At 44.5% G+C, this 71,617-nt stretch overlaps 2 protein-coding genes across 11 annotated transcripts; one reads left to right on the plus strand and one right to left on the minus strand.

The window, feature by feature from the left end:
• Positions 1 to 1,653: 1,653 nt before the first annotated feature.
• On the minus strand, positions 1,654 to 31,416 carry Enoph1 (enolase-phosphatase 1). Of its 3 annotated transcripts, none has more exons than XM_038327330.1 (6): positions 31,117 to 31,416; positions 15,701 to 15,802; positions 14,378 to 14,580; positions 12,361 to 12,493; positions 8,274 to 8,397; positions 1,654 to 2,903 (listed from the first exon to the last, which is right to left on the minus strand). In XM_038327330.1, exons 1-6 carry the CDS (start codon positions 31,198 to 31,200, stop codon positions 2,767 to 2,769), a joined length of 783 nt encoding a protein of 260 aa, XP_038183258.1. In that variant the 5' UTR covers positions 31,201 to 31,416; the 3' UTR covers positions 1,654 to 2,766. The 3 variants fall into 3 exon arrangements, with proteins under 3 accessions (XP_038183258.1, XP_038183271.1, XP_038183267.1); XM_038327343.1 differs by having other exon boundaries at positions 31,146 to 31,164; XM_038327339.1 differs by lacking the exon at positions 31,117 to 31,416 and adding an exon at positions 21,885 to 22,021.
• A 638-nt stretch (positions 31,417 to 32,054) lies between these two features.
• Hnrnpdl (heterogeneous nuclear ribonucleoprotein D like) lies at positions 32,055 to 36,734 on the plus strand. Of its 8 annotated transcripts, XR_005285094.2 has the most exons (9): positions 32,064 to 32,683; positions 33,417 to 33,585; positions 33,674 to 33,835; positions 34,201 to 34,332; positions 34,447 to 34,561; positions 34,798 to 34,968; positions 35,259 to 35,350; positions 35,700 to 35,804; positions 36,475 to 36,734. XR_005285094.2 is itself a non-coding variant. In XM_038327284.2 (8 exons), the coding sequence occupies exons 1-7, from the start codon at positions 32,232 to 32,234 to the stop codon at positions 35,327 to 35,329; spliced, it is 1,272 nt and encodes a 423-aa protein (XP_038183212.1). In that variant the 5' UTR covers positions 32,064 to 32,231; the 3' UTR covers positions 35,330 to 35,350; positions 35,700 to 36,734. The 8 variants fall into 8 exon arrangements, 7 of the variants coding, with proteins under 7 accessions (XP_038183240.1, XP_038183247.1, XP_038183231.1 ...); XM_038327284.2 differs by having other exon boundaries at positions 35,700 to 36,734; XM_038327296.2 differs by lacking the exon at positions 35,700 to 35,804.
• The last annotated feature ends 34,883 nt before the right edge of the window (positions 36,735 to 71,617 follow it).

Consider the following 71,617-nt stretch of genomic DNA (forward strand, 5'->3'; position numbering starts at 1 on the left):
TGAACTTTAGACTTTTAAATAAGTTTGGGACTGTTATAGACTATGGGGACTTTTGAAGTTAGGCTAAATCATTTTTGCATTATGATGTGGCTACATGCCTTTGAGGCTGGGAAATGGAATGTTGTAGTTTGAAAGAAAAGGGCCCCCAAAGGGAGTGGCACTATGTAAAATTCTCAGCTGCCTCTCCAGCACCATGCCTGCCTGCACACCACTATGTCCTACCATGGTAATAATGGACTGAACCTCTGAACTGTAAGCCACCCCAATTAAACATTCTTCTTTTATAAGAGATGCTTTGGTCACAGTGTCTCTTCACAGCAGAAACCCTAAGATACTGCTATTAAAGAATAACCCGTTCTGCCTTCTGCCCATGACCTTGTCTACAAATATGCACAGCTGACCCTTTCATTAGTTTATGGTTTTATCATTTACAAATTAGTCCCATTTCTATGGCTTACATGAATTTGGTTCTATTTTCTAGTCTGACACAAAATCTGAATCATCAACGTAACATTTTTTCTATTCCCTTCCCTCCTCGTATTTGCAAGACTTTCCCCTTTATTCAATGCATCTCCAAAATTATTCTTCCAGGATTTTCTTGATTAATTAGAAAAATAACTGTTTCCTTCAAGCATGTTCTTACATAGCATAAAAAAATGAGATACTGTTGGGTGGTGGTGGTGGCGCACGCCTTTAATCCCAGCAATCATGAGGAAGAGGCAGGCGGATCTCTGAGTCCAGCCAACCTGGTCTACAAAGAGAGGTCCAGGACAGCCAAAGCGACACAGAAAACAAAAAAAATGAGATGGCTTGGTGGGTAAAGGTTTCTGCCACCAAGACTCATGACCTAAATTCAATACCCAGGACCCCAGATGACAAGAGAGAACCAACTATCACACTGTCCTGCCTCACACACTCACTTCACACCACATACAAACTCATACACACTTTCACAGCACACACACATTCACACCAAACACACACATTCACATCAAACACACACATTCACACCAAACACACACATTCACACCACACACATTCACATCAAACACACATTCACACCACACACAAACTTACACACAAAAAATTAAAAAAACAAAAAACATGGTTATCAAAGTTCCAAGAAACTTCACTTGGTGTAGGAGGTCCTTCTGTCTATGTGCTGCTTTCATTGGCTAATAAAGGAACTGCTTTGGGCCTATAGCAGAGCTATAGGGGAACAGAGCTAGGTGGGGAAAACTAAAAGGAATGCTGGGAGAAGGAAGGCAGAGGGGGGAGACACCATGGATCTGCCCCCAGAGTCAGACATGCCAAATCTTTGCCGGTAAGCCACTGCCAGGTGGCAATACACAGATTAATGGAGATGGGTTAAATTAAGATTATTTCGGGTCTAAGCTAGCCGGGCGGCCGGGACGAACAAGCGGCCGGCTGCAACATACATGAATTCACTCATACATGAATGCTTACTGCCGGAATTAAATAGCAACAACATTTAAATACGAGTTGAAGCTAGGTAACGATTTTCATTTATAGCCTGTTAAAAGAGACACGCGTACCACATGCTGAGTGCAGAAACTAAACGTCCAGCTGTTCTGTTCCAGGCTTACTTTCCTTTTTGCTTCTGGCAGCATGACATACACTCCACAATCTATATGAAACTGAAAGAGGAAAATGCCTTTATTAATTAATTCCAGGACACGGACATGAAACCCTGTCAGGAAAGCATTGGGATAAACAACGCTGTCATAAAATGTACATCTGCACATCCATTTCAGAGGAAATATTATACATTAGAGTTCTTCGTGGTGTTACACTGGTTTCAATAAAACATTTTAAAAAATAGTCATTAACGTATATTCTCAAGCTATGCTAAGACATAAGAAGGCAACTGTAAACGGTGCTAACACTGGCAGGGGGAGCAGAGCCACTGCCACCTCAGCTGCTCCACGAACATTGCTCCAGAGGCGGACACGCTGCCTAGCACCATCGATACCTGACTGACCAAACCAATTCCCCTTCTCTGAGCAGAGCCAATGGCTCTGTCTCGTGCACACAGGAAGTGAGTATGAGCAGAACCAATGGCTCTGTCTTGTGCACACAGGACGTGAGTCTGAGCAGATCCAATGGCTCTGTCTCGTGCACACAGGAAGCGGGAAGCGAGTCTGACCAGAACCAATGGCTCAGTCTCGTGCACACGGGAAGTGAGTCTGAGCAGATCCAATGGCTCAGTCTCGTGCACACAGGAAGCGAGTCTGAGCAGATCCAATGGCTCAGTCTCGTGCACACGGGAAGTGAGTCTGAGCAGATCCAATGGCTCAGTCTCGTGCACACGGGAAGCGAGTCTGAGTGCAGCCATGTGATTCGAGTTCACAAGGCAGAGTCGGGGGTTCCTCTTACGGATGCCTGTGAAGCACTTCCAGTTTTTAAAATAACAAAGTCTCTGGATAATAATTTCTCAAAACTAGCTTTCCACTGCAATAAACAATTAGATAAATATCACACATTTGATTTGCAATTTCTTCTATCAAATACACTCTGGCCTTGGTAAGACTTAGAGTTATGGTCCACACATAAAGTATCTTTACATGAATTTGGTTCTCACAGAACTGACTACTTTGCTCACACATGTGCCATGGAAATTAATCTGAGCACACAGACATGTATATACAATTGCATATGTCTGTGTGTACACACAAGTAAGTTACTTTTACAATTAGAATAAAGCTAGACATTAGGAGAACAGTTTAGTCTTCCTCAGAACCTGCTCTATGTTGACGGCAGGTAGAGCTCGCTGAAGGACGTGATGAGGTTGTAGTATGTTTTCTCATCGTCTGTTAGTCCCGCGTTGCCGGGTCTCACCACCACAGCGACATGCACATCTGCTTCCTCAGCGGCACTGGCCTCTGCGAGAAGCAAAGGACGGGTGACAGGTGAGATGCATCGAACCTGACATCTGAGACGAGCCAAGTCGCCGGAGAGAGATCAAGAAGTGAGTTGGGCCCTGGCTTTTCTTGCAGCTGAAAGACGGACACCTTGAGGCAGTTTATATCATTCTTTACATATATATTAATTCTATGCTAGAAAGCACCTGACTGTACATGAGGGCAGAGAACACAGCTCATGCTGCACTGTGACTGATGAACATAGCAGGCCTGCTCTGGCCCACGCCCTTTGTCCAGTCCTACATATTAGCCCCAGACAGATGAGCTGTTTTCTCAAAGGGCAAGCTGTAGGGTCTAACACCAATGAAGTAGACAGAGAACAAAGGCGACCTATGATCTAACTGGCCCAAAGAACACGCTCTCACCTCAGGCCCCAGCATGCATGCCATGCCCCTGCCTAGACTCCACATCTTTTTTGCCTGACAAATTCCTGCTCTTCAAAATTCCACTCAACATGACACATCCAGAGGCACCATCCCTGTGTTACCGCAGCTGCGTGCGCCTCACTCCCTCTGCTCGCTGTGACATCACTGTGCTTTATTACTGTTTACCCTCCTTAGACTGCGGGGACCGTATGATCAGGGACTAGGGCGGTGCTGGGCGGCAGAGAGGAAAAACAAGACCCGTCACATTAGCTCAGGAAGGCTGGGTGCTACAGCGGATATCTCTAATACACCTTGGCTTACATTCATCTCTCCATTTTATCTTTATGCGAAAGACAAAAGCTACCATCTGTAAAAGCATCTACTGTGTGCTAGGAGCCACAGTTGGACGAAAGATGTGTGAACAAGTAGGGCTCCTGTCTTCATGCAGCTCCCGTTCTCACACCGTTCCCAACAACTCAAAATAACTTACACCATTACCTCTGTCCCAGTCTACAGATATGGAGACTGAGCTAAGCAAGTGGTAGGCCCATAACTTCTCTACTGTCAGCCTGACTCAATGCCCGATACTCTGAAACGGGGATTCTCAACCTATGGGTCATGACCCCTCTGACGAACCTCTACCTCGAAAAATATTTACATTATGATTCAAAACAGTTGCAAAATTACAGTTATGAAGTAGCAATGAAAATAATTTTATGGCTTGGCGGTGGTGGCGCACACCTTTAATCCCAGTACTCGGGAGGAAGAGACAGGTGGATCTCTGTAAGTTCGAGGCCAGCCTGGTCTACAAGAGCTAGTTCCAGGACAGGCTCCTGATGGAGGAGTGTCTATGTGTTACATTCATTGGTTAATTAATAAAGAAACTGCCTTGGCCCTTTAAGAGGACAGAAAATTAGGTCGGTGGAGTAGACAGAACAGAATTGTGGGAGAAAGGAAGCAAAGTTGGGGAGACGCTTCAGGCCGTTGCCATAGTGAGTCGCCATGCCTCTCTTCTCCCAGATGGACGCAGGTTAAGATCTCTCCTGGTAAGTGACCACCTCATGGTGCTACACGGATTACTAAATATGGGTTAATTAGCCAATAAGAGGCTGAAACTAATGGGCCAGGCAATACAGTTTCCGTGTAATTATTTTGGGTAAAGCTAGCCAGATGGTGGGACACAGCCCGCCGCTCCATCTACAGGCTCCAAAGCCACAGAGAAACCCAGTCTTGAAAAACCGAAAACCAAACCAAAGCAAAACAAAAACCCAAAAGGTTGCATTGGCACACTGCTGCACCGTTCATCTGCACACTGTGTGACTGCCTCTGCACTACAGAGAGAAGGCTGAGAGCTGTGGATGTCCTATCTGGTGCTAACTCCTGATCCAGGCACCGAGGACTCCAAGCGTACTCTGCAAACACTGCATGCTACAAGTCATACTTCAGTGTCATTTGGAACATTGGCTTGGTTTTCTGCCCATCCTACCAAACACCCTCAGGACCAGAGTGACAGCAGGGTGAAAACAGAACCCTTGTCTCTCCCACGCCAGCTACAGCTCCTCCAAGTTCTGGCCCTCCTGCCTACTGCGATGGGAGCTCGAGGGAGGGGAGCTTACTGGACACCTAGATAAAGCTGACTTCATTTTAAGGCCAATTTAGAATGGTATTTCTAGTCTTTAACACTGGGACAAGCCGGGCGGTGGTGGTGCACGCATTTAATCCCAGCACTAGACAAAAAAAGAGTTGGGAATATATACGCTGGCTATTTCAGACTGCATGCCTCTCCTTTTACTCAAGTTAGAAATTAATTTCTAGAACTTCAGTCCTAGGGAATGGCTTAAATCAAACAAGAAAGACTTGACCTCAGCTCAATTTTTTTAAAAGTGCCTAAAGACAAAGTTATGAAGAAAGTCCAAGCAGTCTTAGGAGCTGAAGGCCAGCGAGGTAGCTCAGCTGATCCGAGCACTCTCTACCAAACCTGACGGCATGAGTGTACCGAATCTACATGGAAGGGGAAACTGACCCCAGCCACACGCTGTCTTCTATCTCAGGTATGCGTGGCGTATGTCCCCACTCCCGTATAATAAATGTACAGATGAATGAGCTGTAAATTACTGCATGTGCATACATATGTGTGGATGTGTGTGCCTGTGCCCATACACCCTTGGAGACGAGAGGACTCCCTCGAGTGTCATTCCTCAGGCACTGGTCACATTCTTTTCATCTTTCACTGGCCTGGAACTCACCAGAAACTAGGCTGACTGGTTAGGAAGCCCCGAGGATCTGTCCACCTCAATCCCAAGAACTAGGATTACAAACACGCACAGCCCACACCAAGTGTTTTCACACGGGCGCAAAGGAACAAACTTTACTGACTGAGCCCTGGGAGTTACAATCGTTAATAGAACCAAAGCCAGAGAAAGACAGAAGGAAGGACCAGGGATCACAAAATAAATTCAAATGTAGGAACTGTCAGCCTGGACTTTAGCCACAGAGCAGATCCTTGATTCTAAGTCTACAGAGATAACACCATGCAAAGTACTATCAAAATCCAAAACAAATTCACAGCTAGACCAGTTAAATTTACCAGAACAACACAGGAAAAGGTCTGCAAGTCATCATCCTTCACACACACACCCTAAGCTTACTGCGCCGACAGTGAAGCAGCCTCCTGCCCTGCTCCCCCAAAACCCCTCAACAGCAGAGTGTGGCTTCAAATCAGAAAGAGGTTCTGAGAGAAATAGGACCAGCAAATGTCCCAGTTCAGTGAAGAGTGTAGGTGACATTGCTGCCCATTTCTCATGGTCTGGCCACTTGTTATAAAATAAGCCTTGGGCTGGAGAAATGGCTCAGTAGTTAAGAGAACTGGGTGTTTTTTCAGAGGACCTGGGTTTACTTCCCAGCACCCAGCACGATGGTTCACAACCAGCTACAACTCCAGGTACAGGTGATCCGACAATCTCACCTGGATTCCCCAGGCACCAACCCCATGCACATGGCACACAAACATATGTGTAGCCAAATCATCCATACATCTAAAATAAAAATAAATGCATCTTTAAAGAATAAGTTGAGTGGTGGTGGTGCACGTCTTTAACCCCAGTACTTGCGAGGCAAGAGGCAGGTGGATCTCTGAGTTCAAGGCCAGTCTAGTCTACAGAGTGAGTTCCAGACAGCATGAGCAACACAGAGAAATTCTACCTCAAAAAACCAAACAAAACAAAAGAATAAAATAACCCTTGGCTTGTTCTGTGCACTGTTTCTCCTCCAGCGTACTCAGGTGTGTAAAAGAAGACCTTTCCAGGAAGAGGAAGAATCTAAGCCATTTACAGAAGCCTAGCCCCAGCCTGGTCATACAAGAGAGCCTGGGGCTCACTAAGCCTGCCATTTCCAAACCTTGGGGTAACAAGGCCCTGTGAATAGTACTATCTGCCCAGCTACCAAGGGCTGAAAATGTACTTTTCGGATGGAGGAGGGTTATCAGTCTATGTGTTAGTTCCATTGGTTAATAAAGAAACTGTCTTGGCCCTTTAATAGGACAGAAAATTAGGTAGGCGGAGTAGACAGAACAGAATTGTGGGAGAAAGAAAGCAGAGTCAGGCAGACAATATAGCTCTCCTCTCCAAGATGGACGCAGGTTAAGATCCTTCCCGGTAAGACACCATCTCATGGTGCTACACAGATTATTAGAAATGGGTTAATCAAGATGTGAGAATTAGCCAATAAGAGGCTAGAACTAATGGGCCAGGAAGTAGTTAAAGGAATACAATTTGTGTGTTGTTATTTCGGGGCATAAGCTAGCCAGGCAGGGCATAAGCTAGCCAGGCGTGCGGGAGCCGGACTGATGGAGGAGAGTCATCTGTCAATGTGTTACTTTCATTGGTTAATAAAGAAACTGCCTTGGCCCTTTAAGAGGACAGAAAATTAGGTAGGCGGAGTAGACAGAACAGAAATCTGGGAGAGAGAAGGCAGACACTTCAGGCAGTCGCCATAGTGAGTCGCCATGCCTCTCCTCTCTGAGATGGACGCAGGTTAAGATCTCTCCTGGTAAGTGACCACCTCGTGGTGCTACACAGATTACTAAATATGGGTTAAAGCAAGATGTGAGAATTAACCAATAAGAGGCTAAAACTAATGGGCCAGGCAGGGTTTAAAAGAGTACAGTTTCCGTGTAATTATTTACCGGACGGGACGAAAAGCAGGCCTGCCCGCCGCTCCTTCTACACTTTTCTTTTTATTAATATATATCAGTCACACATGGTAGCAGGTACCACTGTGATAGGCATTTATAATCATTTATCATTTAACCCATCACCCTCTCTTGTCCCCTGATCCTCTTCCCTGCTAGCCCCTTCTCTATTGTCATGATTTTTTTTTGGGGGGGGGGGGCTTTCCTATTCTTTTAAATGTATATGTGTTTATATGCGTGTGCAGAGGGGATATAGTATCTGTGTGTGAGTGTATGTGTGTGTGAAAAGTCTCTCACCGCACTAGAACTCGTCTGGGTTAGCACAGCAAGCTCCCAGAACACATCTCTCTTCACTAAGGCTAGGATTCCTGGTAGATGAAGCCACACTTGGTTATTTGCTCCTGGGGATCTGAGCTCAGGATCTCATGACTGTACAGCAAGCGCTCTTAGCCCTGAACCCTCCTGTAGGATGATGCGGACACCCACATGAGAGAGCTGCTCCACTGGGATGGTGATCTGCTCCCCACAGCTCTGGCATGTCATCACTTGGTCTCCATCAGGTGTTGCTAAGATGGGGAGGTTGTGGGACCTCCGGGAAAAAGGTGGTTTGGCAGGAGAGGGTACGGTCCAGGCCTTCTCTGGTCTCCTGTGCTCCTGTTTGACTGTGTGAGATGACACAGTGACCATGAGAAAACCAAACCTCTGCTCCCCTCAAGCTGCTTCCCTGGCTACTACGTCAAGGAAACAAGAATGGAAACCAAGCAGCCAGTTCCTTACCTAAAGTCACGTCTGTGAGAAACAAGATGTTGCTGGTTAAACACCCAATGCTATCTGCAATCTTCCGGTAGCTCTCGCTCTCCACTTTGTGTCCAATCTTGGTATCGAAGTGGCCGTCAATAAGCTGGAGAGAACGGGAGGACTACTCAGTACAAATAAACGTGCGACAAACCACACCCACTCACTGCAGCTGTCCTCTGAACTGCATGCCAGTCAGTGACGTCATTCCATAAAGGTTTATGAAAAATATAGCTAATGGTACTTTATAAAAGCTACAAAAAACAAAGATGTTATGGTAATAAATACTTGGAAGAAATCTACTAGTTCAACCTGTGCTTCATTAGCATTGTTTTATGCCCCAAATCCTTTAAATATGCATGCCCTGTAACACTGTTTCTATTCAAACTACTTCTTGGACTGGGTTTTGCTCCAGATGAAAAAGAAGGCCATGTCTGTGCAGTGATGGCGCATGCCTTTAATCTCACTACTCGGGAGGCAAGGCAAGTGGATCTTTGTGGGTTCGAGGTCAGCCTGATCTACAGAGGGAGTTCCAAGACAGACAGGGAAGTTATACAGAGAAACCCAGTCTCAGAAAAACACACACACACACACAAAATAACAACAACAAAAATAAGGTTATGGACAGTACCATTTGATCCTAAAAGGAAAAGATGTCTAGCCAAGTGTTTTGGTACCTGCCTGTCACTACAGCGGTTCTAGGCCAGCAGGAGGTTCACACCCAAGGCCACCAAGAGTCACACAGCACAATCCAGGCCAGCCAGGGATTCACACCCAGACTCTGCGTCAAAAACCAAAGCGTGAAAAGATATCTCTAGCCAGAACCTTTGTTATTACTCTGCTTTCAAGAAACTTTCATTTTTCTTCCGAGACAGCATCACTGAAGCCAAGGCTGGCCTTGAACCTGAACTGGTGCCTCCATCGCCCAAGTGCTAGGGTTACTAGTAAGCACAACCACACCCAGCTTCATTTCTAATTTCTAATTAACACATCTTTGAACACTACCCTTGAGATCTTAAACATAACTGGAATCAAATGTTTGCTAATTTAACCAATAGTAATTAAAGTAAGTTTATATTTAATAGGTTCAGCTTCAACTGTCTGAATGTCTTTTGCCAACTAAAAACAGGTTTAACAATCAAAGACAAAAAGGCAATCCTAAGGTTTGAGGATTGGGACTTGTGAAGCCAGGGTCTCTCTTGTAGCTTCTGTATATACTACACAGTCTAGATTTGGCTTCTGGGTAGTCCCTGTCTCACGGGTAAAGCTGGGATAACAAAGGCTGCTACCATGACCGGCTTTTTAAAAATGGGTTCCAGGAATTGAATTCAGATCATAAGGCTTGCCAGGCAAGCACATCTACCTGCTGAGCCATCTCACAGGCCCCAGGGTTGGTTGGTTGGTTTGTCGACTATTAAAAGAGTTGAGACCAATTTTGCATACTTATTTTCTCTATTTGCCTCATGTGGCAACTGGAGAATGAGACTTTCACAACTGAAATCAGTAGGTAATTATTGTGCCATACGCAAGCCGACCTAACTGCCTATCTCACTGGACAGAAAGTTTCTGTCTGTATTTGGAAAATAGCCACCACTGATCAAAAGATCTCATTACTGGTTTCATATCTACTATAAAAAACAAAAAGAACATATACTAAAATTAAAATATGCCATTATCCAAAAAAAACTGTACCCTACATACCAAGGATGGGCCCAGAAATATTAATTTTAGAGATGGCAGCACAGCTGAGTGGCAGAGCACCTTCCCAGCGCTGCACGAAGCCCTGGTGGTTACACCCAGCAACTGTCATCCAGAAAGTAAGTTAGTTCGCCAGACTAATCCTGTTAGTCAGCCGTCTGGGAAGGGGAGAAGTTTCTTCTGAGTTGCTGACTGTCTTAGGGTTTCTACTGCTGAAGAAACACCGTGATCACTGAGGTGGCAGCTTACAGTTCAGAGGTTCAGTCCATTACCATCATGGCAGGGAGCACGGTGGTGTGCAAGAGATGTGGTGCTGGAGAAGGAGCTGTTACATCTTGATAATGCAGGCAGCAGGGTGTAGACTGTGACACTAGGTGGTATCTTGAGCATATGTAAGATCTCAAAGCCTAGCACCTGTGACACACGTCCTCCAGCAAGGCCGCACTGCCACTCCTTTGGGGGGCTGTTTTCTTTCAAACCACCACACTGACTTTTTGTATTAGCAAAATAGCACATTTACTTTCTAGTGTGTGAGTGGTTTAAGTATACTTGTATCTTTTTATACAGAGTAAATATATATAGTATCTGGTTTAGTACTAGCCTCCCCAAAATTACTTAGGGTGGATATTTATTGACCTCCACTGACAGCTCAGAACTTCCTAGGAAACAGGACACTCCTCTTCATATTTTGATGTTTGAGATAGCATCTCACTATATAGCCCATATGGGTCTCAAGCTCACAAAGGGTGACACTATTTCCTTAACCTCCTGAGTCCACAACACGTGGCTTGAAATCTACAGTTTCTGAGTTTGGAATGTGCAGGTTTCTGTACGGTTGTGTATGAGGGGACAGCTAGCATCTCTTCATCCACCACTCTCCACTTAATTTTTAACACAATTGATTAGTTTGTTTGTTCTGTCTGTGCATGCTACAGAGGACAGCTTGTCTATGAACATGCGTGCTACAGAGGACAGCTTGTCTGTGTACATGTGTGCTACAGAGGACAGCTTGTCTGTATACATGCATGCTGCACAGGACAGCTTGCAGAAGTTGGCTTTCTTCATCCATGTGGGTGCCAGGGATCAAGTTTAGTTCATCAGGCTTGGAGGTGAGGGCCTTTCCTCATGGACCAACTTGCTAACCTTCCTTATGTTTTGAAGCCCGGTCTCTCACTGACCCTGGAGCTCACCAATTTGGGCAGGCTGGCCCGCAAGCCCAAATGGTCCTGTTTTTGCACCCCCAGTGCTGGAATGAGAAGCGTGTGCCGTGAAGCCTGGCGTCTCGTGGTGCTGGAGTCAAACTCAGGTCCTCTGGCGTGCACAGCAGTACTTACCAGCTGAGGTGCCCCAGCCCCAGAACCCACGTTTAAACAAACTTCTGGTGATCTTATGCGCAAGAAAAACTTAAGAGGCTTCCAATTCAAAAGCTGCTACTACACAAAACAGTTCATCTGCTGAAAGCCGTGCAGAGCCAGGCTCTCTCAGAGGCCCTGGTAAAAGAACAAAAGGAACCTAGTTCGGTCTTCCCTCAGGGGCAGATTTGGCAAGGTCCAATCTGGGGCTCTAAACAGGGCCTCAAAGGAGTTGCGGTCTCTGTTCCTGGGAACTTGACTTTCCCAAGAGACTGGAGTTATCAGTCCCAAGGCGGCTGTGCTCAGTCCCTGGCACATCTAAGACATCCTGTGTCCCCTTGTGCAGTGTGCTTGATTAACTTCCGACCGGCTCTGCCCCATTTTCCCCCTTGCAAGCTGTATGTAAGATACGCTTGCTGTGTGAACCGTCAGCTTGTGCAGGACCTCCTGACCCCAAACTTTCCCTATTTTCTCATCCCCTGCTCACTTCTATGGAACCTGTCACTGGTGGATGGCCTCAGCAGGTCGTTCACCCCTCTATACAAGGTACCCTCAGTTTCCCACATCTTTTTCCTGTCTAGCTGCTGACGGAGCTTACTCAGGAAGTGCTTTTCACTACTTGATATTTCATGTTTTGACAGTAGGAAAACAAAAAAATCCAAGTGTGCTGGTTAGTTTGTCAATTCGATACCAACTAGAGTCATCTTTGAAGAAAATAAAAAAACAAAACCTCAGTTAAGGGCTTGTCTGTGGAGCATTTTTTTGATTGGTGCGTGGTGCCACCCTTGGGTAGGTGGCCCCCAGATGCATGAAGAAACAAGTTGGGCAAACCAATAGAGCGGCCCTCATTTGCGGTCTAGGCATCAGTGCCCGCCTCCAGCTTCCTGTTTGAGTTCCTACCCTAACTTCCCCAAATGACTTCGTGTTAAAGCGTAAGTCAAATAAACCCTCCCCAGGTGGCTTTGGTCATGGTATTCATCACAGCGGCAGCAGACAAACTGGGACACCAAGTGACCTGCCTCAAGGATATCTCCTTCTGTGGAATGTCCAAAGAGCAGCTTCTGAGCCTCCACGCTCCCTGAAGAATAGATGTACACCTTCATTCCAGCCTCTCTCCACCTTCTGACTGCTGGGACCACGTCTGCGAAGAACCTGGAGGGAAAGCAGCTAATTACAAAGCAGAAACACCATCGAGCCAGGTGAAAAATCAGACGATTCGCAGACGCCATGCCTCTCTGCCCCCACGTGAATGGTATCCTGAGAAGCAGCTCCAGGAGACAGGAAACGCCTGTGGTTCTAAGAAACAAGTCACTGAGTTCCAGGATCACAGATCAGAAGCAACAAGTTTCGTGGAGAGGATAGCATTTGACAAGAGAAAAGCATTCAATCTGAGGAGTTACATAAAGCAACTGACTAAAATCCTTTAAAAAGACCCTTTCAGGTCAGCTGGGTGTGGAAGCACACTATAAATTCCAGCCCTGAGAAGGCCGATGCAGGAAAATCCCAGGGTGAAGCTATGCTGGGCTACACTTAGCATATACATATGATGAGACCCTATCATTAATATTTTTACCAATTGTGTGTGTCTCTGTGTGCACGTACATGCAAGTGCAGACACATACCTGCACACACCGGCACATGCCACAGCACACATATCAAGGTCAAAGGTTAACCTGCAGAAGTCGTTCATCTCCTTCCACAATGTGGCTCCAGGGACTAAACTCAGGTTGTCAGCCGTGGCAGCAAGCGCCCTTGCTCACTAAGCTGTCTCACTGGCCCACAACTGTTACCATTTGTTGTTCAATCTCAGAACACAATGCTCGGCAGGAGAAGAAACCGAGACTCCGAGATTATGAAGGTGATCAAAGAGCAGAGGAGGTAACGGTGCCAGGGACTAACTCAAAGTCACACGGTTTCACAGGCTTACTTCTCTCCTTCTGATGTTCATTACTTTATGTGTCTGACTGTTTTGCATGCACAATGTATGAATGTGCCGTGGTGGTCAGAGTGGCACTGGGTCTCCCAGGACGGTATATGCCCAGCAGCCAAAAGCATGCCGGCTGGAAAAGTGCCCCGTGCTGTCATCGAGTGGTGTCACTGGTGTCACTGGGTGCCTGCCACGGGGTAGCTGTGACCTGGCTAGCCCACAGAAGGCCCAGGAAGGCCAGCTCCCAACACCACACCAGGCTGAATTAAAAACAGAACAGAAGTCTTTCACCTCCCACAGAAGCAGATCTGGGGGCATAGCTTCCGGGGGGGAAAAAGGAAACAACTCATCAGCTACAATGACCGCAACATCAACTTGACCTTTTTTGAGATAGGGTCTCTCTATGTAGCCTTGGTTTGCCTTGCCTAGAACCTGCCTGCCTCTGCAGTGATATTTTGCTTATGTTTTAACAAATAAGGCCTGCCTGAAGATCAGAGTGCAGAGCTAGAGGCCAGGGGGTGGAGGCACACACCTTTAATCCCAGGACTTGGGGAACAGGGGCAAAGGGATCTCTATTAGTTCAAGGCCACCATGGGCTACACAAGACTGAATCTGTCTAAAAGAGAAATAGAGTTCACACAAATGTGATCCCAGCACTAGGGATCCCATGCTTTTAATCCCAGCACTAGGGAGGTGGAGACAGGAGTGATATGATTGGGTGGAGAAGAATATGGAGAAGAATATAGGACGGAAGGAGACGGGAGCTCAGTGCAGTCTGAGGATGCAGTCTAAGGATGCAGTCTGAGGACAGGAGCGCCCCTATGGTCTGAGCATTGGTAGAGGTAAAAACTCCAGTGGCTGGCTACTCTGCTTCTCTTATCCTTCAGTTTTTACCCCCTGATAGCTGACTCTGAATTTTTATTATTAAGAACAATTAGAATTCGTGCTATATGCCTCTGCCTAAGTGCTAGGATTTAAAGGTGTACGTTATCACACCTAACAACTTCATCTATATTTACTAACTGTGCAACTTACACGGGAGAAAGAGGAACAGTGGGGGGGGCTGTGGATCTGAGGCCTGGGAAATGGTTTAGCGTTAGAGCACATACTCTGCCTTCATGCGTCCAGCTGCGAAAGCCGCCTTCCACATGTGGCCCTGCAGCTGTTTGAGCGCCGTGGTCTTCCGGTCATGAGACATCTGCCAGTACACATTGTCCACCACGGCCTGGATCATCCGCTGGAGGTCATCCACTGCATTTCCAGACGCCACAGGGATCGGGACAGCGCCGTCCAGGTGCGCATCTTCTTCAGCCTTTAAATCAGAAACAAATCAACTCTGTTCGTGCAGATATGAAAGAGCCTTACACACATACGCTTGCACACACATACACCCATGCATAGACATATTTAAAAAGATAGAGAGAAACCAGGCAGGTCAGTTTTCTCCAACTATCAATTATCCTGAGAACTGTTAAAAATTATTCATAAAGGAATGAAGCGGCAAATACGGATGACTAGGTAAAAAGAACTTGCCACTAAGCCTCATGGCCTGAGTTCAGTCTCTGGGGGACTCACAGGATCAAAGGGAGAGAAATGACTTTCTCAGTTTGTGCTCTGACCTCCACAAGTGCACCATGGCATGTGTGTCTACAGATGTATACACACACATACACGCACACACACATACACATAATTAAAAAAATGCCTATTCAAGGACTCTGTAACAATGTAATGCATTATCTGAACATGAAATATGTATGTATGGAACATTTTTGAGACAATAAAAAGATGAAGGTGATTATTTCACACTGACCTCACATTATCCAGAAAACCCACATACTGCAAGATTCGATGGATGTTACAATTATTTCTAAACCTATTTTCTCACCATATATAAAAGATCTGGTTTTTTTTTTAAGAGAGCTTTCTACAATCCAGTGTAGGAAAACGGCTGGTGAGGGCCACACACCATGAAGATCTTTGCCACTGACGTCAGCACACCGTGTGGAAGGAAAAAGTACACAGACTGGCTGGAGCGACAGAGCGCAGCCTGGGCCATGGGCAAACTGTTTGAGAAGTCCGGCAGGGAGGCATGATGTGGGGACCTGTGAGCCCGTTAGGGGGTGGTTTCGTGCCATGAGGTAGGACAGAAGAAAGTGACAAGGTGCTGTCACCTGGTGACGTCGATGAAATGTGATGACTGTACAAAACCTCCTGGACTCCCAGAAAGGCCCAAGTTTACAAACAGCATCTGAGAGAAGCAACCCGCAGACAAGTTGCTATGACTCGCCTGCTTTATGACACGCTGTGGATCGCGAGGCCGGCAAGGCCCTGCAGCTTCCACCCCCAGCATCCAGGGCGCTGACTGACAGCGCTCACAGCGTGTTCCCTCCACTCTGAGACTCTGGGATGTGGAAGAGGAGAGTCCTGACCTGTTTCCTCAGCAGGCTGACATCCTGCTGACACTCCTCCTCATCCCAGTGTGTCTGCAGGTACTCCTTGACATTCTCTTTGATGTACGGAAATAAGGTGTCCTGGGGAAAAAGGTAAAACAGGAAGAAAAAGAATGTTATTCTTTAAATTGTACCATGTGATCTGTGCTTTATAATCTCATCTAACAACTTCAGCAGTGGAAATCTCAATGGAAATTGCTGCTGTGGGTTTCCTAGTGGGACGCAAGGAGACTAAGAAACAGGGACACCAGAGCAGGAACTGGTAAGCTGGTCCTGCTCGCATTTATGAAGTTTTATTGAAATTCAGCCACAATCATTTACTTACAGTCTCTGGCTATTTTGGGGCCACAAGGGCAGAATTGAGACCATGTAGCCCAGAAAGACCAAGTTCCCCAGCTATTTATGCAAATCTGCTAACTCTCAGACTACACTGTTAGACCATAAATTCTTTCTGCTTGCTTGGTTTATTTTTGTTTTGTTTTTTTATTATTTATTTTTATTTTATGTGTATGGGTGTTACCCTTTGTATGTATGCCCAGAGGATGCCAGGTGCTCTGGAACTGGAGTTAAGACGTTACGAGCTATCATGTGGATGCTGGGAACGGAATGTGGGTCCTTAGCAAGAGCAGCAGGTGCTCTTAACCACTAACCCTCTCCATCCCGAGGTCAACTCTTGAGGCAGGGACTGACAGTGCCTTACTCAAAGTGCCACAGTCATGACTCAGACATCTGCTGGATGGTAAGACGTGACAATGTAGGAGAGGAAGAAAGTGGCTTTCTTGGTTCAGATTCCTAGAGAGCACTCTACAGCAGACATGCAGCCAGGCGTGAGGCCTTGCACTTGTGAGCATGCTCTTGGGAGACTGAGACAGAAGGAATGGCTCCAGAGTGAGCTAACCTCAGATATATAGTGACAGAGTTCCAGGCCAGTATGACATAAAATGTGAGACCCTGTCTCAAAAAACTAAAAAACCAAACAGAAGACAAAGTTATACACAAAGCAATTCATTAACAAATAATATGTCAGTAACTTATGCACTGAGACTATACTCTCTCATAGATCAAAATGTTGTTTATTTGGGGGCTAGGCTAAAAAGATGGCTCCACAGTTAAGAACTGGCTCTTGCAGAGGACCTGGATTTGATTCCCGAATCCACATAGGTCTCACAATCATCTGTAACAAAGACCCAAGGGACCCCACACCCTCTTCTGTCCTCCTAGAGAACTTGCCAGCATGTAGTGCACAGACATACATGGAAGCAAAACACCCACATAAATGATTTAGTTTTTAAAGTATTGTTTGGAGCAGAGGACTGAACCCAGAGCCCTTAGCCTGCTAAGCAGAAGCTCTAACGATACACTAATAACTCTTGGATCCTCTTTAGTTAACATGTCTAAACATACATGTATCTTTTCAAATATATTACGTCACATGTAGCAGCTTCTTTTAAACGTCTACTATTATCAAGATATGGTAATGCTTCAGTAGGGAGTGAGCAGTGGGTTACAAAGAGAAGGCCCAGCCCCCACTGCCCACGAGCTCGAGGAGCTGCAGCAAGGAGCTGCAGCGTGCAAACGTTTTCCTGCTGTGCAGTGGGGGACCAGCCAAGTGCAGTGGGTGCCATGCAGGCTCAGGGTGAGGTGGTGCAGCCAGTCTTCGGAAGAGATCCAACCTTGAGTGCAGAACCCATGTGCAGTATATCCATACTGCAGAGATCTTATATTTTAAGCGAGACTCTATAATGAGTTAAATTCAACAAGCCTGATTAAATTCACTCTGTTTATTCAAAACTCGCCTTCTTAATATGGGGCTCACTATCCGGCCTAGACTGGCCTCACATTTGCAACACTTACGCCCCAGCCCCCCAGATTATAGGTACACACCACCATGCCTGGCTAAAAGGTACTTTAATAAATTCTACAAAAATAAGAAATACACAGAGTTTGGGGGGATATTTACTACCTAAGTTTGCTACGTAGTCCAGGCTAGCCTAGAACTCCCGTCCACCTGCCTTGACCTAGTGAGTACCAGTACTATAGGCACAGGCTACCACACCCAGCTCACATACTCTCATTCTGGCCTAGAAAAGAAACTGAAGGAAAATGGTAACAGAACCAAACAAAAGTTCTTAAACTATTAACTCAAAACCCTTGAGTGTTCTGGGAACATCTATGGAACCTGAAAAGTCAAAGTACCTTCACAGAACACTAAGAGGTTGATTGTCAATGATAAAGAAAACTTTATAGGTAAGTTAGCAGAGTGTCAGTCACCTTCAGACAAGTATCAATAGTTTCTGATAAATTTGAGGATGTCACTGCCTCCTCCCTCTCTTCCTTCCTTGTAGTGAGAGTATGCAATGGGTTTTCCAGAGGCCACGGATGTACCACAAAGACCAAATACAGATATAAGAACCCAGACATCAGGCCTGGAGAGGTCAAGAGCGCTGGCTTAACGTGGTGGCTTACAACCACCTCTAACTCCAATTCCAGGGGATACACTGCCCTCTTTGGGGCTCTGCACGCACATTGTACACACACATTCAAGTAAAAGCACACATACAGAGATAATAAATTAAAAATTAAAGAATCCGGGTATCTTCAATAATAGACATTCAAGGGATGTACAAACATGCATTTCTCTTATTAGCCTTAAATGTCACATCTAAATCAATTCCACCTTCCCAAGACACAGGGCACATCTCAAGGATGAGGAGGCAGAAAGAAAGGAGTGTGGGAAATGCCAGCCTCTGCACACGATGTGACTGTTGAGGTTACTTGTACAAGATCAAGCCAGTCAAAAGTCCAACATGGGTGGGGGAAGGGTATGCCAGAATCCACACCCAACAAAGGACCTATTGGCTGCTGGCTGCTGGCTGCAGGGGAACAAGGGGGTCATTTTTCCTTGGGGATATGAGCACTGGCAGGCTGCCCACTGGTGTGGGAAGTCTTTCTGTTTTTGCTTTTATTGGTTAATAAAGAAGCTGCTTTGGGCCAATGGCTTAACAAAGTAAAGCTAGGCTGAAAGAAATATACAGAGAGAGCAGGTGGAGTCAGGAAGAAGCCACATAGTCCCACCAGAGACAGATGCCGGAACAAACTTTACACAGTAAACCACAGTCACATGGCGATACACAGATTAATAGAAATAGGTTAATTTAAGATATGAGTTAGCCAGAAATACACTTAAGCTATTGGCCAAACAGTATTATAGAGGCCCAAAGAGGCCAAAGGTCAAAGAGTCTGGGACTTGTTTCTAGTTCATTCAAGGTTACTGTGCTCAAACAAAAGTCCCACCTAGTTGTAAAGAAGAGTTCTGCTCTCTTAAAGCTATTGTCAACAGGTGTGACCAGACCTTGTGCTCCTGAATTAGGGAAGTAGTTGGTTCCTACCTAAAACAAAAGTCTAAGGATCCAACTAAGTTCCAGTTCCCTTAATAGAAATTGTAATGGATTAAGTAAAATGTTGAGGATCCCAAGTGGCTGCAGTAGGCAGTGGGCCATGAGACCAAGCCGCAGGTCCCTGAAGTGGCAGCAGGCAGTGAGCAGCAAGTCCCAAGAGCAGCCACCCCAGGCAGAGATGGCACAGTTTCCCAAGTGGCTGCAGTGGGCCACAAGTCCCAGGCAGGGAGCCATGTGGTGGTGAGAGACCTCGATGAGGCAGTCAGACCCACAAGGAGAGGCCGCGAGACCACTCCGCAGGTCTCCAAAGGCAGCTGGTCATGGGCAGGGACAGACGGATAGGCATGCCATGCAGAGTGAGGTTGGATATTTATTTAGTGGGTTATGGAGGGGAAAGGGGAGAAGAGCAGAGAGAGAGAGAGGCAAAGAGAGACAGAGAAAAAGAAGGGGGAAGGGGAGAAGTAGAGAGAAGGGAGAGACAGAAGCTGCCTCTTCTAGAGGGAGACAGAAAAAGAAGAGACTCGAGCTGCAAGCAAGAGGGAAAATTATGCCTGCCTCAGTGGGCAGGGGTAAGGGGGTAAGGGATGAGGGGGTGGGAGGATGGGGAGTGGACAAGGCTTGTCTCTTAAAGGGACAGGACAGACCATTACAGAAATGGGATTCTACCCAGGGAGCGGTTTGCCTATAGAGTGTTTGGTCTAGGGCATGAGTCTAGGGCATTAGTGTGAGGAATGTACCCCATGACTTTCAATTGGTATGTCAATGCAGTCTTTTGTTTTACTCCTACCTTTTGGAGTCAGGGTATATTAACCAGTTGTAAATCAAACACTGGTGACCACTGAAAAGTTCCCTCCTGATCCTGTCCTATGTTTCTGCTTTTATTATTTTTGTTCGTGTCTTTGTACTCTTTACTATATTCCTAAATTTCCACACTTCCACTCTGGAGAAAAGTATTTTTGTTGAGGCTGGCCCCCAACACAGTACTGCAATTAATATAGATTTCTGTGTGATTATTTTGGGACTCTGGGCAGCTGGGAAACGAACAAGCAGCCTCCCCCAACAGCCCACTGTTCCAATTTCTGTTGCCATAATAAAACATTTTGACAAAGACCAACTTAAGGGAGGAAGGATTTTTTTTTAAAGATTTTATTTTTTATTATGTATAGTGTTCTGCCTGCATGTATGCCTAAGGACCAGAAGAGGGCACCAGATCTCATTACAGACATGATGGCAGCATGTGCTGGTGCCGTGTGACCTGGAGTGTAGAATGGAGCGGCGGGGCTGCGTCCCACCACCCGGTTAGCTTTACATCCGAAATAATTACACGGACACTGTATTCTTTTAAACACTGCCTGGCCCATTAGTTTCAGCCTCTTATTGGCTAATTCTCACATCTTCCTATAACCCATATTTAGTAATCCGTGTAGCACCATGAGGTGGTCGCTTACCAGGAGAGATCTTAACCTGCATCTGTCTTGGAGAGGAGAAGCATGGCGACTCACTATGGCGACTGCCTGAAGCATCTGCCCAACTCTGCTTCCTTTCTCCCACAATTCTGTTCTGTCTACTCCGCCTACCTAATTTTCTATCCTCTTAAAGGGCCAAGGCAGTTTCTTTATTAATTAACCAATGAAAGTCCTCCATCACTGGAGGACCTGTTCTAATTACATAAGATATAAGAGAACCCATACATGATGGCAGCATGTCTCTGACATCTGTTGGAAGGACATAACAAGTAGACTCCAGGCAGCATCTCGGGCTAGAGATGCCTTGTGTCTTTTCCTAGCTGTGTAATTTATCCTTGCTGAGCTGCAGTTTCCCCATTGGCTATACAGAAACGATAACATGAGGCAAAATCATGGCAGTAATCAGAGGTAGGTCAAAGAAAGCACCGTGCACCTTAATCATTACTGTTCTCCAGCACAAATATTTAAATGTCTCTGGCTCGGGGTTTAGAGGGGAAATTGTAAGCACACTGTGCTAGCCAGCTCAATATACCTGAGCTACCAACTCAACAGAGGAAAGGCCCATTTGGGCTCATAGTTCTTGGAAGTCTCATCACAGACACTGGAAAAGGCAGAACACCAGGGCCTCCGCCACGTCACAGAAAAGGACTGCTAACCTCATGGCAACCAGGAAGCTGTGGGAAGGGCGAGACATGTGTCCCCTTTAAAGGCACACTCAATGATTTCTTCCAGTTAGGACCCACATCCTGAGGTTTCCACCAACTCCCAAGAGCACCATGTGATAGTTTGAATGAGAATGGTCCCCACAGGCTAAGATATTTGAATGTTTGGACCCTAGTGGGCCTAGTGTTTAGAAAGGACTAAGGGATGTGGCCTTGTAAGAGGGAGGAGGTGTATACTGGGGGTAAGCTCTGCTGATTCAAAAGACGCCACTGGGATGTAAGGTTTTGGGTTTTTTTTTTTTCATTTTTATTTTATGGGTGTTTTACCTACATGCATGTCTGTGCATCACATACATACAATTTACTCGGAGGCCAGAGAGGGCGTCAGGTTCCTTGGTTATAGTCAGCTCTGAGCCATCTTGTGGGTGCTGGGAATCAAACCTAGGTCCTCCAGACAGACAGCGTTCTTAACTTATGAGCCATCTCTCCAGCCCCCAAGGATGGAAGTAAGCTCTTGGTTCCTGCTCCAGCACCATGCCTGTCTGTGTTGCTACCAAGCTTCCTGCTGTGATGGTCATGACTCACCCTCTCTAACTAGAAGCAAAGCCCCAATTAAACATTTTCTTCTCTCACTTGCCTCGGCCATGGTGTCTCTTCATAGCAACAGAGCAGTTACTACTCAGACCCACCCAGCTGGGGCCCAAGCCTTTAACACGTGAGCTTCATGGGGATCGTTGAAGCACGACAAGCTCGTCCATCCAACGTTTACTAACGGGTAATAGTGGGGTCAGAAGTTTGCAGCCACTCTTCTCAGAGAACTCCCGAGAAGAGATGCAAAGTGTGAGACAATTGTAAACTTTTGGAGAAAGCCTGAAACACTAGAGACTATTTAAACCGGCTTCTTGTCCATCATGCCCCCATCCTTATCTATAAAGCCTCCTACCCCCATGCGCTGGATAAACAGGAAGCTAGAATGCGCAGTAAAAGGAAAGACACCCAGCATGTTTGCGTCATCTAGTAGCCATGTGTTAGCTATCTGTCTGTCCTACAAGGTGAGAAAGCACTACTGCACAGCAGAAAGACAGTTCATTCTGGAGATTCCATCCATTCTTTGAACACATACTCAGTTTCTATGTAACATAAAATACCTTTAAGGTACTTACAGAAACGGCCAATAATTACATTACATACCATTACACATATGTAACGCTCTAGAACATGCCTTCTAAAGCTAGCAGTGGGGCTGGACACACACAGGGCTAAAGTGTAAGATGCCCTGTGCTCCATACATCCATGTGTATGTGTGCATACATGAGAGCTGGAAAATGGCTCAGGGGTTAACAACACACATTATTCTTCCCAGAAGTCCCGAGTTTAATTCCCAGAATGCACGTTAGACTGCTGGACCACCTATAACCACAGGTCCACGAGATCTGATTCCTCTGGACTCCATGGACATATGTGTAAGCATGCTCACACATACACACACACACACACACACACACACACACACACACGCACGCACCAGTCATATACTCTCCCTCCCTCTCTCACACCACCCACATATATACACGCATACACACTATTAAAAATAAATGAAAGAAAAAAAGGGGGGCTGGCTCACTGGGTGAAGGCACTTGCCACCAAGTCCAGTACCCTGGGACCCATATGGTGGGAGGAGAAAACTGACTTCACAAGTATCTTCAATCATATACATACATGCAAAATACCTATATGTAATTTTAAAAAAAGTTTAAGAAAGAAACAGAAGCCAGGTGTGGCGGTACATGCCTTTAATTCCAACAGGAGAGGGGAACCAGACATGCAGAACAAGGCCAGCCTGGTCTACTCAGAGAGACCTTATCTCAAAAGAAAATTAAACTGAAAAAGCTAGTGCTTAGTGCACAATCCAGTGAAATGTTCAGGCCTAAAAAGTAATTCCAGAATGATCACAACTTTTCATTTTAGTTAACACATTTACTGGCAATTTCAAAATATTCTAGTATGAAAACCATGATGCTGTTAATCCTGGAGCCTACAAATAAACCTACGAGTGTTTTTAGTGCACCAGACGCTCAAGGGATTTAGACTTAGCAGCACACAAAACAAAAGGTTAGGGGCAGGGCAACAACGGAGCAACAGAGTGCTTGTCTAGCATGTGCAAGGGTAGGTTTAATCTCTGGGGGGTAGGGGAGGCTGGAAAACTTAATGAAGTGTTTGCTTTCCAGGAAACTATGATTAACTCCACTAAGTGCTGACGGGGATACCGTGCAAGCAGCAATCTGTATTACTCCACGCAGCTCAATGACAGCCCATGGAGAGAGCCATTAAGACAACGTTTCTGACGATCTAACTGTAGAAGCTGCCTCGTAAATGTTTAGAAGTCAAATATGGATGTGCTTTATGGCTGTGGTTGTTTCAATGAAAACATCACAGGATCAATAAAAATAAAACAGTGGCTGCAGTATTTATTCAAGTTCTTTAAAGATGGACGACGAGAGATTCCTCCTAGGAACAGCGTGCAGCTACTCAACGTCTATTAAAGTCTTCCAGAGGAACCAGAGAGGACAAGTGATAGAGCCTGAGACCTCGAGAACTGTTTACCCAGAACATAAGATAACACGGGCAATACTGAGAGGCCACTGTCTCCCTAGTTCAAAGGAAAAGGGAAATGAAATAGTTATTCTTAAAAACAAATCAATTTTCTAAGCAAGAAATAAACCGCAATACCAAACGTAAAACCCTGTTGTGGGCAATATAAAACACGAAGGGCAGGAGAAGGGCTCTGGTAGGGTGCCCTCTGGGTGGGTCTCTCTGCGAGCAGAGATACCTTTGCTTCACCTCCTCCTGCAGCTCTAAACTAGTGAATGGGTGCTGGGGAGATGGGGCGTTTTCTTCAGTGCTGTGGCAACTAAACTCACTCAGTGGGTCACCAAAAAAAGAAAAGACGTGGAAGGGGGACTGGTCAGAAGAGGCAGGGGTTTAGCGAGCGTAGGGAGATGGCAAGAAAGGGTTATAGAGAGCACGGTCACACTACAAACATGTATGAAACTGTCATAAAGAAGACCATACTTTATTGTTAAAATAGTCTAATTAAAAACTTTGGAAAAACATAACTTCGTCTACCGGTCTACTCTAGCTCAGGCTGAAATGGCGCTCCCGCTGCCTCCAACTCTCCCGATCACCTTCCTAACTTGATCTCTTTAGTATTGGGAATACAAATGAGCTACCATACCCCGCATTCTACTTTCTGCCGTGTGGTGTGTGTGTGTGTGTGTGTGTGTGTGGTGGTGTGGTGTGTTCCACAACATGTGTGCTGGGGGGACAATGGTCTTGTACTTTGTAAAGATCTGTCACTTGTTTTAATAAAACACTGATTGGCCAGTAGCCAGGCAGGGTGACCAGGCAGGATGTATAGGTGGGACAACCAGAATAGGAGAATTCAGGGAAGAGGAAAGGCTGAGTCAACAGTCGTCACGGAGGAAGCCAGTCACAGAGGACGCAAGATGAGAACACCTCACTAATAAAAGGTACAAAGCCACATGGCTAACACAGACAAGAATTATTGGCTAATTTAAGATGTAAGAATTAGTTCGTAAGAAGCCTGAGCTAATAGGCCAACCAGGTTATGATTAATGTAGACCTCTGTGTGTTTCTTTGGGACTGAATGGCTGCAGAACTGGGCGGGACAGAAACCTCTGTCAACACATGTGTCAGGAGTCAATTCTTTCCTTCATGGGTCCTGAGGATGAACTCGAGTCATGAGGCTTAGAAGCAAATGCCTTTACCCAGTAAACCATATCACCAGCCTCAAACATATAATTACTCAAAATTGATAAAATTAAAGTTTAATTTTTAAAAAGTCAATTCACATGACAGCAACATGCCTATAATCCCAGAGGTTGGGTAAAGACCAAAAAATCAGGAGTTTCAGGTCATCCTTGGCTACGCAGGAAGCTGGAGGTTAGCCTGAGCTTTGTGAGACTCTGTGTCAACAACAAAATCAGATTTTAAAAGTATTTTTTGGTCAGGTGTGAGATAGACTCTTAACCCAGGTTAGCCTGAAACTCAAGAACCTCCTGCCTCACCAGAATGCTGGCATTATAGGCACATGCTCCACACTGGGCTTGTTGGTAATATTTAAGGTAATATTTAACCACCATAAAAACAAATTAGAAGCCATTTATCCTAAATGAAATTAAGAGAAAATAAATGCAATAGCCAAGAGTAGCTAGTCATACATAACTATGGCTAAAGAGTTTGGTAAAGATGTTGGTGCACGCCTTTAGCACTTGGGAGGTAGAGGTGGATCTCTGTAAATATGAGGTCAGCCTGGTCTACAGAGCAAGTTCCAGACAAGCAATACTAGACAGAGAAACTTTGTCTTGAAAACCCAATAAAGAAAAAAGGAAGAAAGAAAAAAAAACATTCACTTAGCTCAAAGCAGGTAATGTGTTTATTGGGAGACAGTGCCATACTGGCTCTGAGAGGACAAGGAGTTCCTGTGACTTCAGAGAAAGCTACCCACCCATGCAAGAACAACTTACTTTTATCATATATGTAAATTATAATGTTGCCCTTTTTCTCCCTTCAAAAATAGTACTGTGGGCCGAGGGCAAAGCTCGGGGGGTGGGTATAACGTACTAATTTGTCATGCACAAACACAGTTTCATACCCAGCAGATGGAGGGAGGGGAGTGGGAGGGCAGATTCAACCCAAGCCTCTGAGTCTCAGCATATTCATTCATAATATTCACCCGCAGAGTGGCTGGAGGATTTGAATTAGACAATTCATACCATTACATTCTCTGGCTCCCTAAGATCTACTAGCCTCGTCATCTGACCACTGTCTCTGCAGTATGGACACATGCCAGTGAAACCAGCAAGCCTGTGGCAATGATCTCGCATGCTCTTCTGGTCAGAAGTGAGGCTCCCATCACCCATTCTGCTGGGCTCACTGGCAAACAAGCTCTACCCTTACTGTGATTTTTCTTTTAATTTGATTAATTAAAAGAATTAATTAATTAAAATTCTTTTAATTTTTTAAAGGTATGGAGTAATGTCAAGCCTAAACCATCCTCCAACTCATGATCTTCCTGTCCCAGCCTCTAGGATAACGGGGATGTGCCACCATACCAGGCTATGGACCAACCGCCTCCCACGCTTAGTTTGGATACTTCTAACAAGGGAATCGCTTCACAGAACGGCCACACTATCTCCAGAACCTCGCAGCAGTTATAGTACTGAAGACTAAACCTCTTTCTCGAGGACAAGATCAGAAACTAAGAGAGGTACATTGCCACGGTGCCCTGAGGGCCAGAAGGGCTCACAAACTATCCCTGTCCCAGTGAGGTGAGCAAGGCACAACCCAAACAATGGGTTCCCTTTTGAAAAAAAAAAAAAAAAAAAAACTCTAATTAAAAGTGCCCAACTCATAAATTCTGTTCCAGAGGTTAACTGTAACTAAAGAAAAGATAAACCCTAGTTTATGAGTTTATGAGTCACCACAAACAAGGGAAGGTTATTTTTTTTTTTTTTTTTTTTTGGTTTTTCGAGACAGGGTTTCCCTGTAGTTTCTAGAGCCTGTCCTGGAACTAGCTCTTGTAGACCAGGCTGGCCTCGAACTCAGAGATCCGCCTGACTCTGCCTCCCGAGTGCTGGGATTAAAGGCGTGCGCCACCACCGCCCGGCTACAAGGGAAGGTTATTATTACAACCAGCTAGGAACTGGGGTCATTGCAACCAGCTAAGAACTGGGATCATTGTAACCAGCTAGGAACTGGGATCATTGCAACTGGCTAGAAACCGAGATCACTGAAACTGGCTACTAAATGGAGTAAGGTTTTTAAAGTAACTCAGAAGACAGAATGTCATATCCTCAGTGAGTTCCTAAGTGCCAGCTGGGCCCAGATTCCTAGACTCTAAGGGGGGGGGGGGGGGGTCAAGAATTCACATTTATTCCATCAATCTATTTAGTAGATGAAGAAGCTGAGGTTCCAAGAGGATTTACTGTTGGCCCAAAGTATATCCAGAACTCAATTACAAGCTTCTCAAATCCAATACCAAGGTAAGGTCATCCAGGCCTCAGGGGCAGCTGTCAAGGGGCAGTGCTCAATAGTACCAACTCCCTGGATTCCAATTGAAAATTAATAGCAAGGGGCTTAGGAGAGGGGGTAGATGTCCTCTGGAAACAAGAAAGCAAAGCCAAGCACCTGTTCACCTTAGAGATAGCAACTCTGCCTACATCTGGAGCTTGCTGTGTTTATGAGACTGGCGGGCCAGCAAATCCCTGGGGTCCACTGGTCTCTGGACCCCGTGCTGGGATCACAGGAATGCTCCAGATTTGGCGGGCTTTGGTCTGCTTTGGTTGGTTGTTTTGTTTTTTACTTTTTACATGTGTTCTACATCAGAACACAGTTCCTCAGGTTCATGTGATCAATACTTTGCTAACTACGCCATCTCCCCAGATCTGAGAGATTTTGAACTGAAAACTGAGGGATTTTTGGTTAACCATAACCTCTTTTGTTCATAACCAACAACTATCTAATTCTCAAAGTTCAAATTCCAGCCCTGAGCACTGCTTTAATAACCCCGCCATCACAATCTTTTCTAAAGCAAAGCCTGGGCCAGCAGGATGGCTCAGCTAAGCAGGATGGCTCAGCAGGTAAAGGTGCTTGCTCCCAAGCCTGACAAGCACATGGTGGAAAGAGATAACACACTCCCACAGGCTGTCCTCCGACCTCCAGACATATACCATGGCATGTGTACACCACAATACACAAAACAAATAAATGTAAAAAATTCAAGTGTCAAATCTTTTTAAAAGATTATAGATCATGTTCTATATCATAAAAGATAATATTCTAAAAAAATGAACCATTAAGTCTAACTGTGGTACAGCCCAGCACCAAACTATAATCTTGAAGCACAAGGTCTACACGAGCCCTTTCCTGGAATTACACATTAGACGGAATACTTAATTTTTGTCTTTGGAGATAAAGTCTCGCTATGCACCCCAACCTGCCCTAAAACTCACAATCCTCCTGCCTCAGACTCTCCACATGCTTGTTATCATATCAAAACAACAACAACAAAAAAAAAAAAAAACAGAAAGCAAACAAAGACCACTAAGGTTTCCCAAGGATAAGATGCCCGCAGCCCAGTTGACAGGGAGGATAAACAAAGCATGCCTACTTAAGCTCCCACACAATTAGCCGTTCATCATTTTGTTGGTGGCTGTGCTTTAAAAATGGCAGCCAGTGCCCATGTGCTGTTAGTGTTTCCCCAACTCAAGGCAGCCATGAAGTACTGTGTGGAGAAAACACACGTGGCTGTACTGCAGTACTAGTGAGTCTCCCTACACACACACTAACTACAGCAAACGGAAACACATAAAACAAGGCTGTGCACGGATGGGCGATGAAAACAGGACCATCATTCCATCCTTTTCAGGACCGAACCCTGTGGGAGTTCCCTCTGCGGCAATGATTCAGTACGCATTAATACTACCACAACTGTTTCCACATGCAACGAGAGGAAAAGCATGAAACAGCAAGCACTTCTATCAAATGAGAGAATTTTCCCCAAGCTCAGCAGCGATAGCTGGTTTCCCAGGTAAGATAACCACAAAAACTGCTGACTGGTGCTAGTTCGTCTTCCCAGGCTAAAAGAAGGCTCAAGGAAATGCTCATTACTTCACCACGGGGGGGAGGGGACAAAGTGGTCTTTGCACATGAAATAAAAATAACTAACTTAAAAATGTTAGGTGCAATAACAGAAATATTGACTTTTTTTTTTTTTAAAGAGAGGGTCTTATGTAGCCCAGACTGGCCTCAAATTTGCTCTGTAGCTAAGGATGACCTTGAAATTCTCAGGTGCCTGCCTCCTTAGTGATGGGATCACAGACCTCCAACACCATACTTAGTGTGGTGGTTTGAAGAAAATGGCCCCCAAGTGGGGAGTAGCACTATTAGGAGGTGTGGCCTCGTTGGAGTAGGTGTGTATGGTCTTGTTAGAGGAAGTAGGTCACTGTGGAGGCGGGCTTTGAGGTCTCTTTTTCTCACGCTTCACTCAGTGTGACAGCCCACTTCCTGTTGCCTGCAAGATGTCAGACTCTCAGCTATTCCAACAGCATCACATCTGCCTGCATGCTGTCATGCTGCAAGCTCTGACGATAATGAACCGAACCTCTGAAACTGCAAGCGAGCCCCCTCAATTAAATGTTCTCCTTTGTAAGAGTTGCCACAGTCATGTTGTCTCTTCACAGCAATAGAAACCCTGAGACACCTAATGTTATGGCTGTTTTAACACCATGCTGGATAAGCTTCTACCAATGAGCCCTTCCAGTCAAGAGTAAGAGGTTTTAATCATTACAATTTGGGTTCCAATCCAAGGCATTTAAATTACGTAACCTTTTGGAACCTTATTAAATTCGGATAGTGCATACATCTTCATAGGACAAGTTTAAATCTCATATGTAAACAGCAGGACACAAGACCTACCTGACTAACAATGTTTTAACAGAACACCTTTAAACTCCCAGCTCCATGCTGAAAAGCAGGAGACGGATGTGAATGGGTCATTCTCTTCAGAGGGTTCCAAAGCTTAGTCCCTCAGACGGTCTAAGCCTTTCTTACTCAGTGCTGGCCGCCCTCCTGAGGACTCACACAGCCTATAACCCCTATGCCTGCCTGCCTTCCTGCCCCCCCCCTCTCTCTCTCTCATACACACACACACACACACACACACAAAGCAGCTAGTTATATAACATGAAAATGGATGCAGTTTTCAGCATTTAAGCAGTCTTGAAATTTCCCAGTGCTCTCTACTGTAATTAAAATCTTGGGGAAATGGCCAAGTGGACTTTCTCTGGACCTCCATTATGCTTCCAAAGCACCATGACTCTTTGGGGGGGGGGGGGGAGTAGAGAGCTGCCAGGTTTGGTGACACTTGTCTATGATCTCAGCCCTGGAGGATGAGGCAGGATTGCCGGGAGTCTGAGGCCAACCCAGGTTATAAATTGAGGGAGTGACTCTGCCTTACGAAAATAAATTAAAAATAAAAACAAAAACAAAGTAGCTGTTACATTTGGAAATCTAAAATTGTGTAAAAATATTATGATCTACACTCAGAAAATTGGGTAATTGTAAAACGTAAACAACCAAAAGAGAAGTTAAAACAGGCTGCACAATTTACTAGACGATAGAAATTTTCCCTATCCTATCTCAGCTATTCTACATAAACATCTGCAGTTAATATGGGTGATTAAACTGAGTACATGGAAGAAAGCAAAGCGTGGTTTTCTAGGGACAATGAATGGAATTTCGGTCTAGTGTTCTGGAGGTCAAGTGAAGTACGCACGTACACAGCTCGGCCACTCACCAGCACAGGAGAGATGGTGCGGAAAGCAATCATTCCAAGGTACCAGAGCCACCGGAAAACTTTCCCTTCTGTCTTTTGCACTGGGAAGACCTAAACCTCAAGGACCACTAACCAAGGCCACTACCTCTCCAGGCCGCAACCAAGCACGTGGTGGACGCTCAGGCACCAGGCCACAGGCAGGGTACACACCTACCTGCCAGGGCACGGGCGCTGCCGTCATCCCAGCTCCTCCCAGCTGATCAGCCTTCCCCCAAGTCTTTGCTGAGATCACCTCCACTTCTTCCTATCCTTCTCCACCTAACCAAAAGCAAGGACAGGGAAGGCAGAAGATGGTGGCGCGAGCACCCCCGCAGCCTCGCTCTTCCCCATTCCAGAGACGCAAAGCCACACCACGTCTCCTCGAGCCCGCAGGCAAAATCCGCAACACTTAAATTTCTTTTTCAGACGCTTTTAGGCACAAATAACTCCGCCGCTCCCTTCCGCCCCTCACCTTCACGAAAGCAATCGGGGTTGTGGTACCTTCGATATCTAACAGGATAACTGTGACTTCGGCGGGCACCGAAACCACGACCATTTCCCTGACGGATGCTACCACGGGCTCGGCCTCGCTGGTAAACGGGAGAGCGCCGCCTGCGACCCGGGACGCCCAGCAACGATCGGAGCGCCGGGAGCGACGAGCGCCTAGAGGCGAGAACGCTCCGGGGACCCGCAATGGCAGACTAAGCTGCCCAAGGTGCTGCACCCCAAAGAGCAGACAAGCAGCGCAGGCCCGGACCACGTGAGCAGGCAGAGGGGCGGTGCTCCGGGGTCCCCAGGGGGCGGGGAAAGCAGGGCGCGTGCACCGATTGGCCACCGGCGAGCCGCGAACACGATCCGTCAAAATGGGCCTCGCGTGGGCGGGAACAAAGAAGCGAACCCCCGAGCCCGGAGCCCGGAGCGCGGAGCGCGGGCGCGAGCCCTCCGCAGCCTGGTGAAGTCGGCGCGAGTGGCACGGCCGGGGCACGTGCAGACGAGAGCCCCTGGAGTGGCGCGCCGGGGACGTGAGTGTCCCCTTGCCTTGGCCCGCACCTGACCCCTTCCCCGCCCACCGCGCGCGCTTGGGCACCGCTTCAGTCATCCGAGCAGGCCCCGCCCTCCGCCGCGGCCACAGCCAGCCGGGGAGGCCGCTCGGACCCGGGCTGCGGAGACCCTGCAGCCGAGACCCCCCCAGGCGACACCGCCCCTTGGCGACGGCGGAACAGCCGCCGCCACCCAGGGGGTCATCGCGGGTCCGGCGCGAGGACAGAACACGCGTGCGCCGGGCGGGAGGGCGGGCGAGCGAGCGCGCTGCAGCTTCGGGTGCACGCCGCCTTGTTCCCGGAGCAGCCAGGCGGTCCCAGCCGCCGCCGTCGCCGTCGCCGCGGCTCCGCACTGGGGGACTGAGGGCGCAGGACGGGAGTGGGCCGGACCGGACGCGCGACACAAAAGGCTCTCCAGGCAAGAGGGACTGTGGCCCTGCGACGGCGCGGCCCGGGGTTTGCTGCGCATCGGGCTCGCTCGTCTGATCGCTCCTGTCTGCTCAGCCCGAACCCCAGCGCCACCTCGCTCCTCACCCGGAGCACCGCGATGGAGGTCCCGCCCCGGCTCTCCCATGTGCCGCCGCCATTGTTCCCCTCCGCTCCCGCGGCTCTCGCCTCCCGCAGCCTCTCCCATTGGCGGCCGCGGGCGCCCCGGCAGCTCGCCCCGCTCCTCCCTTCGCTCGCTTCCAGCGCCTCCCGGCAGGGGGCGCGCCGGAGCCCGCGCCACGTCACCGCCCAGCAGCCCTCCCGATTGGCGGGCGGGGCGGCTATAAAGGGAGGGCGCAGGCGGCGGCCGGATCTCTTCCGCCGCCATTTTAAATCCGGCTCCATACAACGCTCCGCCGCCGCCGCTGCCGCCGCCGCCGGGACCCGCACTGCGCGCCAGCAACCCCTTGCCGACGGCTCCGCCACCATGGAGGACATGAACGAGTACAGCAACATAGAGGAGTTCGCAGAGGGATCCAAGATCAACGCGAGCAAGAATCAGCAGGATGACGGGTACCGCACGCTCCGCTCTTCCCCTCCCCCAGGGCCCCGCGCGCGCCCTTCGTCCCTCTGGAGCTGCGCGCGCTGCCCCCACTATTTCCCCGAGTCGATTCTCCGCGTGCCCGCTGGACCCCAGTAGCTTCCCCACTAGTGGAAAGTAAGACGGGGTGACTCGAGAGGCCCGCCGCGGGTGGGGGAAGGGAGGAGGGGTTGGGGGGAGGAGGGCGGCGCCGCCGGTGTCCCGAGTGCGCAGGCGCCGCGGGGGAGGGGCCGGGCTCGGTGCGCCGCACGCTGCAGCTGCCACCGCCTCTTCATTGTGTGTGTTGCGGCCGGGGCGGCTTTTCCTGGGGAGGTTTGGGCAGCTTGGTCTGGGCGCCGGTAGCTGACTGATGCGCGGAGTTCTTTAGGTAGCAAGTTGAGTCTAGGGCTGTGGGTGAAAGTTCACTTTAAGTTGTGGGGGATTCGGTTGTAGAAGTTGTACTTTGCAACCCAAAGTCATCGGAGCAGAACCCCTACGGGATTTTGTTGGCGTTTTGTGTTTGCACGGTAGAAAGCAACCTGTCTGCTGCTCCGAGCAAGTGATCTTAAGGTTTTTGTGGCCTATTAGCGTTTGTAATCAAAACAGATTGATTGCACTTAGTGAATAAATTACCCTGTACTTTTTTTTACTGTTTAATTACAGGGTTGAAGTAGTCGCGAAATTACTATTAAGCCTGTTTTTTTTTTTTTATAACTTTATTTCTAGTAAAATGTTTATTGGAGGCTTGAGCTGGGACACAAGCAAGAAAGATCTGACTGAGTATTTGTCTCGATTTGGGGAAGTTGTAGACTGCACAATTAAAACAGATCCAGTCACTGGAAGATCGAGAGGATTTGGATTTGTGCTTTTCAAAGATGCTGCTAGTGTGGATAAGGTAGGGATGTGGTCTGAACTGTGCCTTTAGTGTCGCCTTTAAATTGCTCCGGGCCTCTAAGCTCCTGTCAAACTAACTTGTCTTCCAGGTTTTGGAACTGAAAGAACACAAACTGGATGGCAAATTGATAGACCCCAAAAGGGCCAAAGCTTTAAAGGGAAAAGAACCCCCTAAAAAGGTTTTTGTGGGTGGATTGAGTCCAGATACTTCAGAAGAACAAATCAAAGAATATTTTGGAGCCTTTGGAGAGGTGGGCTGTGCTTGTTTGCATGCATCTGGTGTGTTTTTTAAATACTCGTGCATGGTCAATTTTGTGTAGTGGTCATTAATGTTTCACAGGATAGGACTGAATGCTCGGGTGCCCTCTAGTTACTGCGTCTTAATGGCTGCTTTCTGTGCTATAGTAGAAGCCTCGGATAGCCAAAGCTCAAAGGCTTAAAGTGATGTGTGGCCAACCGGTGGCCGCTCTGGGGTAGAAGATGCTTTAAAAGAATGTAGCGACTTTTTAAAAAGTGATGCTCAGTAAGATGTGCTTGTGACGTTGGTGAGAAGCCTGTAGCACCTATTCGCTTCCCTTAACTGCTGGTTTTGTTTTGAATGTGCACCTGATTTCAGATAGAAAATATCGAGCTTCCCATGGATACAAAAACAAATGAGAGAAGAGGATTCTGTTTTATCACATATACAGATGAAGAGCCAGTAAAGAAATTGTTAGAAAGCAGATACCATCAAATAGGTTCTGGGAAGGTAAATGAATTGAATTACATTCAGAAAAGTGTGGGTGTGAAAAACCTGTTTGAAAAGAAAAGTGGTTTTGTGTTCAGAGCTTAGAACATAAGCAAAAATTCTGTTTGTTTTTAGTGCGAAATCAAAGTTGCACAACCCAAAGAGGTATACAGGCAGCAACAGCAACAACAAAAAGGTGGACGAGGTGGGACGGCTGGTGGAAGAGGTGGTGCTAGGGGACGTGGAAGAGGTGAGACTTAATTTGGGGGACACTGATTTTTTAAGCTGAGGCAGTTAACTGCTAGGTACAATTGGACCATAAGAAAAGGCAGCTAGATTGAATCTATGATGATCCCACATGGTAAAGGCTGGTTTGTGGGGGGTGTTCTGTTGTAGAGTACAGTGTAGGGGACAGAATGCATCATGTTGTGTTAGCATTGGGAGGGTCCAGAGTGGTTTCCTAACCATCATTGTGCATTGTTTCAGGTCAGGGCCAAAACTGGAACCAAGGATTTAATAACTATTATGATCAAGGATATGGAAATTATAATAGTGCCTATGGTGGTGATCAAAACTATAGTGGCTATGGCGGATATGATTATACTGGGTATAACTATGGGAACTATGGATATGGACAGGGATATGCAGACTACAGCGGTAAGAATACTTAACTTAATTTTATAAACCAGTGGCATTAAATTCAGTTTTGAAGTACTTTCCCATTCTGAAGTTGTTTGTGTGTTTGAATTTCCTATTGATGATTGGAGTGAAGTTATATTGTGTAGTCATAGGAAAGTAACAGACGGTGATGGTTATTTAAAGTGCAATTGCAACTCTATTGGCTGTTAAGATGGCTTGATATTTTTAATGTTCAGCATGCGTAGTTTTAAGGGGCGGTTTTATAGGAAACTGTCTTAGTAAGTAAAACATGTATCCTTTCAAACTAGGTCAACAGAGCACTTACGGCAAGGCATCCCGAGGGGGTGGCAATCACCAGAACAATTACCAGCCCTACTGAGGAGGACCTGGGAGAAAGCAGGTGTGTGAGCTTACAAGGAAACATTGGCAATGTCTGATTTCATTTAAAGATCAATAGACAAATGGAAAAGAGTAAACAATATATGTAGTCTTTACTAAATTGTAAATTTGTAATTGCTTTATGAGCCTGTTTTGCCTAAAGTGTCTATAGATCTTTAACTTTAAAGTCTTACCTCACCTTTTTTAGAATTACAGAAAAACTTAAGAGTTTTTCTGTTTGCTTTGTGTACCAGGAGGTTTAAACTTTTTTTAGAACTATTAACAGGTAAAGTACTGAAATGGGTACAACTTAAGGAAAACAAGAATGTTGTCTTCTAACTCTGACATTATACCTTGTTTGTACCCGCCAGCGGGAACTTCATTGCAGGCCGTGTGTCACCCTGACCACGTCTATCTCTGGGGGTCGCACGTTGCGGGCAGAGCGCAAGGCATACACCAGAAAAGGCTGTCCTGTGGTATGGTCTCTTCCAACTTCATGTACCAGCGTAAAGATTAAAAGTGGAAACTTCAGACTTTGCTTCTTTTTAATCTTTTTGGAGATTAAGTGTCTAAACTTAACTTAAATGGTTTTTTGCAGGAGTTAAAGTACATAAATGCCTTTTTACAGCTTAATCATTTTGGTCTTCTGTTTAGTGTTGTATTTCAATTGTGGAGCCTCATTTTAAGTGTCCATTCTTTAAGATTTAATGCTTGCTTTTTCTTTTTATAGCTAATAGTGAAATCTACAAACCAAAACAAGAACTTTTAAATCTGGGATATAAGTTAAAGATCATATGCACAAAGCAATTCGTTGTCATGTTAATATTCTAAACCTGCCTGAAATTTGTGTTGGTTGATAGCATTCTACTTGGCTAGCTAGAGCTATGCCTCTAGTTGGCCTTTTTCTGCTAGGCTTATAACTGTGGAAAGATTACATTCCTGTGTTCTAAAGCGAATCCACCAAATATCATTTGGGAACTCCACAGTGAGTTTTTCAAGCACCCAAAGTACACTTTGTCGGTAATCATGCATGTGATCTTTAATTGTTGAAGAAAAGAATAAAGTGAGGACTTAATTCATGAAAGTGGACCTTTGCAAACTTGTGAGGGTTGCATACAGCTAATGGTTGTTTTGTTTTTGTTTTAGGAGGTGTAAAGAAACCATCTTACAGGACGACATTGAAGATTGCTTGATCTTGTGTTGACCTGAGATGATTATTTTGTAAAAGACTTTCTAGTGTACATGACACGATTGTGTCCAACTGTATATAGCTGCCAATTAGTTTCTTGTTTTTACTTTGTCCTTTGCTATCTGTGTTATGACTCAATGTGGATTTGTGTTTACACAAATTTTTGTTTGTATTATTCGTGTTAAACCTCAAATAAATGCTTCCTTATGTGATTGTTTTTCTGCGTCAGGTACTACATAGTTCTGTGGAAATGTAATTTTATAAAGAAGCAATAATTAAGGCGCAGCTTGTTTTATAGGGGGTATTGGTCCACAGGAAGAAACTGGTCCTAGTGTCCCCTTGTTCCTGGTTTCTGTAGAGGTGTTCTGTGATTACAGTCTAAGGCTTCATTTCTCTGTTAAGTGAGATTCATTCCATACCTTTGGATGTTTTCCCCAGGGTTTCTGGAGACTGGCACTGTCTAGTGGGAGCTGTGCTTTCAGACTGTTTATAAGGGAAGCACCTTGCTGGGCTAGGACTGCCTTGCTGGCACAGTGCTGCTTAAGCTGAGCATCCATACAGCCCTAGTTTCTCACCATAAAAGATGAAAAGTGTTAGCAGCACAAAGCTTGTTAAATGGTATCTTTGCTTTGTATCTGACAAATCGTGTATGATAATAGATGGCTCATGCTTTAAGAGTTAATGGCTTGTCTGCTAGAAAAAGCTTTAGCTGATCACCATAGTTATTGGGGTTTTAGTACTATAGATGAATAAATGCAAGGGAAGGATGCTGTCACTGGTAGTAGGGGCCTCGTCAGATGTATGGGATTGTCCTGAGGTTTGGATGCAGTGGAAAGCTAATTGGTTCATCCATCCCACCATAGTGCATGAGCTAAGTAGATTTAAGCAGTTCTGTGTTGAGGCAGAGGAAAGGGGCAGTGGAAAAGATAAGTCATATGGTCTATCTTCTGGAGCATTGAAAACTTTTCCATTGAATGCTTAGACTCAGAAAAGGGGTTTCCATGGTTCCACAGACGATTCTAGGTTTGGGATTTGTTCAAGTTTAGAGTACTTGGTCTTAGAAGACCAGTGTAAGCTTTTTATACTGATAACCTTTTTTTAAATGCCTACAACAACTTTGTTCTGATATTTGTACTTGCTAGGCTATCAAGTTAAAATGCACTGGCCTCGTTTTATTATGGCCAAATACCAGTGTTGGGCTATTAAAAATCATTGCAACCAAGACAATAGAAGGGAGAGCACATTATGTTAATAGGTACAGTGCCAGAATAAGAAATACCTGTGAGTTCAAACTTACAATTAGGTGACAAGTTGACATTGAGATTGTCATTTTTCCCTGATCAAAATAAAGTCTTTTTAAAATAAAATTTTAGTTAAGTCTTTATGTATGACTTGAAGAAAACAAAGATCATTGAGGTGGTTTAAGAGTAAGAATGTACTTAATCATTGGCGTTCTCCCCCATCCTAACCAAACTGCTAAGCTCAGAAAGCAGGTGGGCAGGCTGGTAAGATGGATGGCCTTGCCCCTTCAGACACCAGTTCCTACAACCTGGAGCACATGGAAAGGACTGACTCCAAAACAGCCCTTTCGGTGCAGCAAGGTAGGAAACGATAGCAGCAGCCTTCCCAACAAGGTGTGTATGTGTGTGCACATGGATCCCTTGTGGTGTTTGAGCAATCTTTAGAAATGTTAATTGTGAAGAAAAATTCAAACTTGGCCTAATATCACCAATACTCTCAACTTTTTCCCCCAATGTTTTGAGTTGTCTCTGTGGTTTTGGAGCCTGTCCTTCAACTTGCTCTGAAGACCAGGCTGGCTTATTCATATTTTTCTAGGAATACATTTCAAAACACTTGCAGAAAAGTCCACATAGAAGTTACATTGTTATAAAAGTTGAGACCAGGGCTGGAGAGACTGCTCAGATGTTAGGAGCACTGACTCTTCTAGGGTCCTGAGTTCAAGTCCCAGCAACTATAGGGCAACTCAGTAGCATCTATAATGAGATCTGATACCTTCTGGCATGCAGGCATACATGCAAATTGAGTACTCACATAAAAATACATAAGAAAAATGTGGTGCACGCTTTAAATCCCAGCATGCTCAGAACGCAGAGGCTGGTTGATCTCTGAGTTCGAGGCCAGCCTGATCTACAGAGGAACCCTGTCTTGAAAAAAAAAAAATATACAAGATTGTGGTTTATCAAAGACAAAAGTCTTGAGTCATGGGAGCAGTGACTCAGTTGTTAAGAACAAGTGCTGCTCTTGGAAAGGACCTGAGTTCAGTACCCACATCAGTTTATACTTGCCTGTAACTCTGCCTCCAGGAGTTTCGGTGGCTCTGGCCTCCTTGGGTACACATGCATGTAGTAAAAGGAGCGGCAGGCTGTGTCATGCCACCCAGCTAGTTTATACCCAAAGTAAACAAGTTGTATTAATTAGATTACTGCCTGGCCCATTAGTTCTAGCCTCTTCTTGGCTAACTTACATCTTGATTCAACCCATTTCTAATAATCTGTATGTCACCACGGGGTTGTGACTTACTAGGAAAGATTCAGCATGTCTGAACTGGCAGCTTCATGGTGGGCAGCTCTCTTCTTTCTTTCTCCCAGCATTCTGTTCTGTCTACTCCACCTATCTAAGTTGCTGTCCTACCAAAAGGCCAAGGCAGACTCTTTATTTAACCAATGAAGGCAACATGTAGAAAGAAGACCCTCCTACACCACATGCACAAGTGCATGCAAACACATGTTAGTACAGTTTAGTGAGAGAGGAGACCGCCCTGCCAAAGGTCCTCACACTTCATTAACTCCATAGTTCTCAAGTCAGGGCAGTTAGCTGATTTATAAACTAGCCCTGATGACATTTTTGGAATCTTAAACATCAAACTCCTATTTAACTATTAGGCATATCTTGGCTTGGGTTTTCAGATGAAGTATTTGAGAACTGCTTGGGCATTGGGACTGGTCAGTGTTCTTTAATACCCTTGGCTATGAGTGCAAGGATCTCTTGTAGGGAAGTAAATTGGCTACACCCTCCCCCAACTTTGTCTAATACATGTTCCTTTTTTTCAATAGTTAATGTATGTACACAAAAGTCTTAGAGTCTATCATAAGTAGTAACTCCACTGTGACCTAGTTATTCCCTTTTTAGTTAATTTTTAAAATTTTGTTAATTAAAATTATTTAATTGCTATTAACCTGTTGTTTGGGGGCACCGAGATATAGGGATTAATTAGCAAAAAGTATTTTTTTTAATTTACCCTCTTATTCAGTACTGACAAATACTCTGAAGCTGGAGAGATGGCTTAGTGGTTAAGAGCACTGACTGACTACTCATCCAGAGGACCTGAGTTCGACTCCCAGTTCCCATGTGGTGACTCAGAACCACCTGTGCCTCTGTAGACACTGCATGTGTGTGTTGCATAGACATACATGCAAGCAAATCACCCATACACAAAGTGTAAATAAATCTCAAAAACCATTTTTTAAAGAATATGTACTGTATTGCAGAAAACCTCAGTGTGGTTCCCAGTACCCACATCTGGGGCTCACAACTGCCTGTACCTTCAGTTCCTGGGGACCAGACACGGCGATCACATCCACAAACTTCCACTCAGACACACACGCACACACATACTGCTTAAAAGTTAAAATTAGCCCAGCATGGTGGCATCCACCTTCAATCCCAGCACTCAGGAGGCAAAGGCAGGTGGATCTCTGAATGCAAGGCCAACCTGGTCTATATAGGGAGTTCAGGGCTAGGCAGAGCAACACCACTGGTAAGACCCTATCTCAAAAAAATAAATTCAAATGATTCATTCCACTTCCAATTCTCTGCTGGAGATGAGATTATTGTTTTAATGTGCTGGGGCCCCGGAAGGATTTCAGGATTTCATGATAGATTTTCCAGTGATCTTTCCAATGACACACACACAGCCAACATTCATGGTATTAGCAGGCTAGGATTTTTAAACTTTTGTATAGGGGTGCTATTTGACTCGGGGTTTCTCAGTGTAGCCTGGAACGCGCTCTGTAGATCAGGCTGGCCTCTGTCCCCTGAGTGCTGGGATGAAAGGCGTGCGCCACCAGCTCTTGCTTGGTTTTGTTTTTGAGGTTGTGTTATGTGAAAGGCAGTTGCTGCTCCAGCTTTTACATTGGCGCTGAGGATACAAACTTGGGTCCTCATGCTTTGGGGCGAGCACTTGACTGACAGAGGCAGCTCTACAGCCTCAAGGTTACTACTTTAAAATCACCTAAGTCTTTTTCTTGAGAATAAATATTCACCACTCGATAAAAGCATTCTCTGCCTTAAGGATATCAAAGAGGAAGCTTCTAATTCTGCGAATAGAGACTCCGGCAGAAGATAGAATTGCTGATAATTGCGGGAAGTATGCCAGCTGGTAGTATAACTTGATTAAGAACAATGGTCTGGGCTGGAGATGTAACTCAGTTGGTAGAGCGGTTCCTTAGCATCAATGAAACCCTGCATTCAATTCCCAGCATCCCATAAATGGTGAGGTGGTTCATAGCTGTAATTCAGTATTCCCGGAAGTGAAGCAGGAGATCAGAAGTTCAAGGTCATCTTCAGCCACGTGAGTTTGAGATACATGAGACCCTATCTAAAATAATAATAGTATAATACAATGCACAGCTGTCACAGTTGGACTGATTATTCTCAGAAGGTCAGAGGTCCTCAGAATTAGCCCAGAATTTAATCCTAAGATAACATTTTTTGTTTAGAACTACATATTCACATTCACATACATTAGAATTGACCGATATATTCTTTGAAGAGTATGTATGTAGGTGAATACACATACAAATGTCTTCATATCATTATTTTTCAAGAGAATATATGTGATTCTGCTTCTAAGAGCAGTGGTCTAGGTAATTCCAACAGAATATTAAAATAGAAAAACAAAATAACAAAAAACCATGAGAGCACTAAAGAATTAGCCAGACGTTGGGGCTCACCTGAGAGATCTGAGAGCAGGCACGGAGCACACTCTGCTTATCCTAGCTATGCCGCAGGCTGACACGTCTCAAGTTCAGGCCAACATGGGAAACATAGGAAGACTGTCTCACAAGCAAACAGACTAGCGATGTCTTGACATTTCCTGTACTGAAGAAGTTCCCTTTGAATCCAGCCTCAGTCAGACTCCAGGACATGCGCAGAAGGCAGCAGACTTTGTCATAGTCTGGTACACAAGTGAGTCCCTGTTCTCTCAGAAACAAGCTTCCACTGCGTTTCTCTCGGCATTCTGGTCTCCCAGACTCCCAGCAGAATAACCCAGTAAATTCTCTGCCATTCTAGAGCTTGCCTTGCCGGAAGTTCTAAAAGCTTCGGCTTTCCTTCTATAGGCCAGTTCCAAAGGCCCACAGCCCAGGGTTTGTCATGGGTCTAGTCCGTTGTTCATCCCATTGTCTGTGTGTTTCTGTTCTCGGTTCTGTGCCCGAATACCTGGAGAAAGCAGCTTCAAGAAGTGGTCAGTAGTTAAGAGGACTTGCCACTGTTACAGAGGACCTGAGTTTGGTTCTCAGCACCCTCCTGGTGACTCACAGCTAATTCCAGTTGCAGGGGATCTGACGCCATCTTCTGGCCTCCATGAGTACTGCACACATGTGGTACACAAGCATACATTCAGACAGGCAGTCATACACACAAAAATACCTTTTCTTTCTTTCTTTTTTTTTTTTGAGATAGGATCTTTCTGTGTGGCCCTAGCTATCCTGGAACTTGCTCTGTAGACCAGTCTTGCCTCAGACTCACAGAGATCCACCTGCATCTGCCTTCCAAGTGCTGGGATTAAAGGTGTGTGCCACTAAAAATAATAATAATCATAATAAGATCTGCCTAAGAAGGGGAAAAAGATGAGATCTCCTGAGCAAATTGGGAGCATGGGGGTCAAGGGAGTGGAAGGGGAAAGGGGAGTGGGGAAAAATGTATAGTACTTTCCTATCCAGACAATCAAGACGAGAGGGATAAAAAAATTGAAAAGAAGAATTTGGTTTGGCTTAGAGTTTGAAGGTGCAGTGCAACATGGCAGAGAAGTCACAGTGCTGAGGAATAAAGCAGCTTGCCACACTGCTGCCAGTGTGATGAACTCATCTGTAGAGACGAAAGCGTCCTTTCTCCTCTTTATTCAGCCCAAGACTCCAGGCCATGGTTGATTCCACCTATGTTCTGGGTGGGTATTCCCCCTTTACATCTTCCTAGAAGTGTGTTTCTGTGGTCATTTTAAATCTGGTGTAGTAGACAACCAAGATCACACATCACATAAACATCTATTCCATAAGTATGGCTGCAATTTGAATATGGCTTGAGTTCTCTGAAAGCATTACTATGTTGGAAACTTGGCCCTCCATGTGCGATGCTGAGGGCTCAAGAGGCTGCAAGTGTCTGATACCCACTGAATCTCTCTCTTGTGAGCTCTTCATGACACCGTATGTACATTGTATGTGTTTTATGGGAAAGGGGAAGTTTTCATTTTGGAGGGTGCCTTAGGGTTTCTGTTGCTGTGAGAGACACATGACCACGACAACTCTTAAAAAGGAAAACATTAAATTTAACTGGGGCTGGCTTACAATTCAGGGGTGTAGTCCATTACCATCACAACAGGAAGCATGGCAGTATAGAGACAGACATGGTGCTGGAGAGGTAGCTATGAGTTTACATCTGGATCCACAGGCAGCAGGAAGAAAACTGTGACCTCAAAGCCTACCCCATAGTGACAGTTCCTCCACCCCTGCCAAACCCACTCCACCCATGCCACACCTACTCCACCCCTGCCACACCCACTCCACACTCACCCGTGTCACACACACTCCACCCCTGCTACACCCACCACACCCCTGCCACACCTCCTGATAGTGCTACTCTATTGCCCTATAGGGGGTCAGTTTTCTTCAGACCACCACAGGGCTTTAGTGAGAAACCACGAGTCGCACAATATAGAGATGTAAGAATCACCTTCCCAGACTTCTTTACACCAGAATGCAGTGTGTGACACCAGCAGACCCTGAGTAAAGTGCCAGTGAGGCCAAGAGGTGCCCAGGGCTTAGCCTCGATGGTGTCAACACCGAAAGCAGTGTTGCCTTGGTGTAGCAAGAGCAGCTCCAGTGGAGATTGGCGTCTGTGTGGACCCAGTGACGTGTGATGTTAGAGACAGTTTCTGACGAGAGTGGCCAGGTATGGTTTCCCAACCCTTTATGAAAGTCAGATTCCAAAGTAGTCCATGACTCATTCTCTCCCTTCCTCCCTTCCTCCCTTCCTCCCGCCCTCCTTTCCCTCCCGCCTCTTTCTTTTGAACCAAGCTTGCTCTTTAATGGAAATAGGGAAAGCCTGTCCAGGCTGGAAATTTCTAGGGTGTCAGGAACACAGCCCCTGTGCTAAGTTGGCTCGGGACCTCTCAGGTGGCATCCTATAGCTGTGAAAGCCCACAGCGCCCAGAGCACAGCAGACAGAAGCAAGTAGGTAGGCAGTGCCCATAGACCTGCAAGATAGCAGCAGCTCCAAACTTAGAATGCCAGGGACCATGGTTGCCTGTGTAGTTTAAACGCGTAAGTCCCCAAACCATTTGTCTGCAGCTGCTCCTTAAGTCACAGTGGAGCCAAGGGTAACCTTGAACTCCTGAACCTTCTGGCTCTGCCTTTTTGTTTGCTTTTCGAGACAGGGTTTCTCTGTAGCTTTTTGGAGCCTGTCCTTGGACGCGCTCTGGCCTTGAATTTACAGATCCGCCTGTCTCTGCCTCCTGAGTGCTGGGGTTAAAGGTGTGCGCCACCACTGCCCAGCCTGTCCCCATCTTCTGAGTGCTGGGGTTACAGATATGCGTCACCACCGCCCAGCCTGTCCCCATCTTCTGAATGCGGAGGTTACAGTATGCACCACCACAGCTGGTTTGTGCACTGCTGGGGATTCATTGCTAATATAAGCAAGCATTCTACTGATCCAGCCATATCCCTGGTCCTGTCCTGCTCACTGTGGCAGCATCCTCCCCACTTCCACAAACCCAGCTGTATCATAGCCATTGTATGAAGTTCATTAACTTAAATAAATAAATAGCAGGGAAGAATGGGAATATAATAAGCATGTTAATCCAAAGCTTTTCCAGGTGCTGGAGAGAGGGCATGTATAGCAGAAGACCTAAGCTCAGTTCCCAGCACCCACATCAGGTAGCTCACATCCCGTAACTCCAGATCCAGGGGATCCTGGATTCACACTCATACCTGAAAGACCCCCGAAGAGGACCTTTCCTCAGGAGGAGACCCCGGGACCCAAGGATCAAGCCGAGACCACGGATGCAAACTGCAAGAGGTTTATTAGGTAGTCACAGGTACCTGTGGGCGGCAAAGTCACTCGGGGGACTTGCGCGCGCTAGGCAAGGTGACCCCCCTTTTTATAGGGTAGGGGAAGCAAAAGCGCGGGTACAGAAGCAGATGCCTGGTTACAGGGTTGTCATTGGTAGATTCAAATAGGGTGGTGGGTTCACCTTGGAGACATGCAGGGGACTCAGATAATAGCTAACTTGGCCCTATCTAGGGTGTGGAACGGGTCCCAGGGACTTTCTATTCCCCGTTTGGGGCCAGATGGCTGACCACAGATATCTTTTTGGTGCCTAAGGGCCCTAACCTTTCATCTGCCCTGTTTGTGCAAGCCCTGCAAAATGGCGTTGCTGCTGCTAGCTTATTGTCTTTGGGTAGAGGTCTCAGGGGTCTTTCAACACCGCAATTGAAAAATAAAAATAAAAATTTAAAAACAACAACAACAACAAAAAAGTCTTTTCATGAGAACAAGAATATGGATGTCCAAAAGTTGGCTCCACACAGGCAACAAGGAAAAGAAAGCAGGGGCGGGTAGGGGGGATGCCCAAACCGGGACTTTTCAGAACCCTGGAAAGTAACATTTTACAACAATCTGAAAATTACTTGCTTTTGTTCAAAAGCTGATTTTATTTCATCAGAAAACATGAGCCTTGTGAGATTTTTAACTTTACAGCTCTGGTCGGCCTTTCCAGGCTCCAAAGAGGCCTTGAGACTCACAGCATCTCAGTGCAGTGGTATGTATGCAAAGCAGGTGCTTAGGAGCCACCAAGGCGCTTCCACATCCCTTCCCTGCAGCTCGCTCCCCCAGAAACACCACTCTGCCCCTGTCTTCATTTCCCCCCCGACTGGGTGTTTGCTCTTTAGAGCACATACCCTGAGGTCGTTTCTCAAACACATGCAGGTGCAGTAACAAAGTAAAAGTTTGGGGTTAATTATAGGCTGTCAAAAACTGGAGAGTGAATGAGCCAGTGAAGGGTTTTAAAAGCTTTGATAAAGTCCTGGAACTCTAGACGGCCACGAGGGTGGGGACACCACACACATGTCCAGAAAAGAGCGAGGTCTGTTTGAGCCCGACGGATTATGTGTCCGTTTCCTCTGTGCTGAGGCATTCCATCCTGCAGTATTGACTCAGGGTAAACAGACGTCTGTCTGGGAAAGCAGGAAAGTGTAAGGCTCACAAGGTCCTTCTCCAAGGCTGTAGACTGAGCCAGCAACGACTGGGGGAGGAGATTCTGCAAGCTGCCTGCAGGGCTTGCCCAGAGCTCCAACATTCCAGCTGTTTTAAGAGCTCATGTACTGAGTAGGTGTTTCAGTGATTCAGCTGCTCATGGGTCATTCCTGCTCCCAGAAGTAACCCACGCTCCTGGAAATAATCCCAATCACCTCATTAGTTCACCAGGTTGCACCACTTTGATGAAATATTACTTTGATCTGTTACTGGTTTCCTATCTAAGGTAGGCAGGTACAGTGGAGGAAACCTTTAATCTCATAACTAGGGAGACAGAGGCAGATGGGTCTCTGTGAGTTAGGGGCCAACATGATCTCCATAGAAGTTCCAGGCCAGCCAGATCTACAGAGGTTCTTGTCTCAAAAGGGGGGAAGGGAGGTATTTTATTAGGTTTCTATTGCCATGAAGAGACATCATGACCACAGGCAACTCTTATGAAGGAAAACATTTAATTGGGGTGTCTTGCTTATAGTTTCAGAGGTTCAATCCATTATCATTGTGGCAGGAAGCACGGTGGCATGCAGGCAGACATGGTGCTGAAGAAGGAACTGAGAGCTCTACATCTTAATCCACAGGCAGCAGAAAAAGACTGTGTGCTGTAGAAAGGAGAGGCGGGCTGCGTCCCGCCACCTGGCCGCCGGCTAGCTTTACACCCGAAATAATTACACAGAAACTGTATTCTTTTAAACACTGCCTGGCCCATAGTTTCAGCCTCTTATTGGATAATTCTCACATCTTCCTTTAACCCATATTTAGTAATCTGTGTAGCACCACGAGGTGTGGCTTACCAGGAGAGATCTTAACCTGCGTCCATCTTGGAGAGGAGCAGCATGGAGACTCACTATGGCGACTGAAGCGTCTCCCCCTCCTGCTACCCAGCATTCTGTTCTGTCTATTCCGCCTACCTAATTTTCTGTTCTCTTAAAGGGCCAAGGCAGTTTTCTTTATTAATTAACCAATGAAAGTAACATAGACAGATAACTCTCCTCCATCAGTGTGCCACCCTGAGCATAGCTGGAGCATATAAGAACTCACAGCCTGTGCACAGTGACACACTTACTCTACCAAGGCTACACCTCCGAATAGTGATGCTCCCTATGGGCTAAGCATTCAAACACATGAGTGTTTGGTGGCCGTTCCATACTCCATTCCCTGGCCCCTATGGACTTGTAACCATAATGCAGAAACACATTCAGTACAACTTTAAAAGTCCCCATAGTCTATAACAATCTCAAAGTTGTTTAAAAATCCAAAGTTCAAAGTCTCTTCTGAGATTCATGCAATCCCTACTGTAATCTCCTATAACATCAAAATCAAAAAGCAGATCATATACTTCCAACATATATTAGCATTTTTTTTACAGGATGTGCATTACTGTTCAAAAATGGAGCCTAGTGAGAAAATACTGGAGCCTAGTGAGGAAATTCTGGTCCAAAGCAAGACCAAAAGCAAGCTGGGCAAACTCCAAACTTTGCATCTCAATGTCTGATGTCAACATCTTTTTCAGATCTCCAAATCCTTTCAGTTTTGTTGATTGCAACACTCTTCTTTCTCTTAGGCTGGTTCCACTCCCTGTTATCAGCTTTACTCGACAGGATCCCATGACTCAGGCATCTCCAACATCTTAGGGTTCCCAAGGTAATCCAGGCTTCACCTTCACAGCTTCACACAATGTCCTCTCTAGGTCTCTATTCAGGGACACCCCTGACACATTCGGGGCTTCATTAGCTTACTTTAGTCACAGAGGAAGATTCCATAACCCCTTTCTTCTATCCTTGACTCTAAACCCAGAAACATGTGGCCAAAACCAAGTTCTACTGCTTGCTGGGGCTAGAACATAGCCACCTTGTTCAATTACATCTTCATCAGCTTCCTGTTTTTGATGTTTTCCTTCACTACCTAAACTTGGCTGTCCTAGAACTTGCTCCGTAGATCAGGCCAGCCTTGAATTTAGATTCACCAGCTTCTGCCTTCTTAGTGCTGGAGTTACAGGTGTGCACCACTATCTGACTCTGAGTTTTTCCTTAATTACTTTTCACAAGTTAGAAACTTATCCATATGGGGTCTTTTTCCACTTAACATCAAGCTTTTCTTTAATATTTTTATCTCCTTGAACATAGGACTTAGTTCCATTCTGCTTCCTGGTACCCCTCCTTTCCCCCAAATTGTACATTTTGTATTCTTCCTTTCTTAGGTTGCTCCTTTTCATTATAGATCTTCATCAGAGTGAACACTAATAACTACATGAAAGAGTCTATATTTGGCTGTTTGGAAATTTTCTTTGCCAATGAAATTAATTCAAAACTCTTCACTTTAGTCTCAGGCAGACTTTTGAACAAGGGCAAAAGGCAGCAATTCTTCACCAGAATATCAAAAGACTGGTCTCTGAGCCACATACTAACATTCTTCTCGGGAACCTCTTGAGCCAGGGCCCCACAGTTCAAATCACCTTCAGCACTGCTGTCTTCCATGCTCCTACTAGTGTGGCCCATTAAACAGGCTTAAAGCCTTCCACTTCTTGAATAATCCAAATTCCTCCAAACAAAAGCGTGGTCAGGTCTATCAAAGCAATACTTCAGTGCCTGGTGCCAACTTCTGTCTTAGTTAGATGTGCCTACATGCACATCTGGAACTAGACTTACAGATGGTCTAGAGCCAACATGTGGGGGTTGGTGACCAAGGCCAGGTCCTCTGCGATAGCAGAGAGTGCTCTTAAGCTCTCAACCATCTCCCCCACCTTGTCTTGCACTGTTGTGACAATTTTGTGAAGTACAGTAAAAATTTGTCTCTCTAATTTTATTTAAATGCTACATAAATCAGAGAGGTATTAAAATGTAGCATGGTACTCATAAATATGTAGAAACTTGTTTAAGTGGGTTAATTAAAAAGCATTCAAGGGCTGGAGACAAGGCTCAGTGGTTAAGAGCGTTGCCTGCTCTTCCAAAGGTCCTGAGTTCAATTCCTGGCAACCACATGGTGGCTCACAAACACCTGTAAATGAGGTCTGCTGCCCTCTTCTGGCCTGCAGACATACACACAGACAGAATATTGTATGCCTAATAAATAAATAAATAAATAAATATTTTTAAAAAATAAATAAAAAACAAAAAAAAGCATTCAAGATATTTTTGCTTCCATGGGGTTAGAGCGATGGCTTAGGTAGTTACGAGCACTTGCTGTCCTCTTCCCGCCGCCCATGTGACAGCTCAACTGTCTACAACTCCAATTCCAAGGAATCCTAGACACAAAAGAAGAGAGTTAAGCATGACTTTTTGGTAGCAGCATTTTCTTGGTTGGGCTCTGTTTGCTAGAAGCAAGCAGAGGCAGGATTCCTTTAAGAGATATTTTCCTGATTCAGTGGTAGAAGAAAAGAAAACCTGCACGGTTTTGAAATGGTGGCTTCCTGGTCCATGCTGCCATCACGAACTCTGGCTCTTTCAGGAGGCTGAGCACTTGAGTGGGGTTTGTGGGAAGCATGCTACAAGTTACTTTGTGGCAGCATGGGACAACTGGTTACTAGAGTTGAGGTAGTGAGCATGGATCCCACCTGGCGGTCTCAGAAGCAGTGGATGGACCTCAGCTGGGCCGTGTTAGACTGGGCAGAGCCAAAAGGCAAAGCAGCCATAGTCCTTGCCATGCCACTTAGCATTTAAAGAAGAGGTTCTGGAGCCGGGCGGTGGTGGCGCACGCCTTTAATCCCAGAACTCGGGAGGCAGAGACAGAGGCAGGCGGATCTCTGAGTTTGAGGCCAGCCTGGTCTACAAGAGCTAGTTCCAGGACAGGCTCTAGAAACTACAGAGAAACCCTGTCTCGAAAAACCAAAAAAAAAAAAAAAAAAAAAAAAGAAGAGGTTCTGGTCAAAAAAGGATTACAGATACACAATAAAGACAAATTCAGATGAAAAGACCTCTAAATGGGTCACAGTGTGTTTTAAAAATGTACGTAGGCTTGGGAGAGAGAAGAAAAAGAATATAGAAAGTTATAAAAAGAAGTATATTTTGTTTTTTAAAAAAATAAAACAAAGTCTTTAAAGAGACAGAGGAAACTTGTAGAAAAAGTAATAGAGTAAGAAAAATAAACCACGTAAAAATGAAATATATACAGAGAGTCTGGGTTATGTATGTTATTGTGTTTTCTTTGAATTTTTTGACTGTGAAGGAACTAAGTACAGAGAGACATTTCATTGTATTGGCTGCTAAGCTAAACCAACATATATACTTTAAAGGTATCTTGACTTCAAAATTTGGGTCTAATGATATGTTGCTTTGGAAGACATTCTACATTTGTTTCCACAGAGGATGAGAACCTATGGATTTGTTTCAGACTAAAGTAGTTTGATGGACAAATACCTCCCCCCAAAAGGTTGCCATGAACACCCCCAAAAATTATTTTGCCAACAAAAAGTGGAAAGTAGTTTGGAGATAACTATGTACAAATTCCCAGATATTGTTTATAAATGTTTGTTTACATTTTAAAGGGGGATATGCTATAGAGATTTGCATTGGTATGGATCTTGGTTTATTGACTCAAATTTAAGATCAATTTTGTTATATATATTTCTGGTCTTGATTAAGGTATTGTGTTTGTGCAGCACATTTAAAGTGCAATGTATATTTTAAAAATATAGATTAATTAGATAATCATCTATAGTAATCAAGTTTGTGGTCATGTTAGGTTTTCTAGATATATAGAGATATATTTCAGTTAGATAGGTATTCCTCAAATCTTTCAGAGACCTTTAGAATATGTCATTTAAGATATTTTAAGAGCTTATGACAATGAAACAAGTGTAGAAGGAAGCGGCGGGGCTGCGTCCCGCCACCTGGCTAACTTTACACAAAATAATTACACAGAAACTGTATTCATTTCAATACTGCCTGGCCCATAGTTTCAGCCTCTTATTGGCTAATTCTCACATCTTCCTTTAACCCATATTTAGTAATCTGTGTAGCACCACAAGGTGTGGCTTACCAGGAGAGATCTTAACCTGCGTCCATCTCGGAGAGGAGAAGCATGGAGACTCACTATGGAGACTGCCTGAATCGTCTCCCCCTCTTTCCCAGAATTCTGTTCTGTCTACTCCGCCTATCTAATTTTCTGTTCTCTTAAAGGGCCAAGGCAGTTTTCTTTATTAATTAACCAATGAAAGTAATATAGACAGATAACTCTCCTCCATCAGACAAGTCTGCTCCTGGCAGCACCAATCTACTTCAAGAGGATGATGGGAATGGAAGAGGCTCCTCATGGAGTTTGCTAGCCATTTGAGCAAGAAATTGCTCTTGCCTGAATTGCTTGACTTGACTTGCAGAACCCATAGAAAAATGACGGCTGAAGTTGCCTAAAGAAGTTGATACAGCCCTCTGGGGTTCCTGCTTCATTAAAGAGTCTGCCAGACATTTTGCAAGACACAGAAGAAAGTGACTGACAAATTCCCAATATAGGTGGAACTGCCTTTAAAATTTCCTACTTCATGGAAAAGTCTGCCAGACACTCTGGACCAGTCAGTAGGCTGAAGATGGGTGCCCACAATGATACAGAAGAACTTTGGGTGACTGTCCAGGCAGCAAGATGTCTCTGTCAATTCTAGAGTTTGGGAAGTTGCTTATAATGCACTTCCTGTTTACTTAGGTAATATATCCTTCTGGAGTCTTTGATGGGGTTGAAGAATAGATAGTTATAGCTTTCCTTAGTCATGATAAAAGATAAAGTAGATATAAATATCGTAACTCTAATTCTTACTTGATACCTGTTTTGTCATATGTAATTTTACTATGTTAAAGTTAAAAACCTTCCCTTTTATTTAAACAGAAAAGGGGAAACAGTGTGGGGAGTCATTCTGTATATGTGTTGCTTTTATTGATTAATGAGTAAAGCTGTTTTGGCCAGTGGCTTAGCAGAATAGAGCTAGGCAGGAAAACTAAACTGAATGCTGGGAGAAAGAAGACAGAATTAAAGAGATGCCATGTAGCCCTGCTGGAGACAGATGCCAGGGATGGAACCCGATAGGCCACAACCATGTGGCAATACACAGATTAATGGAGATGTGTTAGTTTAGGATGTAAGAGTTATCCAGAAAAAACTTAAGCTATTGGCCAAACAGTATCACAATTAATAAAGATTTCTGTGTGATTATTTCAGGAGTTTGGGCAGTCAGGAATGAACTAACAACCTCCCAACTACACCTGATGGCATTGCAGCCACTGATGACTCCATAGGAGAAGTGGAAAGAGGTTGCTGAACCTGTGATCCTGATTTCCTCATACCACCATGCTTCAGGCTGAGGAAAGGGGTACCTGAACCAATGTTCCTGACTTACAACAACTTGCTGCAGTTTGAGGAGGGAAAGAAGATCACGGTGTTGACTGGTGATTCCCAGCCTCTTGATGGACTTACTACACGGACCTAGTGAGTCCTGTTTACTTGTTTACCTTGGAGCCAGACCAGAAATGTGACTGAACATTTGACTGTTATATTCTTTGGGACACAGAACTCATTTTGCCAGTATGGTATTCAATGTGCTGTTTGAAATATAGGACCTGAGAAGTGAGAACTCAGTTTTCCCCTCAGGAGAAAAAGGACTCATTACAAGGAGTGACTGAAGCCCTACTTCAGATATAAGGAAGGTAGCCTAAGGGTTTTTCCTGCTGCTCAGAGACTGGGACAATACTTAAAAGCAGCAATGCTGTTGGATTCTCACCTATCGGAGAAACCTTTTCTTGTCTTTTGATTGGAATGGATTTAAGAGAGTTGTGATTTTATTGGTTATTGTTAATTGTGTGTTTATTGTTAATTTCTACTCTAGAATTATGGTATTGACCTGTTAATGTTTGTAACTGCTTTAGTTTACCATAAGATGTTGAGAAAAATTTGACATTTTCAATAAATTCTTGGATTTGACACATTTGATAAAAAGTTAAGATTTTAATACAGCTGAAATTGTTAAGACATTCTAGATCAATTGAAAAGGTGATTCTCCACTACTTTAATTGGGAGAGATTGTAGCCATAGGAGCATGTATATTCACAAAGCATTATCTAACTGCAGATGAACTCTCTTGACAGAAACTTGGCTCAACGACACAAAGCCCAGAGGTACTTTCTCCCTTAACCCTTTGCTTACAGAGGCTGGCAGTCCAAGATGGGTTTGATCCTTATCTCCCCCCCCACCCCGCAGGCACCTAAGACATGGACATGCATAGTTGGAATGCATGTGCCAAAGACGGGTAAGTCTGGGAAATGGGAAAAGGTTCACCTAAGGCAGATTCAATCAACTGTCCTGTTGAAAAAGCACAGGCTTATTAAAATTAATAAAAAGGGAGGAATTGGGGCTGGAGAGATGGCTCAGAGGTTAAGAGCATTGCCTGTTCTTCCAAAGGTCCTGAGTTCAATTCCCAGCAACCACATGGTGGCTCACAACCATCTGTAATGGGGTATGGTGCCCTCTTCTGGCCTGCAGGTATACACACAGACAGAATATTGTATACATAATAAATAAATAAATATTTTTTTAAAAAGGGAGGAATTGTGGAGGCCCATAAATGTGAGCCGATTTGCACCTTGTCTGATGGTCAGAGAGTTTTGAGGTTGCTCAAAATTGTTGAGAGGTGTGGCTACACATCCTGGTTACTTGGTTCTTTTGACATTAAGATGGCTCACACAAGTAGATACACTCCACCCTGACAGATGGTCAGGCTATACAAGTGTACTTCTGCTCCTTCTTATGTAATAGGAGGTTACCTGGGAGTGGATCTCTTCAGGATACTTGGTCTAGAGTGGTTTTACTAATTAAATAACAGAATACTAATGACTTGATGTCTCAAAGTGTTAAAGCAATTAACTGTTCGAATTGTCCTTTGTATCATGTTAAAGAAGGCTTTGGTTGCCTTCTTCCCTCTTTTGTATTGGTGTATAAAAGCATATGAAAAATTAAATGCGGGCAATTTTCAGTATTCACTGGAACTCCCTTCTGGTACTAGTCTATGGTTTCTGTTTTATTATTTTTAAACGCATTTTTGTACTCTTATATTTCTAGTCCCTATACCCCTACCCTGGTAAGTGGTATTTTTGTCGAGGCTTGTCTCCAACAATCATATTATATATTATATGATAGATACATAAATAGATAGATAGGTAGATAGATAGATATAGAGAGATGTATACATAGGTATAGATATATTATGTATATATGTGTATACATAGGTACACAGTGATAGATGATAGATAGATAGATAGATAGATAGATAGATAGATAGATAGATGATAGATATGCAGATAGATAGAAGAGAGAGAGGGAGGGAGAGAGAAAGAGAGAGAGAGAGAGAGAGAGAGAGGGAGAGAGAGAGAGAGAGCGCGAGCCCAGTCTGCCTTGGAAGTCCAGATTGACCTCAAACTCAGCAGGAGCCTTCATCTCCTGAGTGCTAGGATTACAGACTTGAGTCATCTCACCTTGTTCAATTTTGCACAATTTGTAAATATTTATTCATTCTTATGCTATGTCTCTGTGTGTTTTATCTACATGTATGCATGTGCACTACATGTATTCCTGGTTCCTGCAGAGCCAAAAGAACACTGGAACCCCCCAAACTAGAGTTTTACAGATGGTTTTGGCTCATCATGTGTGTGCTGGAGACTGAATACTCTGGAAGAGCAGCCAGTGCTCTTAACCACTGAGCCATCCCTCCAGCCCCTTCATACAGTTTTAGAAAAAAAAAAAGGAGGTCGCCAGGGTAGAGGTATAGGGACTAGAAATATAAGTAAAGAGTACAAAAATTTCTCCCTGAATAATATTGTTGTCATACTATTTAGAGAGGGGGGGGGGAGAATTTTGAATCTTGAAAGGTACAAGACATGCCAAAGTCTGATCAACTATTTTTACTATTTTTAACCTAACAAAAGAGAATTTCTCCAGTGGCAGAAACAGTTAAATCCATTATTTGGAATTTTAAACTAAGAAGAGATGACCACTGCAGTGTTATTTTTATATTTTAGATTATACTTATTCAACTGAATGTTAGTTGACATTACAATTTTTTCTATGAAGACTATGCAACAAGGGACATGAGAAATGTGTCTGGTGTTGTATTTGTTGAAAAACCCCAGTATGGGGGCTGGAGAGATGGCTCAGTGGTTAAGAGCACTGGCTGCTCTTCCAGAGGTCCTGAGTTCAATTCCCAGCAACCATATGGTGGCTCACAACCATCTGTAATGAGATCTGGTGCCCTCCTCTGGCGTGCAGGCATACACGGAGGCAGAATGTTGTATACATAATAAATAAATAAATCTTTAAAAAAAGAAAAAGAAAAACCCTAGTATGTGCAGTTGCATGTTTTTATTCTAATTTCATTGAAAATATTTAAAATGTGGTATGGAATGTATGGAACATTCAGAGAAATTGTAGAAGTGAATGATTTGTATTCATTGTTTTTGAAATTATTCTTTTTTGGTTTTTTTAAGACAGGATTTCTCTTTAGCTTTGGAGATGTCCTGAAACTAGCTCTTGTAGACCAGGCTAGCCTTGAACTCACAGAGATCACCTGCCTCTGCCTCCCAAGTGCTCTGATTAAAGGCATGCACCACCACTGCCCAGCAAAATTAAGAATTTTTAAAAATTAGTGCTGGATATAGTGGCACACATCCCTAAATTTTCTCCCATAGCTAAAGCAGGAAAATTTCTGTGAGTTCTAGTCCAGCCAGGGTTACACAGCAAGTTCCAGGCCAGCTAGGGCCACATACTGAGACTCAGTTGGGGAATGGGGGGCATTGAAAAGATTATTTTTAATTATTGAAGACGGAAGATTTAGAGGAGGGAAAGATGGGCTGTGGGTAACATGCTTGCTATGCAAGTGTGAAGCATTGTTGCTTATCCTGTTACTATAATAAAATACCTTGATGAAGCATCTTTAGGGAGAAAGGGTTTATTTGGGTCATAAGTCCAGATTATGACCCAAATGGCATTATGACATTATAAACCAGCATGGCAGATAAATCATAGAGACATTAGAGCAGATAGTAACATTACATTTATAGCTCAGAGAGGGGAGTGGGGAGCACTGAATCAATAAATACATACATGCCAGTGTGCAGCTTGCTTTCTCCACTCTTTAAAAACATTTTTAAAATTACATTTGTTTAGAGAGAGGGCGTGTGTGTGTATCTGTGTGTATTTATCTCTGTGTGTGGGTATTTGTGTGTATGTCTCTCTGTGTGTATCTGTGTGTGGATATCTGTCTCTCTCTCTCTCTCTCTCTCTCTCTCTCTCTCTCTCTCTCTGTGTAGGTCAGAGGTCAACTTTTGGGAGTCCCTTCTCTTCTTCCACAAGGTAGGTCGTGAGCATTGGATTCAGATTGTCAGGCATGGTGGTAAGCCTCTTTAGGTGCTGAACTGTCCTTGCCCGCCCACTGTCTCCAGAATCCCGTGGCCAAGGACTTGACACCACCTACAATCGGTGAGACTTCCCACCTCAATCTACATAATCAAGCTAACCCTCCTCTCAGACACGCCCACAGGCCCGCCTACTCCAGACAGCCCCTCCTCCTCTCAGACACGCCCACAGGCCCGCCTACTCCAGACAGCCCCTCCTCCTCTCAGACACGCCCACAGACCCGCCTACTCCAGACAGTCCTTCCCAGAGATTTCTTAGGGCCTAGGAGCAAGCACTTTCACCTCCAGAGCCAACTCTTGGAGCCAGCTGGCAAATTTTTAGCAACCACACGGGAAAAAATAGATCATACTAGAGGTTGCGAGTGTCTTCCAAACTTTAAAAACTGATGTTCATTAGATTTATGCAAGGATTTTTTTCTTTATATTTTTTACGAGAAAAAAGCTATTTTTAATTGATATGAACATATTCCTAGAAAACAAAAGAATCTAGCCCACCATAGATGTACAATTTTCAGTGTCAATTTAAAAAATAGTCACTGAATTTGACAGAACTTAGGAGGCTAGCAAGGTTTTTCTCTCTATGATAAACAGATGAGGCATTAGCCTTTATACTATAAATCATGTGTAAAATATAAAAGAAAATAACATTTCAATTCAAAAAATAATGTGAAACAGCCCAGTAAATGTTTCTCACATGGGAAGAACTCTTTCTCAAAGATTAAAAAGAAGCCCTGTGTTAGGGCGTGTTTTCTTCATTCCTATTGGCCTCTTTTCTTGCTATCGTGACAGGATATTTAGCAGAAACACCTTAGGAGAGGAAGGGCTTGTTCGGGCTCAAGAATTCCACCATGATGGCAGGAAATGCGTTGTGATGGGCATGGTCCAGTCCTTGTTCGTTGGCGAATACTGTAGGTCACGTAAGAGCGGCCAACCAGGAAGCTGAGAGTGGGACTTGAAGTAGGGCCTGGCTGGACCCCAGGAGCCTCTGCCACCTACGGCTCTGTGGCACCCAAAGATGCCACTGCTTCCCGAACATCACCACCACCATCTGGTAACCATGTTCAAACATGTCAGCCAATGAGGACCGGTGACATTCAAATCATAACAGATAGAAAGTCTTACATAATTGAGCTATCAATATTTTTCTAATAAAATAGGTTTTTTAAAATTAATATTTTGATTGAAACTATGAAATTTCCTAATTCTAATTGATGAGTGGTTTTACATATTTCAACATATTAAGATTTCTTCCTTCCTTCCTTTCTTTCTTCTTTCCTTCCTTCCTCCCACCCCCACCTCTCTTTCTTTCTTGAGATAGAATCTCACTGTGCAGATGAGGCTGGCCTGGAATTCCCTGTGTAGATAAGGCCAGCCTTAAACTCATAAAAATCCTCTCACCTCTTCCTCCTGAGTGCTGGAATTTAAGGCAGGCATAGTTTAAGGTAGTTTTGGAAATAGGAATTAGAGATTCTTTTTGATAAAATATCAGCCCACTATCTACACCTTCATCTATCATCTGTATTAATTGTCTCTGTCTCTGTCTGTGGTAATATTTTACTTTTAATCTAACAAATAAAGCTTGCCTGAAGATCAGAATGCAGAGCTAGCCACACTAGTTAGCCCTAGAGGCCAGGCAGTGGCAATGTACACCTTTAAGTTCAGCACTGGGGAGATAGAGGCAGATGGATCTCTGTGAGTTCAAGGCCACCCTGGGCTATACGAAATTGATCCATTCTAAAAGAGAAACAGAGTTAAGCAGTGGTGGCTTACTTTCATTCCAGTATTTGGGATGACATGACTTTAATCCCAGCACTAATGAGGTAGAGACAGGAAGGGATATGGCTGGGCAGAGGACTATAAGGTGGTAGGAGACAGGAGCTCAATGCAGTCTGAGAATGCAGCCCGAGGATGGGATCTTCTCTTTGGTCTGAGCATTAGTAAAGGTAAGAACTCTAGTGGCTGGCTGTTCTGCTTCTCTGATCCTTCAGCTTTCAGCTCCTGAGAGCTGACTCTGAGCATTTATTATTAATACCAAAGAGAATTTATGCAATATCTGTCTCTATGTATACCTACATAATATCTATCTATCTATCTATCTATCTAATCATATCTATCTTATTATAGAATATATGCACAGATGCTGTATATATCCACTGAATAAATTAAGAAACATTAAGAAATATAACAACAATGGAGGAACTTCTCTTGTAAGGTGAAAACAGAGCACCAAAAGAGGTGGGTGTTTTGCCTCTACACTTTTAAATAGTTTAAGCTCTACAATCTTATGGCTTTCTAATTTTATCAAATAAAATTGCTCTATGCAAAGTATTTTCAAAATATGATAAATATTAAAGATTAAGTTAAAAGAGAGAGTGTTGGACCTGTACAGTGATATTTTTCCTAAGCAGTTTGGATGGGAAAATCATTTCCCAAGAGTTTGACTGTTTTTATGTATTCCTTTTTTTCCCCCAACATGTTTTTATTAATTATTTGGGAAATCCATACAATATACCTGATCACATTTGCTTTTACTTTCCACCCTTATTCCCTGCTGTTGTAAAAGGAGTGGCAGGCTGTGTTCCCCACACCCGGCTAGCTTTACCCGAAATAATTACATGGAAACTGTATTCATTTAAACACTGCCTGGCCCATTATATCTAGCCTCTTCTTGGCTAACTTTCACATCTTAATTAACCCATTTCTAATAATCTGTATATCACCATGTGACTGTGGCTTACTGGCATGAGTCTAACCTACGTCCGTCTCAGAGAGGAGAGCCATGGCATCTGCCTGACTCTGCCTTCTTTTTCCCAGCATCCTGTTCAGTCTACTCTGCCTATCTAAGCTGCTGTCCTATCAAAAGGCCAAGGCAGTTTCTTTATTTAACAAATGAAAGCAACACATAGAAAGAAGACCCTCCTACATCATTCTGCCATGTAAAAATAAAAAAATTCCCCACTAAATCCAAAATAGTCATTGAAGCATGGTAAAAAAAAAAAACAAAAAACAAAAAAAACAACCCAGTGGTTAGCCCCTTAAGGACAACCGAGTCCTTCCCTGGCCCCTGGAATCCATCTGTTGTGAAGAGCTGCACTTCAGCGTCTTTATAAAAGTTTTAAAGGTCTCTCTTCAACAGCTTCCTGTCTGGACTCTGTGTGTGTGTGTGTATGTGCACACACATGTGTGTGCATGCATACGTGTGTGTGTGTGTGTGTGTGGAGGGTTGTCACAGAAGCCTTCAATGTCTCTCATCCTCATTTGAGCCTGCAATCATTGATATATTGCAAAAGAAGCTTCTCAGCCCATAGCAGCCAGTGGCTGGGATCGCAGACGTCCACATGGCTTCCATCGGCAACACAGACCTTAGACATCAACCTATCCTGCAGCAGCCTGGTCACCAACGAAGGTTCTTCCCTTCCATATCCTTGTTATCCCCCAGTCTCTCTTCCTGTCTGCAGTGCACAATGGTCTTCTTAAATGACTGAGAAATGTTGATGACATTATCAATCACAGGGTCTTTCTTTGGTCCCACAGATTCACGTACTCCTCGTGTGTGGGCCCAGTTCTAGTCACCTCTGTAAGAATTTGATTCCTGTCATTACCACCTCAGTGCCTCACCCACATCACCAGCTGTTCTCTTCCACCCTGTCATTACCATCAGCGCTCTTCCATGGCATGTAATGAAAAGAAAAAAACTCAACTCTCGTAAGCATAGCTTTATGGCACCTGGATTGCCAGTTATCCTTTGGGTTAAAGTACCAGTAGACAAACCCCTACCTTTGAAAGAACAGTGTGTGTATCTGTTGGGGGAGGCTGCTTGTTTGTTTCCCATCCATCTAGACTTGAAATAATCATACTGAAACTATATTAATGGCAATATTGTTTGGCCAATAGCTTAAGCATATTTCTAAGCTAGTTCTTACATCTTAAATTATCCCATTTCTATTATTTTTTATTTTACCAAGAGGCTTGTGGTCTACGGGAAAGGTTCCACCTAGCGGTTCACATCTTTCTCCTCTGGTGGCTCATGGCTTCTCCATGACTCTGCCTACCCTCTCTTCCTCTATCTGCTTAGAATTCCTGCCTTGCCCTATTCTGCTAAGCCACTGGCTGAAACAACAGCTTGTTTATTAACCAATAGCAATAAAACATATTCATAGCACACCGAAGGGAATCCCACATCATGTATCCTTTGAAAAATATGTTTTAGCCAGGCTGGAGAGATGTCTCAGCAATTAAGAGCACTGGCTGCTCTTCCAGAGGTCCTGCTTTCAATTCTCAGCACCTAGCTGGTGACTCACAACCATCTGTAATGGGATTTGATGCCCTCTTCTGGCCTGCAGGCAAACATCCAGATGGAGCATTCATATACATAAAAATGCATAAAATTTCAAAACTCTCAAGCTGGGAAGTGGTGGCCCACACCTTTAAACCAACACTCAGGAGGCAGAGGCAGAGGTGGGCAAATCTCTGTGAGTTCAAGGCCAATCTGGTCTACAGAATGAGTTCCAGGACAGTCAGGATTGCTTCATAGAGAAACACTGTCTCAACAAAACAAAACAAAACAAAACAAAACAAAGACTGTTTTAATAGTATTTTTAAAAAGTGTTCACAATTTGTCTAAGTCTTGTCAAGACCCACCGTGTATCAGACAATATATGTGTTTTGCTGAGTTCTTTCTAGATTGGAGTCTAATCATTTCTCTCGACATGCTGTAACCTGAAGTAGCAGCTGTGGGTGCTGAGGAGAATCAGCACTCCCTCAGGAAGCAACACTTTCAAGAGAGGTCAGTTTTAGGCTCTTCAGTCCAGAGGAGGATAATTCCTAGGACAAGCCACAAGAGATGGGCTACCACTGTTGACACAAGGTACATCTGGTGGTGTATAATGATGAAGATACGCTATTTCACAGCGCTGGCGGCCTCACAGATTTAAAAAAGTTGTCAGTAGGGCCGTGTTCCTTCTAGAGGCTTTAGAGAACAGTTGCTTTCCTGGATCAGGGCAGTTTCTGAGGCCACCTGCATTCCGTGACACCTGGACTTCCCCCTTTGCATTTGAACTCAATGGTATAAGCACCTTCACATCTTTCTCTACAAGGCTTTACTCTTCCGGCTCCAATGAGTACAGGCCAATCTTCCCACCTCTTAATCACATCTGCAGGGCCACACAGGAGGGAAATAAATCTCCATTATTGATAAGCTCCCAATCTGCAATACAGTACTTGTCTATAACTTTCTGAAAGGACTGTGACATACGTACCTCACCTGGCAAACTTCTGGCTCTGTTCCATAAAAGGGAGGAGATATGGGAAATGTTCCTGGCTTCTCCTACTCTGTGCAGAGATATTGCAAGAGGGCAGTCGTGATGCAAAATTGATAACTAACAAATCAGTTCAATTACAATACATTAGTGAAACTGCAAGTCATATTTGCTTAACCAATAAGTGTTGGGAGCAGAGAGACCCCAGATCCTGAATTTCTTGTAATCCCCTGATCTGAGTGCCTACAGCTGCTCTGAGCACGAGACCTTCAGGAGTTGTTGATGGCAGTAGAGTGGTTTCTGGTGGGTTTGTCTGGGGCGTGGCTATCTCTATATAATCTGCCCCTGAACACAATAAAGGGGGCATTCTTGGGGAATTCAAGGATGACCCGTGTCGCTGTCTCACTGTCTATGTGTGTTTGTGTATTTTAACCTTGCCCGAATCTCGGTAACTGGGTGCCAGCGCACCGAAGGCAGACACGGGGGCACAGTGCGCAGCAAATAAGGGGTAGTTTTTTTTTATGAATATTTTGGGCTACTTACATATTTTAAATTTTAGTATGTGTTTAGCATGTATATGTGTGTGATGGGTATATGGGCATCTGTACCACACAGGTTGTATGTGGAGACTAGAGGAAAATCCTGTAGAACTGGTTCTCTCTCTCCACCTTTACATGGGTTCCAAGGATCAGTTGTCATGCTTTCGTGACAAGCACTTTATTTGCTGAGCCTCTCCCTGGCTTTATTGATTTTTTTAAGTTAAAGAACAAAGTAATAGACTTCATACGAGCGTCATTATATGTCACTCCAATTCTTTTCCACCCTTACTGCGCCCCTCCCAGGATTTTGAGTTACATGACTAAGTCTAGAGGGAGGTACCCAGCCCCAAGGATAACTACTCAAGGCGGAGAACTTCTGAGCACCGTGGAGACAGTATGGCCTACGTAATGAGACTCTCACAGGAAAACAGTCGGGCCTGGCATGTAGCTCAGTTGACAGAGTACCTCCCTGGCATGCACAGAACCTTGGTTTAAATGCTGGACATCACATAGGGGTGTGGTGGCACACACCTGTAATCCCAGAACTCTGGAGCTGGAGGCAGGAACACCAGCGGTTCCAGGCCAGCCTGGGCTACCCGAGACCGCGTCTCCTTGAACAGTTGTACCAAGTTTAAAACCCTGAGAATGCTCAGCTCAGGTGAAAGGTGGAGTGGGATGAGGAAAGTCAAATAACTCAGCCACTGCAACAGAGATGGAGGCCCCAAAGAGCCACAGGACAGAGTTTTTTCCCCCGACTCTTTCCTGAGGCTTTCAGTACCTGATGTTAGGTCTCAAATCTAGGACAAATAACCGAGCTGCCTATCTAACAGATCGGTGAGCTTTAATCCACAGATGGCGACTTTTCTATTATGATTCTTCCATAGTGATTTCCTGCAAAGTTAGTGTTTGAACAATAAAATTAAAAGGACAGTGGTGGTGGCACACACCTTTAATCAAGAGGAAGAAACAGGCAGATATCTTGTGTTCAAAGTCAACCTGGTCTACATACAGAATTTTAGGCTACCCAGGGCTACACAGTGAGACCATATCTTAAAAATAAATAAATAATAATATTATGAAGTAAAACTGTAGTTGGAGTTACTATCCTTACTTTCTGAGAAAAGAATTTCAGAGTATCCAGGATGCTGGACTTCAGTTCTGTTCAATTATACTTCCTGTCAGATCTGATGTAGAATTAAAGACAATTCTGACTGCAGTGAATGAGCAAAATTTCACTGCAGATCTTCAGGAAGGCAAAGGAAAACATTCACAGTGCTGCCCACCTATAATTCCAGAACTCTGGAAGTGGAGGCAGAAGGATCAGGTGCAGAGATGTTACAAGGCTGGCCCCTCTGGGTGCTTGCCTGTAACCCCAGTGCACAGGAGATGAAGGCAGAAGGGTTGAGGGTTTGAGGCTGGCCTGGGTTACATAGCAAGGTCCTGTCTCAAAAACAAACCATGAAATTGAACCAAAATGTTAACCTTTTGATGTGGGATTCCCCTCTGTATGCTGTGATTACCATTGATTAATAAAGAAACTGCTTTGGACCTAGAGCAGGGCAGAATATAGGTAGGCAGGGAAAACTAAACTGAATGCTGGGAGAAAGAAGGCAGAGTTAAAGAGAAGCCACGTGGCCCCGGAACTTTACCTGATAAGCCACAGCCTTGTACCGATACACAGATTAATGGAGATGGGTTAATTTAAGATATGAGTTAACTAGAAATACGCTTAAGCTGTTGGTCAAACAGTATTGCAATTAATATGGTTTCTGTGTGATTATTAAAGGACCGGGTAGGACTGGGCAGGATGGAAACCTCACACAACAGCCTTGTGTGGTGACTTGAATGCAATGTCCCCAACTGTCTGGGCATTTGAATGCTTGGTTTCTCAGTGGGTGGTGCTGTTTGGGGAGGTGTAGGAAGTGTGGCCTTGCTGCATGAAGTGCCTCACTAGAGATGGGCTCTGAGGTTTCAAAAGCTACCCATTTCTCATTTGGTGTCTGCTTCCTGGTTGTGGTATAAGATGAATCCTGAACTCTGCTCCAGACACTTGCCTCGCTCCACTGCTATGATGAAGGGTGTTAAGCCTCAGGAACTGAGTCAGGAATTGAGTCAGGCTGCATTGGGTGATAATCATAGGCCATCAGGAATTGCTTAACCCCAACCTGACCTTTTCATTCTGCTCTGCCTGCAAAACCAGTATGCTTGAGTAGCAAAAACAATTCCTCTTGCTCCCATTCACCTATACTGATAACTGTACACACACACACACACACACACACACACACACGCATGCATGGACACACATATATGTCCTTCAGTCTTCTCAACCTTCATCCCATACAAAAGTTGTGGTTCCTCAATGTTCCAATAAACAATCTCAGCCCATTGATCAACTCTTATCTCATGTTTCCTGTGTCAGGTGCTAAACACAGGACCCTTTTAGGGCCCTTAATGCAGGAAGCTCTCCTTCCTCTCACCCTTCAGGAGCACAGTTACCCTCTGAGCTCACTATAAAGGCCAAGTGGCCATGAGTTGCTATCTGAGACTACTCATCTATGTGACTACTGCCTCCACAAACAGCACAATTGCCAGAGACAGAATCTTGGGACTTTATTGGGGTTCTGTATGTCTTAGTTAGTTTTTTTTTATTTTTTTATTCTATTTTTTTAAATTTATTTATTTATTATGTATACAATATTCTTTCTGCGTGTATCCCTGAAGGCCAGAAGAGGGCACCAGACCTTATTACAGATGGTTGTGAGCCACCATGTGGTTGCTGGGAATTGAACTCAGGACCTTTGGAAGAGCAGGCAATGCTCTTAACCGCTGAGCCATCTCTCTAGCCCCTAGTTTTTTTTTTTATTTTTACTGCAAAAAGACACCATGACCACAGCAACTCTTACAAAAAGAAAACATTTTACTGGGGTGGCTTGATTACAGTTTCAGAGGTTCAGTCCATTATCATCATGATAAGGAGTATGGCAGCATGCAGACAGACGTGATGTTGGCTACATTTTGACCAGAAGACAGCAGGAAGTAGACTGACTCACTGGGCCATATCCTGAGCATAGGAAATTTTAAAGCCCACCCCCCACAGTGACATACTTCCTCCAACAAGATCATACCTACTCCAACAAAGTCACAGCTCCAAATAGTGCCGGTCCCTATGAGATTATGGGGCCAGTTACCATCAAACTACCACACTGTGTAAACACAGCCTGACCTCAATCACCTGCTTTCCTCCGGTCCTTCCTTTCCATGTTCATCTGACATTTTCCTCCCAGGCTCTCTAATGTCTAGGCTAAGCGATCACCGCCATTCATGCACCCCAATTGTGCAGTACAAGGTAAATTCCTGGGTTTGACTCAGAGGTGCCCTAACTAGACCCCAGAAGGTCCAGGAGCTTCTAACCAGGTGGTGGCGGCACATGCCTATAATCCCAGCACGCTAGAGGCAGAGGCAGGTGGATCTCTGTGGGTTCAAGGCCAGCCTGGTCTACAAGAGCTAGTTCCAGGACAGGCACCAAAGCTACAGAGAAACCCTGTCTGAACCTTATAGAAGAGAAAATGGAAAATACACTTGAACACATTGGCACTGGAGACCACTTACTAAATATAACCCCAGCAGCACAGACACTGAGAGAAACAATTCATAAATGGAACCTCCCGAAACTGAAAAGCTTCTGTAAAGCAAAGGACATGGTCAACAAGACAAAACGATAGCCTACAGAATGAGAAAAGATCTTCACTAACCCCACATCAGACAGAGGGCTGATCTCCAAAATATACAAAGAACACAAGAAATTGGTCATCAAACGAACAAATAATCCAATAAAAGATGGAGTACAGACCTAAACAGAGAACTCTCAGTAGAGGAATCTAAAATGACTAAAAGACACTTAAGGAAATGCTCAACATCCTTAGTCATCAGAGAAATGCAAATCAAAACAACTCTGAGATTCCATCTTACACCTGTAAGAATGGCCAAGATCAAAAACACTGATGACAACTTATGCTGGAGAGGTTGTGGGGAAAAGGGAACACTCCTGCATTGCTGGTGGGAGTGCAAGCTGGTACAGCCCCTTTGAATACCAGTATGGCAATTTCTCAGAAAATTAGGGAACAATCTTCCTCAATCAAGACCAGCAATACCACTTTTGGGTATATATCCAAAGGATGCTCAATCATGTCACAAGGACATGTGTTCAACTATGTTCACAACAGCATTGTTTATCATAGCCAGAACCTGGAAACAGCCTAAATGCCCCTTTACCAAAGAATGAATAAGGAAAATGTGGTATTTTTATACAATGGAGTACTACACAGCAGAAAAAAATAATGACATCTTGAAATTTGCATGCAACTAGATGGATCTAGAAAGCATTATATTGAGTGAGGTAACCCAGACCCAGAAAGACAAATATCATATGAACTCACTCATAAGTTGCTTTCAGACATAAAACAAAGGAAACCAGCCTACAATTTACAATCTCAGAGAACCTAGACAACAATGAGGACCCTAAGAGAGACATACATGGATCTAATCTAAATGGGAAATAGAAAAAGACAAGATCTTCTGAGTACATTGGGAGCATGGGGACCATGGGAGAGGGTAGAAGAGAGAGAGGAAGGGAGGGGAGCAGAGAAAAATGTATAGCTCAATAAAATCAATAAAAAAAATTTTAAAAAAACATTGTGAAAAAGTTCCTTGAGCTATTCTCTGGCTGAACAAAGAGAACTACAAGAAATTTTTTGATGGCGCTGGTTTAAAGCTTTGACTGACAACCAGCTTTCCACTGACAACCACTAACTGTGTGTGCCTCTCTGTGCTCCTCCACTAGCACACCTCTCAGTCCAGAGATGAGATGACCACCCTGCCAGAGTATGTGTTGTGAGGAGGCCACTTGTTGGTTTCCGGCTGCTCAGCCCTGAAATAATCACACAGAAATCATATTATTTAAATCACTGCTTGGCCCATTAGCTCTAGCTTCTTATTGGTAACTCACATCTTAGTTTAACCCATCTCCATTAGTCTGTGCATCACCATGAGGTCTGGCCTACCAGCAAAGTTTCAGCATGTCTATCTCTGGTGACGGCTCCATGGCTTCTCTCTGACTCTGCCTTTCTCCCCCCTCCCAGCATTCAGTTTAGTTTTCTCTGCCTAGCTCTGTTCCCCAATAGCCCTGCTATAGGCCCAAAGCAGTTCCTTTATTAACCAATGGTAATCACAGCATACAGAGGGAAATCCCACATCAAGTATATGCCTCAAATGAAAGAGGCACAGAAGCCCATCTACCTTATCAGTAGTGAGAGCAAAGAGTGGGTGGCCAACTCTCTTTGTGGACTGTGTGTAGAAGCAGGGCTTGGAGGTGGTGTATGTGACTGACTGAGCCTACTGTGTGTAGAAGTAGGGCTTTGAGGTGGAGAGCATATGAGACCTCAAAAGCCTGTCCCCCACAGTAATACACTTCCTCTATAAAGGCCACACCTCCTAGTAGGGCCATTCCCTATGAGCCAAGCATTCAAATACTTGAGTCTATGGGGGGCCATTCCTATTCAGATCACCATACCCTCTATTTTTATTTTACTGAAAATAGATTTTTAATATAACATGTTCTGATTATGTTTTATATGCTCCCAATTCTTTCCTATCTCCCCTCTGTCTGAATCCATACCCTTTTTTCCTCTCCTCAGAAAATAAACCGGCATCTAAAAATAATAATATAATAAGATAAAACAAAAACAAACTAGAATAGGACAAAATAACAAAAAATAAGAAAAAAGTCAAATGAAAACCATGAGAAAAACAGACATACACATTCATATACACAGTAACCCTATAAAAACACAAAAGTAGAATCCATAATATATACCCAAAGCACATATAGGGTATATAAAAAGAAATAAGTAAAGGAAAAAACATCCTGACAAAACATTAAGAGACAAAGAAGCCATTGAGGTTTTTCTGTGTTGGCCATCTACTCCTGGGCACCAGGATGGCCCTCAAAGCAGTTTGTTTCCCCAGTGAGGCTCTGTTGTAGAAAACTAATTCTTCATTTGTGAGTTGTTATTGTGGTGATTTGAATAGGAATGACCCCATAGGCTCATAGATCTGAATGCTCGGTCACCAGGGAGTGGCACTATGAAAAGGTATGGCCCTGTTGAAGGAAGTGAGTTTTGATATTTTAAAACTCAAGCCAGGCTCAGTCACTCTCCCTTCCTGTTCCCTTTTGATCCAGATATAGAAGTCTTGGCCCCTCCTCTAGCACCATGTCTACCTGTATGCCACCATGTTTCCTGCCATGATGATAATGGACTAAACCTCTGAACATGTGCCAACCCTAATTAAATATTTTCCTTTTTAGGAGGTGATGTGGTCATGGTATCTCTCACAGCAATAGAACAGTTATCAGTTGTAGATAACTTCTGGGCTAGGGATGTGAGCTTATGTCCACTTTTCCTCTCAGTCCAAGGACCCCATGTCGAGCAGACTCATGTAGGTACTGTGTATGTTGCCACAGCTTTTGTGTGCTGTGTTTTGAAGGCCATTTCCCTTGGTGTCATCTGAAGATGGAGGCTGTTCATTCTTGGCTTCCCAGACCCAAAATAACCACACAGAAACTATATTATTTGCAATACTGTTTGGCCAATAGCTTAAGCATATTTCTAGCTAGCTCTTATATCCTAAACTAACCCATCTCCATTAATCTATGCATTACTATGAGGTCATGGTCTACCGGCAAAGTTCCAGTGGGCTTCAGTAGGGGCATCTGTCTCCTGTGGTGGCTACATGACTTCTCTCTTTTGGCCTTCTTTCCTTCTCTATCTTCTTGGAATTCCTGCCTTGCTCTATTCTGCTAAGCCACGGGCAGAAACAGCTTTATTCATTAGTCAATAAAAGCAACACATATGCAGGACTTCCCACACCATTTCCTCTTTACTGTTCAAATACAAAGGAAGGTTTTACCTTTAACATAGTAAAATTACATATAACAGGTATCAAGCAATAATTACAGCTACAATATTTATATCTACTTTATCTTTTATCATAATTAAGGAAAATTATAATGATAGATATCTATTCTTCAACTCCATCAAAGACCCCAAAAGGATATAATATACCTAAGTTAACAGGAAGTGCACTGTAAGCAACTTTTGTAGGCTCATATTTCTACATTGAATGGTGGCCAGAGTTCCAGGCCATAGTTTACACCTGCCACACATGAGGTGGTCACCTCCCTAACAAAGGGTCAGGATATGCTAATGTTGTTCTGCTCCTTCTTTGTAATTGGGAGGATGCCTGAAAAGAGATATTAATTCTGCCTATGTGACAGAGCTGGCATACAGAGCAGGAAGACAGAAAGATGTGACAGAGCAGGCATTGGTAGATGTGTGTACATGACCAGAGCCATTCACCTGGTTACCTAGGAAACAGAATGCTAATGAATTTCCCCCTCAATTTATGATTTGGTATATAAGGCTGTTTGGAGAGTGAACGCAGAGGAATTTTCAGGATGTCAACTCAGGATTTCATGTGGGATCACTGAGAATCTCCCTCCTGAAAAAGCCATGTGAGTTGTCTCAATTATTCCCATGCCCCCCCTTTGGTCTGGAGAAATAATTTATGGTCCAGGCTGGCATAACTTCAAAACTCTATGATTGACAGAAACATCTTGCTACCTAGGCAGTCACCCAAAGGTCTTCTGTACCATTGGAGCACCCATCTTCTGCCTACAGGCCCATGGCATCTGGCAGACTTTTTCATGAAGCAGGAAATTTTAAAGACAGTCCCACCAATACTGTCAGTTTGTCAGTCACTTTCTTCTGTCCTACAGAATGTTTGGCAGACTCTTCCACGAAGCATTCATTTTTTTGTGGGTCTTGCATGTCCAGTTCATACAGCATAATATCAAGCAGTCCAGGCAAGAGCAGTTTCTTATCCAAATGGCTAACCAACTCCATTCGAGCCTCTTTGATGCCCATCTTCCTCTTGAATTAATTAGTGCTGTTAGGAGCAGATGTGTCTCATTGTCATGAAAAGTCTAAGTTTTTAAAGCATTCTATATGCCATATTCTGTTACTCTTTGAAAGGTCTAAAGAATATCTATCCATCTGAAATATATCTCTGTACATCTAGAAAACCTAACTATCATGACTACAAGGTTGACTATAGATGACTGTTAACCTGTATTTCTTAATTTTATATTACATTTTAAAATGAGCTATACAAACACAATACCTTAGTCAAGAGCAGAAATATACATATAACAAAATTGACCTTAAATTTTTATCAATAGATCAAGATCCATACCAGTGCAAAGTATTCATCTGTATAGCAGTTATCCATACCATCTCTGTCCCAAGTACCTTTCTGTCTCCTCTTCCATAGGGTTCCCTGAGCTCTGAGGGAGGGATTTGATGAAAATATCCCCCTTAGGGCTGAGTTCCAAGTTCTCTCACTCTCTGTGTAATGTCTACTGCGGGAAGAAGCTTCTCTGATGATAGCTGAGCAAGGCACGGATCTATGAGTATAGCAGAAGATTTTTAGAAGTCATTTTATTGCCTATCTATCGCTCTGTGTCTATCTATCTATCTGTCTGTCTGTCTGTCTGTCTGCCTATCTATCTATCATCTATGTATCTACCTATGTATCTACCTATGTATCTACCTATCTATCTAATTCTTTTCTCGGCATCAGAAAGTCCAAGGGTATTTACTGCCTGGTCCAGGACCTCAAAAAGTCAACCAGGTCACTGTTCCCAACTTTCCCATGGTCTTTACCCATATACACACTCCTTTCTTCCATCCTCTCCTCCACTACTTTCTTTTCTGTCTTTGATGTTAAAGATGCTTTCTTTACTATCCCCTACTCTTGTCATCCCATTTTTCTGCCTGACCCAGGACAGCCTTTTTTACTTAGACAAGACTTTACAAAAGGACTGCCCATCCAGATTTGCACCCTAGTTTCCTTCTCCAGTATGTAGATGAATGTTAAGGAATTCTTCCCACAGACCAATCTCCAATGCTCCACAACCCTCCTGAACCCTCTGGCCTCTTGGAGGCTATAGGCCATGGGTCACCTCTCTAGACATTTCAATCCCACAAGAAGGAAGAACTATATCTTTGGCCAAGATAAAGGAGCTCTTCATCAACCCACCCAAAAACCAAATATGAACTTCTTGCATTATTAGGCCTCTTTAATTTCTTTCACAAATTGACCCCCAACTTCTCCCTCATTGCTCAGTCTCTTTATGAAGCCACTAAAGAGTCCCTGGAAGAGCCACTCATCCCATCAATCCCTCCTTTTTCTCTTGAGCCTCTACAGTAGCACCCCAGACCTACACAGACCCACTTTTTACCTGCTAACTGAGGA

Source organism: Arvicola amphibius, chromosome 1, assembly GCF_903992535.2.
Source record: "Arvicola amphibius chromosome 1, mArvAmp1.2, whole genome shotgun sequence".
NCBI lineage: Eukaryota > Metazoa > Chordata > Mammalia > Rodentia > Cricetidae > Arvicola > Arvicola amphibius.

Bases quoted from the DNA above. Each gene is read 5' to 3' on its own strand.
- Enoph1 (XM_038327330.1), bottom strand. From the start codon at position 31,200: ATGGTCGTGGTTTCGGTGCCCGCCGAAGTCACAGTTATCCTGTTAGAT. The intron at 12,494-14,377 runs GTATGTGCTCTA...CTTTCCCTCCAG, and splicing joins GCTGGACGCATGAAGGCAGA to GTTCTTCGCAGACGTGGTCC. The intron at 2,904-8,273 runs GTAAGGAACTGG...TGCTTCTCGCAG, and splicing joins TCTCACAGACGTGACTTTAG to AGGCCAGTGCCGCTGAGGAA.
- Hnrnpdl (XM_038327284.2), top strand. From the start codon at position 32,232: ATGGAGGTCCCGCCCCGGCTCTCCCATGTGCCGCCGCCATTGTTCCCC. The intron at 34,333-34,446 runs GTAAATGAATTG...GTTTGTTTTTAG, and splicing joins ATCAAATAGGTTCTGGGAAG to TGCGAAATCAAAGTTGCACA. The intron at 34,562-34,797 runs GTGAGACTTAAT...GCATTGTTTCAG, and splicing joins TGCTAGGGGACGTGGAAGAG to GTCAGGGCCAAAACTGGAAC.